Genomic DNA, 72089 nt, shown 5'->3' with positions numbered 1-72089 from the left:
TTAGTTTAATGCAGAACATTATTTGAGGTCTGGTAAACTTCAGTTCATCTTGAAAACATGAAGAGTGAAATCTAATCACCATTTAACAGCAATTAACAATCCATCCTTTCAGGGATTCACAGTCCAAATCCACTCAGTGGATAATTGCAACAATTAACTCCTTGTACCTTTCTGTGTTTTGGACAAGACAGCCTTGCTTTCATTAGCATAAAATCTAGGCTTGATGGAGACCTCCTAGTGCTGAAAGCTGAAGCAGAGATTTAAAAATATAATAAGCGACTGTTTTCAAATAGCCACATCCACAAGATAGGACATGACTAACTGATGATATTGCTTGTGTTGTATAAGTAATCTGTGGGAAGTGTGGTGGCTCAGAATTCAGTGTTAGCTCCGAAAGAATCATCCAGGGATGGATACACTAACGTGCATGCATGTAATACAAAGGCAATTACATGATGAGAAACTGAAAATATGAGAAATCCTCTCTCTGACAATTTAGATTATTTATTCTCCTTTTTAGCAGAATAAAGCAGTGTTAGAGGTCTTCAGCATGGTGTAGCCAAAGACAGAAAAACAGATTTAAAACCATCAGTTGAATTAGCTCTGATATAAATTCATACATTCGAGAGACTATAATGATAATGATGATGATTGATAGATGCATGATTGGTAGATGATGGAGATGATAGATGTTAGATAGATACATAGATAGATAGATAGATAATAGGTAGATGATAGAAAGATAATAGATGTATGAATCAATAGATGGATGATAGATGGCTAAGATATGTATGATAGAGATGGATAATGGATAGCTAGATGATGGATAAATAGATAACGGATATAGATGATAGAGACTGATAGATATCATAGATGATGGATGATAGATGATTGATATATAGACAGAGATGATATAGATAATGGATAGATGGATAGTGATAGTAGCAATTGATGATAAATGATGGATGGATGATAGATATTATAGATGTGATAGAGACAGTAGATAGATAAATATTACTAATTGTCTTCTTACTGTGTACCAGGCACTGTGCTAAGCACTTTACATGTGCTATTCTCATTTTATACTTACAATATTTTAAAGTAGGTCATTTGCATTTTACTGATTAAAAAAACAACAAAGCTTAGCAAGTTAATTGCCCAGGAAAGGTTAGGAAGTGGGTTTCTGAGATTTAAATATAGGTGGTATGCCTCAGAACGCCAAGTTCTTGTTTGGTCATTCAACAAGTATTTATTGAGCACCTACTATATGTCAGTTACTGTGTTAGACTGTGAAGATAAAAAACAAATCAGTAAATAGGGAAGGAGTTATAAATCAGGATAGTGTTAGGAAGGGAAAAGACCAGTAGTGAGATGCAGAATGGGGATGAGGGGCTGTGCTGTTGAAGTGGACAGAGAAAGCCCATCTGACAATATGGCACAATCTCTGAGACCTAAAAAAAAAAAAAAAAAAAAAAAAAATGACAAAGGGTAAGCCACAAAGGAGAACATTCCTGGCAGGAAGAACAGTTTACACAAAACTCACAGGCTTGAGGAAGCTTTATGAAGGAGAAGAAAAAGGAATTGTCCAAGCCTCGAAAGATCTTTAACAAGCAGGGACAGAGATATTGAACTAAGACATAGTAGGTGAGAGGGAAGTAAGCAGAACATTTCCACTTATAGTACTGTGGCTGGGCCTTCTCTTGAGTGCACAGACCAATTGGAAAATATTGTAAAGGATTTAAAGCCCATTTAATGTTCTCAGGCTTGTATTGATAGTGTGCTTTTCTGTCTGTGTGTGGTGGAGGGCAAAGATACCTTGTGTTACTTAAATTAAACTGAAGCATTTTCTTGTTAAACACTGTGGTGGTCCTGCCCACTGGCCACATGAGGACCACAGTGGGGGAGGAAAGGTGACTAGCGATACGTTGTTAAGTGTGGTAAAGCTTCAACTCTACAATACAAGTCAGTCATCCTGTTAGGTCCTACATGTGCTAAGATGGAAGGTTTCCCAGGGGAGTTTTTAATGCAATGAGATTAAAAAGTCAAGTAAACAGGGGCACCAGTTCATCTTGGTGGGTTGAGCCTCCTACTCTTGGTTTTGGCTCAGGTCATGATCTCAAGGTCATGAGATCAAGACCTGTGTGGAGCTTCATGCTCAGCACAGAGTCGGCTTAAGAGTATCTTCCTCTCCCTCTGCCTCTTTCCTGTTCACGTGCTCTCTCTCCCTCGCTCTCTAAAATAAATAAATAAATAAAATCTTTTAAAAAACACAGTAAAATATATAAGAAAGAATTTCTAGCCTACCACCTCTTTCAGTAGTTTGCAGCTAAGAATGGTTTTTAATGGCCAGAAAAAAATCAAAAGAAGAATAATATTTTGTGACACATGAAAATGATATGAAATTCAAGTTTTAGTGTTAATGAAGTTTTATTGAAACACTGACACACCCTTGGCCATTTTTGAGCTACGATAGCAGAATTGAGTAGTTGTAACAGAGGCCATATGTGGCCCACATGACTGGAAATATTTACTATCGGGTATTTTATAGAATATATTATCTGGGGACTCCTGGTTGGCTCAGTTAATTAAGCATCTGCCTTCGGCTCAGGTCATGATCCCAGGGTCCTGGGATCAAGCCCCACACCAGGCTCTCTGCACAGCGGGGAGCCTACTTATCCCTCTCCCTCTGCCACTCTGCCTACTTGTGCTCTCTCTCTCTTTCTGTCAAATGAATGAATAAAATATTAATTAAGGGGAAAAAATGTTATCTGACCCGTGGTGTAGGTATTTAGAGGGACCATGAAAGTATCACAGAGGGTCATGTAACTCAAAAATAAGGAAGGCCTTTCTGAAGCTGAATTTAATGATGGCTCATCAATGATAAAAAGTGAGCCAGGTAGAAAAACATTCCAAGGAAAAGAGAGTAAATTCGTTTTCTTGTGATACCAATATAATGACATTTAAGGAGGAAATACGTTTCCAACCAGGGGGGTAAAGATAAGCAGAGATAAAGATAGGGGCTTTCATTATGTAGCAGTGTTCCAACACCCCAACTATATATCTGCCCCTTTCACCCAGTAGACATACACACAATGTTGGTGACATCATATTGCCAGGCTCAGTTTGTTAGTAAATAAATGGGAAAAGAAACATAGACTATAAATTCAGATTTCAGGCCTGGAGTTTGGAGAAATTTGGGAAGGCTCCATAGGGGAAGAGGAAGGATTGGTCCAGAATTTGAAAATTGTAAACAGTCAGGAGGGTCTCTCAGATCATTACCTGAACAAAGACTTATCCTCCAAGTAACCAGGTCATTTTAATTGTCTGGGGGCTCCCCCCTGAAGCACAAAATCCAATTGAAGAGGATTTAGAAGGATTTAAGACACTCTTAATGTTCTCTAGCTTGTGCTGAAATAAGCTTCTCTGTGTTGTGAAGTTGGGGTGGAGGCAGCCTTCGGGTAAATTAAACCCAGTCTTGGCATTTTCTCATTAAATCCTGGAGCAGCTCAATCCCAGAGGCCCATATAAGGACCACAGTAGACAGAGCAGGTGAGTCCAAGTCTTAGAACCATCGAGAAGATGCCCACAGTACTGACTTTTAATTAATAACTACTCTGCATCTAGGCATTTGTCTCATGCCCCTTGGGGGAAGTTGAAAGTATTTCACTAGATGAACTCCAAAGTCCCTTCCAACTTAATAGTGCAGACACATCTTAGTGGGGTGGGAGGGCATGAGGCTTGCAGTGAGACAGATGTTAGTTTTCATTCAGGCTCTGACACCATCTTTGGGACCCTAGGGAGTCACTAAGTGACTGGTGAATAAGAGACCTGGTCAAGTGACCTTGCCTCTCCCCATTGCCTCATTTCTAAAATTGGAATGATAATAGTACTAACCTCAAAGGGCAACTGTGAATATTTAGAGAAAATTCCATAAAGTGCTTGGTCTACTTTACATGATGAATATTAGCTCCCTGCCCTTTCCCAGTGATTGGTAAGGGAGCAGATCCACGAAGAAGATGAGGGAAATTTCTGTAAGGCCCAATCAGTAAGCATTGTATGGAGTGTGGAAAAGGGAGCAATTGTGGGCACATGTTTGCAAAGTGAAACAAACACGGGACTTCAAAATATCTTCTAGTCCTTTACATGTCCTTTGCTTTTTCTGCTGAGGGACAATGTTGGCAGTCTTCTGGTTCCTTAGCGATCAGAAATTGGTTTGGTCAGAAAGCACTTCCATCCTTGAGCATTGACCAGCCACTTGATATTTTGTTCTTCCTTTTTTTTTAAATTAAGCACATGATGAGTCCTGATGGTATGAATTTAAATATAGAGATCCCAGACCTGTGTAAGGGCTTGGGTGTCTAGACCAGAAAACTCGGGATCTTTTGTCGCCTGCAAGAATTTCAGTTTGGCCTCACAGACACCAGACCTCCAACATAGGGGAGAAACCAGGATTTGGGGCAAACTGCCTAGAGAAAGTTCAAGTCTCTGTTGACAAATGAGCCCTGTCTCCAAAGAAAAGAGGCTCAGCGGACACTGTGCCCAGACAAAGTCTAAATGATAATCAGAGGAATAATGGGCCAGTCTCATTCATGAGTCCTGCTCTTACAGTTCTTAGCTGTCACTGAGGGATGGACTGAGAACTCTTTGAAAATCAGTGAAATAAAGAAATAGCAACGATTAGCAAAATTAAAAGCTTTTCTTTGAAAAGGCTAGGGGAGATAAACAAGAAACAAAATCCAGTCCAGAAAAGGCAAATCTATAAATGCAGAAAGTAGATTCATGGATGTCTGGGGCTGAGAACACGGAATAACCGGCCCCGGCCCTCAAAGGTGGGATCTGGTTGGGGTGACGGAAAGGTTTTGCCACTGGACTGTAATGACAGTTGCACAATGCTAAATGTACTACCAAGTCACTGAATTTACACTTAAAACACATGTATTTAAACAAGTAAATTTTATGCTATGTAAATTATGGCTCAAGAAAGTAGTTTAGAAACACAGAAAATAAAAAGAAATATAAAAAGAAATACCACAGATACAAGAGACATTTATAAAAATACTGAGGGCTATCAGCAACTTCTAGCAGTTGATGTTGTAAATATGACAAAAATAGGGTAAACTCCTAGAAAATTAGAGTAAGGAGAGACAGATGTCTTGATTGTCCAATAACTATTTTTAGATGGCAGTCAAAGATTACCCTTCTGGGTAATCTTATCCAGAAATCTTTACCTATTTGGTAAAAATTCTGGGTCCAGATGTCTTTACAAGTAGGCCTATCATACTTTGAAGAACAGTTGATTCCTTGCTATGCAAGTTGTTTAAGAAAAAAAAATTTTTAAAAGAAAAAGCTATCCAGCTTGCATTCTTAACTTCAAATATAAAGACAAGAGTAGGAAAAAAATTATAGAAATTATAGGCACATTTCATTTATGAATAGAAGTATAAAAATACATTAGCTAACTGAATTCAACAGTGTATGAAAATATATCCTAATCAAAGGCAATACATCTCTAAAACACTGTTAAACAATAGGAAATATAGGATTATGGCCACCAATACTAAAAAAGTTTTCAAAGTAATTCACTCATCTTCAGAATGAATCTAGAAAGTCCCCATCTGGAATGCATCCCTGGAAACTCCGACCCAGATCCCAGAGAAGGGGGCACCTAAGAGTAATTTCCTTCCCAGGATATTTGAATTACTGAGGAGTCAAAGGCAACCTGGGTGTGCATTTCTAGAATAGTGGTGGGTAAGTCAGGTGGGCACACATTCAGGAGGGTTATGTAGCAGAGGAAGTAATAGAATCTTTATAAAATAGTAAAAACAGAGGAAGAAACAAGATAGGATATGTAACAGTGCCATGTGCATAAATTAAAAACGCACATAGAACAATACACATTCTACAATAATACATCAAATAGAATGCACAGATTAACACACTAAATGTTGAGGGTGAGAGACATGGGCGTGGGTAGACTTAGTAAATCAAGCAGACAGCCCAGACGATCAATGATCATTTAGCTCGAGCTATAGCTCGAGCTAAAGAGCATGATTAACTCCACCCCTGCCTGGATCTTACAGAAATGTGATCTCTTTCTGAAGTTCTTTCTGGGACTCAGGTAATTCCTTCATAAGCTCCACTTGTCTTGTTTAATATTTCAAAAGACTCATTTTGCACAATAATTGAGTTGTCCATTGTTCAAAATAGTGGTTCCCAGACTTTTGGATTTTAATGACCAGAGGCACTTTTTAAAAATAGGGATACCAACAGAGTCATCAAATGCTTAATTTGTTAAGAAAGACCTCAAAGTCACATTTTTTTCTCAAAAAGCCCTATTAGTAAAATTGCATGAACTATTTATATCTTATCTACACTATATGGACTCATATACGTACATAAACGATAATATGCACAACCCATCTTTCTTTGAGCTGGCAAAAAAATCCTCATAAGCTAGTGTTCTTTAACCTTGTTTTTATTTTGTATTTTTTAGACATTTTTCCCCATACACTCCCATGAAATTTTAATATCACAAAAGTACTGTGTATGTATTGTGGCCCTTTGGAGGGTCATAAACCATTGTAATATTTAAGAATTTTTTGGACCCTCAGGAACCAATTTTCCCTTCTTGGGTGTGATAATATCTCCACTGAGAATACATGCCATACACCAAAGCCAGCCTGTGGACCAGGACTTGAGACCACTCTTTTAGGCAGTAAGATTCAAAGAAGTATTTCTCCTATCTTCGTATCTGAAACCCTCCTCCAGCAGCTCATTCCTTTGTGTTCAGCATTTTCTATTCTCATCCTATCTCTCTTCTAAGTAGCAAACACTTCTGAGACACAACACATTAAGAATACAAAATAATATTTTAAAAATTAAAATGTATAGAACACCTGCTGAGAGCAATATGCTTTGCAAGCATTAGAAAGGACTGAAAGTTGACTGAGCAGCAAGCTCATCCCTCAGAGGAGTTCTGAACTGGTGGGTCAGAGAAATTCGTACAAGAATGTGACTGGGGGCGCCTAGGTGGCTCAGTGGGTTAAAGCCTCTGCCTTCGGCTCAGGTCGTGATCCCAGGGTCCTGGGATCGAGCCCCGCATCGGGCTCTCTGCTCAGTGGGGAGCCTGCTTCCTCCTCTCTCTCTCTCTCTCTGCCTGCCTCTCCGCCTACTTGTGATCTCTCTCTCTCTGTGTCAAATTAAAAAAAAAAAAAAAAAGAATGTGACTGTACCGGTGAGGGGGAGGTGGTCTGTGTAGGCTGGTGGTAGCAAGACCCTGTCTCAGAGTGAAAACCTGGAACACTCAGTTATCATATGATTAAGTTTATTCAGTCTTGTTTCTGGCAAGTAGAGAGGAGAAAGGAAGGTGCTGATAAGCCTGGGTGGGAGAGATGTTCATCCATCCATCTGGTGTCTGTCCGCCCAACCAACCATCTGCCCATCCATCCGTCCGTCCATCGGTCCATCCATCCGTCAATCCATCAGTCCATCCATCCATTCAACAAGCATTTATTGAGAACACATTGTGTGCCAGGTACCGTGTTAGTGGCTGATGCAGAGACCTAGTTTCTCCCCTCAAGCCAATCCTTCTCCCAGGGAGGATGATCAGACTGGGGAAGAGCTAACATCCTAGAGAGCTCCTCTGGTTTGTCAGTCACTGCCGCACTGGGCCCTGAAACTCTGCTCCTGAAGCAAGTGTTGTTTGCTTTCTCTGCCTGTGGGCTGTCAGCAACACAATAACGAGACAGGCACATTGTATAACAACCCAGCCTCCCCTGTGACTGCCTGACAGTGCTTAGAACCATTTGTCACGCTGCTAAACAATGAGCTCGAAGCCTTAGCAAGGTGGCAATTAAGAAAATTCAAGCATATCTTCATTTACCCCAGTGGAGTTCCTCATTCTTGACAGTTTGTGAAATTACAGTGTTAAGTAAAGACATCACCAGAATGTTCTTAGCTTATTTGAAAACTCGTTAACTAGAAAATAATGAGGTAAATTTATACACCTAAATGATGTTTACAATTCTGCACAACGTCTGAGGGGTTTAATCCTTTCTTTTCCCTTCCTTTCTGACTTTCTGTCATTCTCTCTTATTTTTTGTTTGATGTCCTCTGAATTTCAGGAATTTTTGTTGTGTTTGGGGTTTATTTTTACTTTAAATAACATTATGTTTGCTACTGTGTAAGAGGAGACTTTCCCTTCTGCAGAGTCTGAAATAGAAGTTTATGGAAAGTGTAAACTTTGGGGCCATGCTTTGCAGAGGCATCTGCCCTTAATGATTCCCATAGATCCAGCTGATCCAGGCTATGGGTAATCCCCAAAGCCTTTCTAATTTGTTTTGGGAAACAAACTAGCTAAAAATATCAAAAACCATGGTCTTTCTGCTCAAATGTTGGGATGTTATTCTTTTTGTAGCTCATTATAGCTGAACGATGTTCTGTTCAGTGCGGTATGTTTGGAAACATCTGGTGTAGAAATAAGGACTAACCTGCTCTGTTATTAACGGCTTGGTGACTACATCGGTTACTGTAGGCTGTATGATACTACAGTAACAGATGACCTCAAGTGGCGGCTTACGATTACAATTCTCATCTTCGTTTCTGCAAGTTGACTATGGCTCTGCCTTGATTCGTCCCTGATCTGGAACCCAGGCTGAGGGAATAGTCCCTACCCAGGACATTACTTTTTGCATAGAAAGAGCCCATGGCAGAATCCCATGATGGCTCTTAAAATCCCTGCTTGAAAGTAGCCTGAAATTCTCATGTTTCTTTGGCCAACACAAGGTGGCCACATCTGATGGCAAAGGGGTGAGAAAATAAAATCACTCCACAAAGAGAAGCAGCAACTATCTTGAAGAGTAACCGTTTACAAAGTAACAGTGGGCAAGGCACTGGCCTTTAGTTTCCTTATCTATAAAATGGGAGGGTGGAACTAAGCATCTCTGAAAATTCTGTGCTTCTCATAAAATGAGTGTAATATTTGAGAAGCTTGAAAGGTGCCTGTTGAGTGATGGAGGCTGAGATTACATGATATCGCTGGAAAAAAAAGCTAAGGACATGGGGAGCCTTCCTGGACAATAAAATATAATGTCTGTATCACCTGAGGTGAAGGAGTTGTAATAATTGCCTGATTTTGAAAGGTTTCACACAGTGGCTAAGTAAGCCTTCCAAATGGCATGGTCAGAGGCATGCTAAGCTAGCCTCGTCCCCTGAGAAAACTGCCATGGGGCCAGACATCCCCACAATTAACCACGTACCTTTCTGTCTCACCAGAAAACTCCAGTGCTAATGCCACCTTAGCAAAGAGTAGGTTCATTACGATTGAAGGTGAGAGAGGACTGGGCAGGTCTCAGACCTTACAGGGAGATTCACTGTCAGTCTCAGTGGGGTCTGGTCTGGGCATCCAGTAGGTGACTGGAAGGCCAATAGGAAGACCTTGGATGGTGGGCAAAGAAGATAGTCACATTACAAATTAAACTGCATTTGCTCTTTGATTATTCCTAATATCACTTATTTGGCAAATGTTTTACCCTAACTTGACTTTTTCTATTATAGCAAAAATAAAGCTTTCTGGTTCTGTGGAATGGGAGCCTATGTTTAACAGAAGGAAGTTAGCAAGGAAAAGCCATCTTCAAGGCCTTGTGGACCTAATGGTGGGTTCAGTAGGAAGCTGGTTGTCTTGTTTTGGTTACACTGCAAAACAATCACTGTTAGCTTTGCACAGCATAAGGCAGTGTGCGCATACAATTACTTGCGGCCTAAGCGTGCCATCTTTGGGCATGAGATGCAGACATGCTCGGCCTATCTGTTCAGCCATCTGGTCTTTTCACACTTACCTATACCTTTCATCCCTTGGAAGCTGGCTCCGTAAATATTTTGAATAGTAAAGACCAAGGCACTTCCAAACCACCAAGGGCTGGGGACTCAGAGAAAAGAGGCAGCTTTAAATACTGCCAGTGAGCATCCTGTTAGCCAGCTGTGTCCAGAGGAGCCCTTTCTCTGATGCATTGAGTCGTCTGATCTCTTAGAGCCGCAGCCAGGAGACTGTGATATATGCCTCTTCACTAGAGAGCAGATAGAGCTAGAAGAAAAACGTAGGGATTTGCCAGCCTTTTGTGCAGAATAGAGACCTCAACCAAAGGAAGCAGGAGATAAGCCATTCTTCTTGGACCAATCATCGCTGCTCTTTTTTTGGGTGCTGTCATGACTGCCTGTGAACTCTGTCTCTGGGCAGCTGGCAACTCTGAGGCAGGGCCTAGGGCCTGGGATTCTGAGCCTTGGCACTGTTCATATTGGGGGTGCGTAACTGCATCCTGGGGACTCTCCTATGCATTGTAGAATATGTGGTGCCACCTCTGGTTTCTACCCTTTGATGCCAGGAGCACCCATGCCCCAAGCTGGAACAGTCAGAAATGCCCCCTGCCATTGCCCTGTGTCCCACTGGGGACAAGGGCACCTGCAGTGGAGAACCAGTAATCTGGAAGATGTGAGTTTTGAGCCCCCTGAGCCAGTTCATTGTTGATTGCAGCAAACAGGCGGGTGCCTTGCAGCGATGGGTTTCTGTGTACTTCCTGTTTAAAGTGTTAAAGAATGGTTAAGAGTCTGGCTCTCCCAGGTTAGTAATTACCTCTGTTGTTATTAATTTTCGAAAGCAACCCAGGCAAATGAGTCATTATTATCTCCATCCCTCCGCCATGGCTGATTGATTTTGCTCCCCTATTGTTTCTAATTTCATGTAATGTCTGATTACAATAGAAAACTATTCAATACAATTCTCATGTAAGAGTCATTACAAACAGGCTTATTCCTCAGCTCCTAGTAGGAATGGACCAAGGGTTTTATATCACTTCACCAAAACAAATGTCTTATGAGAAGTAGAATGCTTGAACATTTCACAAATTGATAGTGTAGTATAAAAAGCCAAAATAAGTCAATACAAGGACCTACCGTTTTTAAATATGCTAAACATTCATATCTATGATTTGCTTTTGTTTATGGTGTACAAATTAGAGCCATCAATTCAGTGAAGAGCACCCTTCAGTGATATCTCCCAGTTTTTTCTCTCTGGAATTCTAGGGATGTGTCTCTTAGATTTGTATCCTATTTGCTCGTATTTGAAAATATATCAGGAGCTCTCTACCAATCTTGGAAACAAATGTAGACAGATATAAAATAGTGCAAAAGGAATTGGCTTTTGGCCTCACGAGTGTCTGAGACCCTGGCAAGAAATTATCCTTGTGGATGGCATATCCCTTACTCAGCTCCCAGGGGGCCCTCTCACTACATTGCCAGGATAGCACCTGGCAGGAGTCTGGACAGATGTTCGTACGGTGTACTGTGATGCTGCCTCCTTGTCATGTGATAGAACCAGAAAATGACTATTAGAAGCCAGTCAAGGAGACCACTAATGGCACTCAGGCGAGTTTGGAGGAGGTGGGTGGAGGGTACGGGAAGGTGAGGAACCAGTCAGCTGTAGCCAACTGCCGGCAGGGATATCTGGAGCTCTCTTCAAGGTGAGAAGCTACTTTTTTCCAGGGACTGTGCGCTTGGTTTGAAGGGTTGAAGCAATAGTTAAACTCTGCTGAAAGAGCCATGATGAGGTGCTTTTCTCCCACACTGTGTGGCCAGTAAACTCTGCCTGGCAAAATTACATGATCGTGAAGAGCACAGCTTCTAAAACCAGACTGCCTGGGTTCAAATCCTGCCTCTGCCCATTGTTGGCTTATCCACTCAGATGATTATTTAATATCTCTGTGCCTCAGTCTCTCACTCTGGAAAAAAGGAGGATAAAGTAGTAATGTTGTTTTTATAAGGATTAAATGAGTCAAAAAATGTGCAAAGTGCTCACAATAAGACCTGACACAGAAAAGTGCTATATGGTGTTGACAGGAGTATCTTTAACACATGCTAATCCCTCTCTTAAAAATAAAAAGCAGACTTCGTCTTAGATACTTCTACAAGAGTTCCCACATTTAGTCAATGAAAATACAGGATGCCCTGTTAAATTTTAATTCCAGAAAGGAAAAAAAAAATCTTTTTACTCTGAATATGTCCCATGTAATATTTGGGGCATTTGGACGTACTTTCACTAAAGAAAAAAAAAAAGCCTGCTACAGCCATTGTTGTTAGACATCCCTTCTTAAAGAGATGTCCTATTCACTTTGCTGATATTTTACATAGTGTAAAATGAAATATTCTTCAGTCATGCCACAAGATACTGTTTTCTGATCCTCGTTTATGAACAGCCTCTGCCACTCACAAAAAAGCATGTATCTCTTCAAATACTCCCAGATATATAGCTACTCCCTACCTTCTAGAAAATCTAATGTAAACCTCCCATCTTCCAGTCTTTTTTTTTTCCATTAATCCTATCTAGCTCTCTCTTTGTCATTTTTATTCTATTATATCAATTATCAGATAGTTAAATGTTCCCTTGGAATGTTTTCTGGGTGTCTCCCATGGACTCAAATGAGTTGTTTTATTACTTGAAGCAAGAACTATGTCTGTTTTATATTTTCCATTAAGAAAACATATTAATCAATTCTGCACAGACCAAATGTTCAAAAAATGTTCAAAAAATATTAATGATGGCAAAGTTCCCTGTCTGTCCAGTGGCAGTTTATTTGCTCATGTTTGAGTTATGTTGGTTCAAACATCTTTGAATAAGTTGCCCTAATACAGATTATCATTGAATTATATAACCCATTAAGAAGGAATGATTTAGATGTATTTTCTCACAAGTGTGGATCACATAAACTCATCTTTCTCTGAGTCAGATTTGCTTTGGGAAACTGAGAAGACATCTGTAATTCATAGCTGAACTCTTGGGCATCTTATGTTGGCTAAGGCCCCAAGGTTTATGGTAAAATGAAAATGTTATTTCCTTATAGAAGTTGGTAGGAAATAGAGCAAGTGGATCTCTGGAAACTGCTTCAGTCCATTTTTCTTTTAGGTAAGAGATCAATTAGGAAGCATGAGAGTATTTTTTCCATACTTCTGAATGGCATTGAAAGAGTCTGATGTGACCTAGAATATATTTTCTGAGAACTTGCTTTCAGACAATAGTATGCAATACCAGCATTTTAGTTTGCAAAATCCTGCAGTCACGACATCAATTGTTTCACATTGTGTCTGAGTCTCATCAAATGTCAAATCTAAACCTCCTACCTCGCCTCCCTACCATTGTTGTTAACACTTTAGAAAACTGACTCTCCCAAGAGATGATGTAACTGCTCAGGGTCACACGAGTGGGGAATATTTGTTGTTCTTCCTCCATTACAGAAGCAAGGTGATGAGAAAAGAAATATATACTAGATTCTTTGAACTCTTTGGGAGAAAACTCCATAGAAATGGAGGAATTGTTATTAATAACATTTTCTGCAATGGTGTGTGGGCTTCAAATTCACAGTAGCTTGAGTGCAGTGTCGTGGGTGGTTCCAACTGCCTTTGCTCTAGGTGTTGACAGAAAAATAACACAGCACGGCAGAACTATTCAGGGAGGAGTCTCATAAGGACATGTGGGATATGCGGGATCCCTCAGCACCCTTTCAGTTGTAAGTGACAGAATGTATCTCCAATGTACTTAAGTACAAATGCAAAATAACGTGTTCACCTAAGTAAGAAATTCAAGTGTTAGATTCAGGCACACCTAGATCCAGGGACTAAACCATTGTTGTCCAGACTCTGTGTTTTACTCCCAGATAGGTTCTCTTCATGCAGTGACAAGGTGGTTGCCCAAGTCTCCAGTCTTTTCTCAGGATTTCTGAGAGACTGTATTTCCTGACAGCACCAGGACAATTCATAGACGGGACTCTCATTGGTCCAAGATGATGCAGTTGTGGATACCTTGACCAGTCACTGGGGAGAGGAATGGAGTAATGTGATTGGCCAGGCCTGGGGCGTGTGTCCTGCCTTTGAGCTGGAGGCAAAGGAAATCTCCACCAGATCTGACACTGAGAAAAGATTAGGGCTTTCTCGAAAAGAAAGGAAGTTAGACCACAGATGTTTTGCCTATATATTTATACACACACCACACCTCTGTGGCCACTGTCCTTATTCCTGAGTGTAGCCCAGTCCAGTCCCTGGAGTCAGCAATAGAGTCTAAAGGTATTTGCAGATAGTACTTAGAGTCATTTTCCCATCTCTTTCAAGATTCCTTCGTTTCCTGCTTTAGTGAAATAGTGAGGAAAATCTGTTCTGTAGCTCTACTTGCCACTGTATTTAAGACCTACGCTTGATTTCAAATTAACACAGCCACAAGCTACCCTTTGTCTCATACAGCTTCCATTTCTCTAAAAGCAAAAAAGCAAGTTGTAGTGTTAATGGAACTGACCACTGATCCTCAGAGATTCACAATGTATGAGACCTGGGATCTCAATGGGGTTACTAACCTGAAGGATTTTGTGGATTTCAAGAGAGTTTTGGGGGCTCCTTCATTAATTTATCAAATATCTATTGAGTACCGTCACAGACCAGACATGGTTTTAGGTAGAGTTCAGAGCGACAAATAAGGCGGGCAACAGCTCAGTTTTTATGGAGCTTGCATTCTGGTGGTAGGCAAAGAAAACGATGAAGTAAAACAAATAGGAAAATAAGAATGAGACAATAAGATTAATCACTGGGAGGACAACTCTTAAGAAAATCAGGGAAAGACTATGGAGATACTCATCTGGAGCTGACACTTAAATGACAAAGAGGAGCCATGATATTCAGACATTTGGGGTAGAACATTCCTTTCTGAAGGCTCTGAGGTGGGAGGAAGTTTGAGAGTTGAGCAAAAGAAAGGAAGCTCAGTGAACAAGGAGGAAATAAAGACAAAAGTATTTCAGGGGCCATAGAAAGACCTCATAAGTAGGTGTGAGTGGTCGGTTTTTGTAACGGGCATAAGTATGAAAGAATCAGAAGCTTGTTTGCAAGCAAGACACTTTAATCTTATTTGAGTGTAGGAAAGATCACTCTGGCTGGTATGTGGGATATATATTGTGTAGAGCACTGGCTTTCAAGATGTGTTGCCTGTGACTAGCAGCAGCATCGCCTGGGAACTTTCTAGAAATGTGTATTCTCAGGTCGCATCCAGACCTACTAAATCAGAAACTTTGGGTGGGACTCAACAATCTATACTTTAATAAGCCCTCCAAGTGATTCTGATGCACATTCCTTTGAAAACTGCTGATGTTAAGGCAAGAGTGACAGGAGGAAGATCCTTTAGGAAGGTGGAAAGATTAGAAAGAGCCAGATGACATAACTATGTGTTGGCTCTGCACTTCGTTGTGCCTTTTCCTTAGTAAAGTCACTTTTCTTACCGAGCCTTAGTTTTCTCAGCTGTAAATCTACCTCAAAAAATTGACATTAGAATTAAGCATTGACTTTGTGAATAATTAACCACCATGTAAATGGAAATTGTTGACATGATCATTGTTCATGCTGGAAGACACGTGGGGTAGAGGGTTCATGGGCAGGAACATGGATCCACAGACCATTTTGTGGAACTCCACCAAACAGTCGGCATTCAGTGGTATCTTTGATCTCACCTAACCAAAATTCAGCATAGTGATAGCTATAGTTCTAGCAAAATCACCTTTTCACTTTGAAGAGTATATGTGATTTATTTCTCTATTTAGAAAATGTGCTTCCACACACAAAAAAAATTATCAGTTTTTAAGACCCCATGCTAAAGATTATGCAGACTATAAGATGAATAAAATATATTTTCTGCTTTCGGAAAGTTTGCAATCTAACAAAAGATAAAACGTATACAGAATATTAGAAAGTACATGCTATAGAAATTCAGAAAGAGTAAAGATTTCCAGATCTCTCCATCCTCCTTAAAACCTGCTTATAACTTCTAATGTATTACCAACTCTCTGGAACTCCCAGTTGTGTTCCATGTGAGAAGTTCCATTTGAGAAAAAGAATCTGAAACACCACAAGGCTCAAAAGAGAATGAGCTATGTGGAAACTGTTCAGAAGCCTAAAGATTAGCAAATCTAGTTGAGAATTTTAGGGGAGAAAAATGGATTCTATGTATCAGTGACCAGTGTTCATTATAATCTTAGGCAATTTTTCTAAACTGTTATATTAAAAGAAACCTAAAGTAGGTCTGAAACTTGGCTGTGCAGAAGAAGACTATGCCTGAGAAATTTATCTTGGATTCACCTAACCCTGGCAGGAAGCACTCAGGAATGTGCAAGGGATATTTTCTACTAATTAATTATACCTGGTGATTAGGTGGCTCACAGCCAAAATCTTAAGGATAGTTGGAAGGCAAGGAGCATATAAAGACCTTTGAGAAAAATATAGTGCAGATTTGTTGCTTATGGACACTCTAACACTGCATGAAGGAATTATCAGCCATAGGTTTCCATGGGGAATTTTGGGACATCTAAACCAAGTGATGCTAATTATCTCCTGCTATGAGTAGTCACTTCTTTTTTTTTTTTAAACTTCTTTTCAGTGTTCCAGAATTCACTGTTTATGCACTACACCCAGTGCTCCATCCAATACATGCCCCCCTTAATACCCACCACCAGGCTCACCCAACCGCCCACCCCCGACACCTCCAAAACCTTCAGTTTGTTTTTCAGAGTCCATAGTCTCTCATGGTTTGTCTCCCCCTCCAATTTCCCCCAACTCCCTTCTCCTCTCCATCTCCCCATGTCCTCCATGTGATTCCTTAAGCTCCACAAATAAGCAAAACCATATGATAATTGAGTAGTCTCTTCTAAACAGACAAATGTCCTTATCCTTGGCAATTAAGGAAAATGTCTGAATCTGTTGCAATCTTTTCATGAAGCATATACGTTACAATAAGCATTGAGATGGTTCTGGATCTATTATAGAAGGAAGGAGTAATCACCTTAGGAACCAACCACTACACCAGAACAAACTCATTTTCCTTTTTGAAAAGTTTCTAGAAGAAAAGTAAATGTAAGAGAAATAGTGTTTTAAAGTTCCAAAAAGGCATCAACAAGTTCTTTCATAATATGATTATAGACAGACACAGCAAAGTGGGAATTAGAGGACAGTACCCATTGAGAGGGTTCATAAAGTGGCCAAAAGGCCAATACCTAAGGGTAAAGAGGAATTGATTTTCAGCAATTTTATTTTTAGCCTGTGTCTGTGACTTGGTGCAGGGTGATGAGTGTCAGAGGAGAGGATGGAGATAATCTCTAGGGAAATGCCAACTCGGCACCAGATAAGCACAGAAGAGTTCTGTTTGCAGTATGGGATGCAGCATCTTGTAGAGGTAGATGGATAAGAGAGGGACCAAATTAGAATTTTTATAATGAGGCACTTAGAGCTCATACTGGAGGAGCCCAAATCTTTTTTTTTTATTTAATTTAATTTTATTTTTTCAGTGTTCCAAGATTCATTGTTTATGCACCACACCCATGCTCCATGCAATACGTGCCTTCCTTAATGCCCACCACCAGGCTCACCTAACCCCCAACCCTCCTCCCCTCCAAAACCCTCAGTTTGTTTCTCAGAGTTCACAGTCTCTCGTGGTTTGTCTCCCCCTCCAATTTCCCCCAATTCACTTATCCTTTCCTTCTCCTAATGTCCTCCATGTTATTCTTTATGCTACATAAGTAACTGAAACCATATGATACTTGACTCTCTCTGCTTGACTTATTTCACTCAGCATAATCTCCTCCAGTCCCATCCATGTTGATACAAAAGTTGGGTATTATACCCTTTCTGGTGGAGGCATAATACTCCATTATATATATGGACCATATCATCTTTATCCATTCGTCCAATGAAGGGCATCTTAGCTCTTTCCACAGTTTGGTAACTGTAGCCATTGCTGCTATGGGCATTAGGGTACAGATGGTCCTTTTCACTACATCTGCATCTTTAGGATAAATACCCAGTAGTGCAATTGCAGTGTCATAGGGTAGCTCTATTTTTAATTTCTTAAGAAATCTCCACACCGTTTTCCAAAGTGGCTGCACCAACTTGCATTCCCACCAACAGTGTAAGAGGGTTCCCTTTTCTCCACATCCTCTCCAACACTTGATATTTACTGTCTTGTTAATTTTGGCCATTCTAACTGGTGTAAGGTGATATCTCAATGTGGTTTTCATTTTAATTTCCCTGATGGCTAATGATGATGAACATGTTTTCATTGGTCTATTAACCATTTGTATGTCTTCTCTGGAGAAGTGTCTGTTCATGTCTTCTGACCATTTTTTGACGTGATTATCTGTTTCTTGAGTGCTGAGGTTGAGGAGTTCTTTATAGATCTTGGATATCAGCCCTATGTCTGTAGTGTCATTTGCAGATAACTTCTTCCATTCTGTAGGTTGTCTCTTTGTTTTGTTGACTGTTTCCTTTGGAGGAGCCTAAACCTGAAGCCAAGGCCATAGAATTAAAGATACCAGTTATGGGAAAGAAAGCAAGATTTGAGCAAAGAGTGGGTCATGCTATATCCCCCGGCACATTTCTTGACATTATAAGTGGACTCTCACATGTGGCAGGTCTTTCCAGGGACATTTTAAAGGTACTTTAATTGGGGCATAAAAACCCTGAAGTGATGAACCAATGCAGCAGGAGTAGGGTGGGAAGTCTTCCCAGTTGCCAAGAGAGGTGCCCAGAATGTGTGCTTTCACTTTTAAAACCAGGACAAGTTGCTCACCCAAATGGCAAAGGGACCCAAAATTGTATCACATGAGGACATATTGGAAACACAGCCATAATGGTAGCACTTGCCATTTGGCAAATTCTCTGTCAAGCACTTCAGATCATAGCTTCATTTCTTCTTCACCACCACCTTCCCAAGGCCAAAACTGAAGCTTACCAGGGCTGAATAATTGCCCAGGGACACTTCTAATAAATGACAGAATCCTGAATTGAACCTGAGCCATCGGATTCCAGGGCCTGGAATCTTAAACTCTTCAGAAGATGTAAAGGGCCTCAATCAATAGCTGCTTCATTGCCTGAAGAGCTATCACTTGGCATTTATGTCAGGAAAGAGTGGTGCTCAGTGAGTACAGGAGGCCATGGAGACACAGGGTTCTAAATTTTTCAGCTTTCCAGAATGGAATAGCCTGCTCCAGAAAAGACAATTTCTAGAGCCTGGTAGGAATGCTTGGTGAAAATGCAAACGCTATATAATTGGCCAATCTTCAAAATCATATCTAATGTGGTGATGTTATTTTTTAAAATTTCTTTTTCTGGCAAGGTCAAAATTAGGGAAAGACTCCCCACACACATTCTTAGAAAACTTTAAAAGCACGATAGAAAGGCAAGTTATTTTCTTTTACGACAAAACTTATGATTCATCATAAATCCCCATGCTTTTTTAATAAATGCTGATGTACCATATGCCCCCTTCAGTTCAAGTTTGAGTGTAAATCATAAAATGTCCATAATCCAAAACGCTTTATGTGTTTTTATGATCACAGAAGGCTGTCTTGCCTTCCATTCATGATTAATTTTTTTTGATGGCTCCCTCTAGATCTTAGAAAATAATTAAAACTAATGAACAATCCGCAATGGCAGTAAAGCAACGAGCATATTGTTTCCTGTCTGGGCTCAAAGCTTGATCAAAGGGAAGACTCGCTGAGACACAACACACTTCTGTGTTGTACTTCACTTCCTGACCACCCACTGAGACCAAATGACAGCTTCAGGGAAAATCATGAATTAGGATTTTTTTTAAGCACTTTATAGAATAGTTAGAGTTCGCAAAAATACAATTAGTCACTATAACTGCTGATTCCCCAACAGAGAAGGGCTCTAAGATGTGCACTTTTTATTTTCTCTTACCACTCTCCTATATCAGTGCACCCATGTTTTCATTAAACCAAATCTGCTACTCACAAATATCACATAAACCAGGGTGACAGCAGCAAGAATAGAACAAGAAAGGAAAAGAAAAGAAAAGAAGCATTCACAAATTACCATTTTATCTTCTTTTTCCAAGTTCAATGATATATTTTTGACAGATAATATAGAGAATTTTATTCAGGGCTTTCCCTGGTCAAAGAAGAAAAGCAAAGCTTCAGGTTAAATCAGTCCTTTTGAGGATGGGAAGTTTAATTGTGAGGCGCTTCTGTAAAAGGAAATAAGGGAGTGGAAATTTGAGGGGAGGATTGATTACTTCCATCCAGCTGCTATTGTATATTCTGTGGTTCCATCTATGGAAAAGTGCTTGACTTCTTTTGGCTTCCTGAATACTTAACTCAATTTAATTTGACCAGTCAAGCAATTAACAAATTGTAGTCAATCAAAATAGAAGCTTTGTCTTCTTTTGCTTTTCTTCTGCAAATGACTTTTTTTTTTTTATTTGACAGAGAGAGATCATAAGTAGACAGAGAGGCAGGCAGAGACAGAGAGAGAGAGAGGGAAGCAGACTCCCTGTCAAGCAGAGAGCCCGATGTGGGGCTCGATCCCAGGACCCTGAGATCATGACCTGAGCTGAAGGCAGCGGCTTAACCCACTGAGCCACCCAGGCGCCCCTGCAAATGACTTTTAAAAAAAAAATAAGTCCCATGCATTAAAGATACAGCCAAAGTGAATTAGCTTTTATCATCAACCTCAAAGGGAATTTAGATGATAATAAAAATATAGTCGATTCTTAATTGCTCTGAAGCTGATTACATTTGGGGCCTTCTGGAGAGTTTCTTCCTTCTTTCATTTCCTCTCTTTCTGTTTATTGGCTCCAAATGAGGAAGAAAAAACCACAGATGGTCCAGAAGCACTTGTTAAAAGACTTTATATGAAAGAGTTGTCAGGAGTTGGTTAGATTTCCATCAACCAGGCTTGCTCCATTGTCTCATTGGCACAGCATACTGAAAGTTGGCAATACAGTTCCAGAACTAAATCAGGAAGCTTCTGGGGCCTTGCCACTATCATTGGCCCAGAACAAGGCCTTCCACATTCCCTCAGGTGTCCCCAGCTTCTTCTTTTTCTGTCATACAATCTTTGAACCTCAAAAATGGAAAAGATTTGCTCTTCTCTCCTGAGCCCTTTGGGCCAATCCTTACTCTCAGTAAAGGATGTCATACCTGCAGAATTTCAGATGAGTTTTTAAATCTCTTTATTTATTATGGAATAAAAGAGGTTATGATTTGAAAGGGCAGCAAGTGTCCGAGTTGGTAGAAGAAAAATTTTAGCAGATAGGGGCAGAGTTAAGCCACCTCAACCGCTGAAGTCAGATTTTATATACTATACACCCATTTAACATGTATCTGAGATCATCCCTGTTCTATTATACTTAAGCAAGGGCAGAGTTCTTAACCAGGGTCCCTTGACAAAGGTCTAGTTCAGGCCTTGACAATCTACAGCCCCAGGCCAAATCAGGCCCACCACCTGTTATCATATGGCCTGTGAGCTGAAAATGTTTTTCACACTTAAAATTGGTCAAAAAATTTAAGATTTTGTAACATGAAAATGGTACAAAATTCAAATTTTAGTGTCCACACTAAACCTGAAGTTTTATTGGAACACAGCCATGCACACTTATTTAATCTTTTTTTGTGGATGCTTTCACACTACAGTGGCGTGGGTCTTGGTGAAAGCCCATGGTGTCTAAAATACTGTCCTTCTGAAAAAAAAATTTGCCGACCTTCAGTCAGGGGTAGTGTTTTAAAACCACTTCCTAAGGATCCTGATTGTTCAAAGGAGCTCACCTCATAGCAGAGAATGGGAAGGAAATGTTCCAGAAAGAGGTCAAGTGAAAGATGTGTCATGTTCTACCACAGTTGTTCTGGTTTTACCTCTTATACTTCAGAAATCATGATTGTGCAGAGGTTTCTCTGGAAGAAAGCTAGAACTGGGAACTGGAAATGTGTCAGATCCCAAGCAGTGCTAGCTAGATCCACCTTCTTCTCCCTTTGCTACTGATCTCAGCTCTTAGGGTCTTCATGTCTTTTTTTCACCTGTTATGTTCTCATCCTGTCTTTCCCTACTAATTTTTTCAACCTCTGCATGCTTTCTTATTCCTTCTTAAACATGCTTTCCTTAAACCGTGGGTACGGCTCACCATGGCAGGCTTATAAATTCTGCTCCATGATTATTTTGGAAATTCCTTCTGTTTCTCTCCCAGAGGGAAAAATTTAGTAGTTAAGGGCATGAGCTTTGGAGCCAGACTACCCAGGTTTGAATCCTGGCCCTTCTCCTTACCAGCTGTCAAGTTACTTTGTTCCACTGGACTTTAGTTTCCTCATGATGAAAATAGAGCTAATAATTGTACTTATCTCATAAGGCTGTCATGAGAATTGAATAATATATGTAAAGTAGTTAGAACTATGCCTGGCATCTAGTAAGCATGAAATAGGTGTTTGCTGTTGCCAGTATCTGATTGGCTCGCTTCAGCCATGGGTGGGCCCCTAATCAACTTACAAGATTTTTTAGTACTGATCTTTTGTCAGCTATCACCCCTAGAGGTCTAATCAACACAGGTTGGGGGATAGAGTATGGTGATAGAATGATAGAGATTGCATTAAAGCCCCTCCTTGTATTTAATCCCTGTGTTGTGTAATGTTGCAGTATGTATACTTCTCGTGCCTTGACTCCAGGCTTCGTGTGTGACTTGCTTTGGCCAGTGGAAGGTTGGCAGACATAATACAAACAAAAGCTTGAAAAGCTCTTACACAGCTGTGTTCATGCTCTCTGCCATCTCTGTCATTGTCCTGAGAAGGGCATGCCCAAATAGATCCACTAATTCCAAGAGGAGGATGAAGAACTTGTGGAGCTGAGCCATCCCTGGCCCAACCAGCCTAGATGAGCCAGTCCCCAGTCAACCTGCAGACTAATGAGAAATAAGACATGACTTTATGCCTTCAGGGTTTCTATGCCATCAGGTTTTAGGTGGTTTGTTACACAGCATAAACCACATTAGAAAGAAAAATATCTGTTTAAACCCAGTAACAGATCAACTTATTATCAAATAAATAATCACATTCAAGCATATGTATAAAATATATCTGACTGAATTCCTCAAGATTTTTTTGTTTCAAACTATGTTATTCATATTTTCTAACCAGAGTTCCTAATTCAGAATTCTAAATGTTGTCTCTTTCCATTGACTTGCCTGACTTTAAATTTTCTAAAGCCATTTTACCCTAAATCTTACAAGTTATCTCTAAAAGGTTGAAACGAGTTGTTTTGCCTTGCCAGGGTAAATTCTCTTTGGGATTCTCTTAAAACTCTTCTGCTGTCAAAGGGCACTGTAGGTGGTTTGCATAGCTATGAAGGGTGAAATTGATTTCCAGATGTCCAACTCAGTGGTGTTTCTTGTGGGGTTTGAGAAGAAACAAAATGGAGTTAATGGGAATGGAGGAGCAGGCTTACTTCTACATATTTGTAAAATAGAGATATTTTCCTTCAAGGGAGAAATAGAATAAGACTGATATAGACATACACACACACACACACACATATATATATATGTATTTTTTTTTTTAATGGAGGTTGACCTCAAACCTAATTTTTATTTTAGAGATCTATCTAGTGAAGCTGAGGCTAGGGATACAGGGCCAAAATAATGAACATAAATTGAAAGTCAAGATTTTTAGCCTTTGATTCTAGATATGTTTATTGTCCAAATAGACCAGGTGGTCTGGAATCAGGATACAGTTTACAATCAACAGAAGAGAAAATGAAGAAATGCTTCCCAAGAAATGATAATGACCATTGTCCTTTCTTGTACCCTGCCTTCTAGTGTTGCTCTTTATGTTTTATTTCCCCATTTGTGTGAAGCAGCAGTATTGGGCAATGGTTAACTACACTAATTCCGGAGCTTGATTGCCTAGGTTCAAATATAGAATCTACTACTGCAAGTTACTCAAACTCCCCATCCTCTTGTGAAGGTGTTATGAGGATTAAATTAGTTTAAAATGCCCTCAAAGAGTGCTGGACACATACTAAGATTCTTTAAGTGTAATGTTCTTGTTGTTACTACTATTACTACTATTCTAGTGAAAAACCCTAAGCATGTTCTGGGGAACTACCTCTTCCTTTACTTTAAATGACTGTCTACAAATACTGACTCTATTCTCCATCACCCTGCCTGGCCAATTAGAATCATCACCTGGCACAGTGACAGCCTGAGGTTTGAGCATGTGACTCAACCTAACCAATGAGCTGTAACCTTTAGATTTGACAGAATTGTGAGAGACATGCTTGCTTTCTCTTTCACTAGACATGAGTTAATGAGAAAGTAGGCTGAGAATGAAGCCCATTAAAAGAGTAAAAACAAAACATGGAGAAAGAGCAGGTCCTAATGGCATTCAAACCCCTAGACTGAGCCCTTCTGGTATTTCATTTTTTATGTGAGGCTATAAATTTCCTTTTTTCCTTAAATGAGTTCAAGTGGGTATAAAAGAAAGAGATCTTATATCCCTTCTAATCATTTTTACAGAAGGTTTTATGGAAACTTTGGCTCATTTTTTGAAGTTTTTTATGGAGATCAGGCCATTTCAGCTTAAACTTGAATGAGCAAACATTAATTAATAAAAAAATAGCAATCTCATTCAGTTTGAGCTGCCAACATTTGTAACTTTGGGGGCTTTTTACTTTTATTTGGGGGGATTGGGAGCACAGAAGCTTATAGTGGAAATCACCACCTTCTGCTTTTGTCCTGGGTCATGGATTAAATCACTGTCAAATCTAAGAATTCATGGAATATAAAAATGGCAAATAGGGGAAAGCAGCTTTGATCTTCCCCCATCATGAGATTTATTCTGACAGTTTACAATTGGATGAAATACATAAAGGAAGTTCCTTGACACAGTAACTCAGTTTAAATGTATTGTCAGATTAATAGACTCAGTTATCTACTTCATCAAGAACTATGAGTCAAGATTTGACATCATCCCTTCTCATAAGCCTCCAAAGTATTAAAAATGGTTTCTAAGTAGACGAAATTGCAAAATGGGTAAATTTTGCCTTCAATGAACTCTTCTCTACTTCCCCTTCCTTTGCATGGGTTATTTGCTTTTTCCTTCCCATATTCACTTTTCTAAAATGATTGTCTTTATGCATAGGAGGACTCTCCATTATCCCATCTTTGTGGCCCTGAGGGTGTGCCCATAGTTCAGGCAAAAATCAGTTATAACTCTGCCCCTGCACAGCTACCCTGCACAGTGATTAGTCCAGGCTTGTGGGCACATGAAACAAGGGAGACTATTACAGTCCTTCCACAGTTTTTGTTTGTTTGTTTGTTTGTTTTCAATTTGAAACTACAGAGGAAGTTGCTTTGCTTATGTGGTAACAGCTATTAGGGTATGAGTGCAGAGCTGCCTACAACCTTGGAGAAAACAGATCAGTAGTCAGCAATAGGAAAGAGTGAAATTCAAATGTATAGAATCAATCTTGGCAGCATTTGAGGCCTTAGTCCTAGGGGTTCCTGAAACCAGCTCTTCCTTTGGCCGTCCCATAAATTTGTTATATGGTAAATAAATAAATATGTCTTCATGTCTTGGGATAGAGACTCTGGTATGAGCTCTGACATGTAACAACTTGGGAGACAAATTCCCTTATTCCCAACAAGAAAGAGCTGGGGAAACTAATAATCAGTTATGTTCTTGAAAATCCTGAGGGCCACAGACTTTGGGATACCCGGATTTCCATTAACATTACTTCCAGGAATCCTGCTAGATGCTCATGATGCAGATCCCCAAAAGATCTGTTCATGCCTCTGAGAGGGGGCAGGGGAAAAGTAATCATTGTAAAATTTACCCAGAGCCTTCCCCCAGAACAAAGATCTACTCTCAAAAAAAAAAAAAAAAAAAAGGCTTTGCTGGAGGCTTATCTGAGTAAGGGAAAGGGCATTCTTCTAGTTCTGGTCCCTCAAGCCTTCCTGTCTTACTTCAGGGGTGGGGGGTCAGGAGAAAGGCTGGTGGTGGGGGGAGAGCTTCAAGGAAATAGATTGAGAATGCTATAGGCAGGGAATGGAAAAGGAGATAGCTGGGGGATGGAAGGAGTTATACCACTGGAGAAAAACTTGTGAAGGTCAGAACCTCAAGATTCAGGCCCACTAAAACACTGAAATTTAATCAGACTGTAATTCTCCCTTTCTCTACCCCCAGCACTCCACCAACAGAGTCTCGGTATAATAATAGGGGACTACAGCAGAAAGAGCTACAAAATACAGACTCTATGTAAGGAAGTGTACTTGGGGAAACCCAAAATCTAGAAGGGAGACAAAAACAAGAATACTAGAGGAATTTGAAGCTTCTGCCCCCCATAGCTACAATAAATATTCAACACAGTCCCAGTCATATTACCATAGATCCTCCTGACAAAGTCCTCTTTACCTCAGATTCCATTATGTGATGCAGCAAATGCTTGCTTTCAACAAAAAATTACAAGGCATGCCAAAGGCAATAAAAAAGATTATCTAAAGAGACAGAGCAATTGTTAGAAATAGGCTCAGATATGACATAGATGTAGGAATTAATAGAAGGGGTATTTAGTGTAACTGTGATTAATATAATATGGGCTTTAATGGAAATTGTAGAAAATGTGCAAGAAGATAGGTAGCATAGATTGAAACTCTAAGAATCAATAGAAAATTCTAGAAATAACAGAATCAGAAATGAAGAATGCCTTCAATGGGTTCATTAGTAGCCATGACCCATTTGAGGTAATAAATCATGAGTTTGAAGATAAGTCAACAGAAACCAAATTGAAAGAATAGAGAAAAACTAACACACACAAAAAATAGAACATCCAAGAATGTGGGCAATTTCAAGAAGTGTAATAAATATGTAATTGGGATGTCATGAGAAGAGAGAGGGAGTAGAAGAAGTATTTTAATATAATGACTGAGAACTGTCCAAAATTAACAACAAACACCAGACCACATATATGAGAAGTGAAGAAAATATAATATAAGACAAATGCCAAAAAAACACATCTAGGTATTCCTATTCAAATTACAGAAAGCAGCAAAGAGAAAATCTTGAAAGAAGCCAGGGGAACAAAACACCTTAACTGTAGAAGAATAAAGATAAGAATTAAAGCATACTCTTTGTTGGAAATCATTCAGGAGTGTGGGGTGAAATATTAACTGTAAAAGAGCCCCCCCAAATTACAGTTTCATATCCAGCAAAATTAATCCTTCAAAAATAAAGAAGTTAGAGACTTTCTTAGACAAACAAAAATAGAGAATTAATCACCAGCATATGTGCCCTGAAAGAAATTTCAGGAGGACCCTGGGCTCACCACCCACCACATGGCCACGTAGCCATGTGGTTAGGCATAAATAATGCAGAAAGCAACCTGAAAACTAGCAGAATAGACTCTGCAGCCTGAGGTAAAGAAGAAGCCACAGCCAAACAGCTCCACCCCCCTCCAATCACTTTTGGCAAGATCCCATCAAAACAGTCCACAAGACTGGTAGTGTGTAAGCAGCCCAGACAAGGGCCAGCACCACTCCCAAGTGAGTCCTGCTTCAGGGATAAGGGAGGATAACCACAACCCTGTCTGACTGCAGGCCCCACCCACCAACAAAAACTGCTCAGGGGACAACACAGGGAAAGTGCACTGCAGTTTGGTGTTACTTCATCTCTGGCAAACACCTGTTCTGACTCAACTCAAAGACAAGGTAGCCTTGGGCTAGTCCACTAACACCACAGGCAGTAGACTCTGCCCACAATAGGCAGAGAACCATTTCAGGATGGACTGAAGACAAACAGTGGAACTGCCACAATGGTAGGACACCCCTGTAGCAACACACATAGGAGACACCCCCGAAACACCATTTTCTGGAGAAAATAAGACATTGCACTGCAGGACCCCTTCTTCCTAAAGCCACTACTTTCAAGTGTAGGAAATATAGCTGACTTTCCTAACACATAGAAACAGACACAGCAATAGACAAAATGAGGAGACAGAGGATTATGTCCCAAATGAAAAAGCATAACAAAATCAGAGCAAGAGACCTAAACAAAATGGATATAAAGTAATATGTCTGTTAGTGAATTTAAACTAATGCTCATAAAGATACTCACTAGAATTGAGAAAGGAGTGCAGGACCTCCATGAGACCCTCTACCAAGAGATAGGAGATGTAAAAAAGAACCAATTAGAGATATTGGACTCACTAGATAGAAATAAAAATAGACCACCTGGAATACATAGCAAACAAGAACAAGTAGAATGGATCAGCAACCTGGAGGACAGACTGATGGAAAGTAATCAAGCTGAGCAGATGAGAGGGAAAAAAATACCCAAAATGCGAATAGACCCAGGGAACTCAACAATACTGTCAAGCATAAGAGTCAAATGATAGGGATCCCAGAAGGAGAAGAGCAAGTAAAGGTGGCAGAAGATTTGTCTGAAGAAATAATAGCTGAAAACTTCCTGAACCTGGGCAAGGAAAGAGAAATCCAGATCCAGGAGGCACAGAGAGCTCCCAACAAAACCAACCCAAAGAGGCCTGCACCAAGACACAAAGTAAGATGGCCAAAAGTAGTGATAAAGGGGGAATTTTTAAAGCAAGAAGAGAAAGGAAAGCAGGTACTTACAAGGGAAACCCCACACTGCTATTAGTGAGTTTTCGGCAGAAACTTTGTGGATTAGAAGAGAGCGAAATGATAAATTCCAGTGGTAAAAGCAAAAAAAATCTACAGCCAAGAATATTCTGTCTAGCAAGGCTTTCATTCAGAATAGAAGGAGAGAGAGCGTTTCCCAGAAAAATAAAAGTTTAAAGCAAAACCACCATGTACTTGTCACACAGGATGTCATCACCCTGTGGGTTCCAAATCCATAGTCCAGCTACCCTCCTGCCCCAGTCAGCATGTATGGCCTGCCAACTGCTCAATGCCAGGTCAATATACCTTCACCTCAGATTGTCAAGGGCTCTTCCCCTCAAATTCCAGCTCCTATGCTCAAGTTTGTGCACACAAGTGGGCATAATCATAATAGCAGAATGAATAAACACAAACAGTGACATTAATTCTGTGGAACATATAATGGATAAAAGGAGTGTGCTAGGCTCCGAACATCTCCAACAAGCACATCAAAGAACAATACATAGAGCATGATTCCAGTTATTAAAAGAAACAAACCCAGAAAAAATAAAACAAGATGAAATCAGAGAAAGAGACAAAGAGTAAGAGACCCTTAAGCACAGCAAACAAACTGAGGGTTGCTGGAGAGGAGGTGCGTGGGGGGATGGGGTAGCTGGGTGATGAGCATTAAGGAGAGCACGAGATGTAATGAGCACTGGGTGTTATATGCAACTGATGAATCACTGAACTCTTCCTCTGAAACTAATAATACACTAATGTTAATTAATTGAATTCAAATAAAAAAGGAACCTTCCCAAAGAAGAACTATTTTAAAGAATTATTCAGACAAAAAGAAAATAAAGTGTCAAAAACTTGAATCTCTATAAAGAAAGGAAGAATTTTAGAGAAGAAATAACTAAAACTAAAACAAAATCTTGTATTTTTCCTGTTCTTATCTAAAAGATAATTGTTTAAAGAAAGAATAGCAATACTTTTTTGGTGATTATAGCCTTTGGTTCAGTGAAATGAATGACAACAGTAACATTCAGGACAAGAGGGTCTATTTGGGAATATCATGTTGTAAGTTACCTGAACTGCAAAAAAGAGTATAGTGTTATTCGAAGGTAAACTTAGATTAGTTTAAAAGTATATATTTTTAATGGATACAGAGCTTGGGAACAAGCAAAAGTTCTGGAGATAGTTGGTGATTGTTGTTATTCCTCAGTGTGGATATACCTAATATCACTGAACTTTACACCTAAAAATGATTAAAATGGTAAATTCTGTTATGTAAAATTTACCAAAATAAAAAAAAATTTAATGTGTATTATAAACTCTAGGCCATCACCAAAGATGCTTTTCTAAAAAATATAATTGTTCTTCTAAATGATTAATAAAATGGAATCATATAAAATGCTCAGTTAAAACTAGGGAAGGCAGAAAAATAGAGAAAATATCAAAGAACAAATACAATGAATGCACAATAGTTACATACATGGTGGAAATTATATCAGTGATCATTTTAAATGTGAATGATCTATATGCACCAATTAAAAGAGACTTTTAGAGCGGATTAAACAAAACAAAACAAGACCCAATACTATGTTGTCTATAAGACAGCCACTTACACTGTAAAGACTTAAATTGGTTAAAAATAAAGGAATATACCATGCCAATACTAATTTTTAAAAGCTGAAATAGCTGTATTAATTTCAAACAAAGCAGATTTTAGAACAAAGAAAATTATCAGGGACAAAGAGGGGCATTATATAATAACAAAGGATTCAGTTCTCCAAGCCAACATAACAATTCTCACTGTGTATGTATGTAATTGGAGTGTCAAAATACATGAAGCAAAAACAGAAACTGAACGGAGAAATAGACAATTCCATTATCATAGTGGACACTGTAACACTCTTTTGTTGGAAATTGATAGGTCAAGTAGGTGGAATATCAGTAAGGATACAGATGACCTGAATAGCACTATCAATCAACTTGACCTAATTGACATCTATAAAATACTCCATTCAACAACAGCAGAATACACATTCTATTTAGACTTACGTGGAACTTTCATCAGAAAAACCCACAATCTGGACTATGATATACACCTGAACAAATTTACACAAATTATACAAAGTATTTTCTCAGACCATACAATGGAAATAAACTAGAAATCAGTAATAGAGGCTTAACTGGGAAATTCCAAAGTGTCTTTTTTTAAAAAATATTTTATTTATTTGACAGAGAAAGAGAGATCACAAGCAGGCAGAGAGGCAGGCAGAGAGAGAGGAGGAAGCAGGCTCCCTGCTGAGCAGAGAGCCCAAATCGGGGCTCGATTCCAGGACCTTGAGACCATGACCTGAGCCGAAGGCAGAGGCTTAACCCACTGAGCCACCCAGGTGCCCCAAAAGTGTCTTAATAATTAAACAACATACTTCAAAATAACACACACATCAAAGAAAAAGTATCAAGAAAAATGTGAAAATATTTTTAACTAGATGAAAATGAAAATACAACCCACCAAATTATAAACGCGGCATAGCAGAACCTTAAAAAGAAATTTACAACATAAAAAACATATATTAGAAAAGAAGAAAGATCTATAATCCATTACCTAAGCTTCCAGCCTAGGGAACTGAGAAAGAAGAATAGTTATTCCTAAACTAGCAGAAGAAAAGAAATAATAAAAATTAGAAGAATAAATAATAGCATTGAAAATAAAAATAATAGAGAAAATTAACAAAACCCAAAGTTGGTTCTTTGAAAATATAATATGTTAAGATAGATCAGATTGTTTTATTTTACTTGCAGCCAAAAGCTGTCATTAATCTGTACCAGTTATCTCCAGCTTCTAAATGTTTATCAGTTTTTCCCTTTCCTGCCCGTTGCTCGCCACCTTTTACAAAAGACATTTTTCTAATAAGCACATTTACACTAAGACAATATGTTAATCATCCGAGGACTATTGTACATTGCTGTATCGGCAGCACTGGGTATGATGAAGGTGCTCAATAAATATTGGTTTCAAGGGTAAGTAAATTACATACATTTTGAATAGGAACTACCAGAAGTGGTTATCTTTAATGCTAGAAATTTGGAAACTGCAGTCTAGATGGAGGAAGTTGCATGTGACAGATGTCCTTCAACCCAGCTTACATACATGGGGTCACCTTCTGAGACCAGCTCTCCAAAATTAGATTCACAGACTCATCTTCATGATTAATATTTGCTCTTTCTCTTTAATTCCAGGCTGGTGATGACATTTAATATCATCTGTGGGAAGCAAATGGATAATATGCTTGCCAGCTAAGTCTGTTCAAACCAGGGTTGTATGTATCAGAACAAGAAGGACATGGTTGGCCTTTACCCATCTAGTACACCACTGCAAACGGAAAAAAACACCTCTATCTACTGGCCAGGGAAGAGTGCTTCTGCTATTTTAAGTAAAGATGGTCAGTTCTAATTAGTGTTAGAGGCTCATCTAAATTACAAAATTTGGCTCAGAAAGCCCCAGTGGTTTCTGTTGCCTTATACTGTCTAATGGTGTGACCTTGTTACTGGTCTTAGATGCTTTTTTGTTTGTTTGTTCAGTTGGATATATAAATGGTAAATCTACTGTTCTATTATAGAAATGGTTCACAATACTTAGTTATCTTTATAGATAGATCAACTTAGAAAATTGGCTATCAAACCCAGGGCCCATCTGTTTTCTTTGAACTGTAATTATAGAGTATCTGGTGGTATTAATTAATGAAGATGGCATTAATATAGGAGAGCAACAAATTTTTCCCTTAAAATAGTATGGTTCCTAAGCTTTTGTTCTCTCTGTAACCAAATAATTTCAGTGTCTTAAAAAATTTTGTCTTTAACTATTAACAGTAGAGGGTAAATATAAGAAATAGTTTCCTACTATATGAACCACTAATTATTATAATTAAAATTTACATAGTTTTAAAAATGTGAAATGCTATATTGTCAAAACTGTATTTGTAATAAAAAATCCACACTGCTTTATTATCATGCATTTGGTAAAGTATATACAATTGTAAGAAATCTCATTTTTAGTCTAGAAAACAAATAGCTACCATTTATTAATTAACTCCTATGTGCAAAGTAAGATGTTAACACTCTACTTAGAGTACTCTTATGTCTCATGACAGTGCTATAAAGTAAGTACTATTGCCTCAGTTTAACATATGAGTAAATCTATTTTAAAACATGAAGTTCCTTGTCTAAGATAGTAAGCGGAGATCAAATCTGGGCATACTGAAAATCATTCCATTTCAAATACAGTGCTTTACAGAACATCAGATCCAATGGAACTTATGTTTATTAAGCACTTACTGTGTGCCAGGTCTGAATGTCAATGCTGGGGCTACAGCAATTAATAGCACAGAGACCTTGCCCCAGTGCTTATATTTTTTTCCCTAATGTTTTATTTAAATTTAATGTAATTAACATATACTATATTATTAGTTTCAGAGGTAGAATTCAGTGATTCATTATAGATTCAGTTGCATATAACACACAGTGCTCCTTACTTCAAGGGCCCTCCTTAATGCCCATCACCCAGTTACCCCTTCCCCCAACCCACCTCCCCTCCAGGAACCCTCAGTATCTTCCCTATAGTTAAGAGTCTCTTATGGTTTGCCTCCCTCTTTGTTTCCATCTTATTTTTCCTTCCCTTCTGCTACATTCATCTGTTGTTTCTTAAATTCCACATATGAATGAAATCATATGGTGTTTGTCTTTCTCTGACTGACTTATTTTGCTTAGCATAATACCCTCTAGTTCCAATTGTTGCAAATGGCAAGATTTCATTCTTTTTGATGGCTGAGTAATATTCGCGCACGTGCGCGCGCGCGCACGTGTGCTTGCGTGCGTGTGTGTGTGTGTGTGTGTTTATCTGCTTATACTCCTTATTTCCTATTACCACATGGAAATAGACTTTTCAGCTCCTTTCCCTTTATCCATTCTCCTGTCAGTGGACATCTGAGCTCTTTCCATGTTTTGGCTATTGTGAACATTCTTGTACTGTTGGTGAGAAATGCAAGCTGGTACAGCCACTCTGGAAAATAGTATGGAAGTGCCTCAAAAAGTTGAAGATAGAGCTACCCTATGACCCAGCAATTGCACTACTGGGTATTCATCAAAAGGATAGAAACATAGTGATTAGAAGAGGCACATGCACCCCAATGTTTATAGCAGCAATGTCCACAATAGCCCAGTGCTTATATTTTCATGGAGATATTTTAAAATTTACCCATTGAGCAATTCAGGAGACCAGAGGAGCAAGAAACTCTCAGAACTAAGTATAGAAAGGAGAGACTCTGTTTACATTGAGTTGTTCTTCCCTCTCTCCCAGATAGCTGCTCGTTCTCATGTGGCATAAAAATTTGTGTAGTTACATATAAGAAAATGCAAAGGAGTTAAAAAGTCCATTTCTATTCAGCAATAGGAAATAAGGAGTATAAGCTGCTAAATGGTTTCCCTTAGCTGTTCTCATCCCACTGCCAATATGAATTTGAGCTCTTTCATTAATGTAGTATCTGTTAATAGACAAGTCTTGGTCTTTGTGGTAGAGAAAAATTTGTAGTGTGAAATTTGGAAAATAGTTTGGAGATTCTCAGTCTCTGCAAAACGGATACGTTCCATCACTAAATTGGAATAATTGCTGGGTTTTTGCAATTTCCCGAAAATATAACTTAATGGATAAAATTTTCTCAATTTTAAGCTTTTCTTCGCCAAAATTTTCAGCCTTTCTGCACCTGCTACTGCTCATCTGCTGGTGAGTAGTAGCTGATAACAAATCAAATGAATAAGTAGCAAGCACAAGTTAAAGCAAACAGCCAATCACTCTTAATTCAACAGCATGTTTTTTATGGATGTGTGTTTGTAGTTATGATTTTATATTGTGACATACAATAGAGCCATATTTTCTGCCTGAAATTGTTCCTCGAATTAAATGTATCAATATTTCATGGTGTTCTATGAAGCATATAACAACTTCCAATAATTCTGTCCTTATGAACTTTATAAAAAAGATCATGAAAGTATTGTTTTTGGGAATTGTAAGACAGATATGGAAATCCCACCCTCTGGCATATATACCCTAGTAACTCCCAACCCCAGCTTAGTCAAACTGCCAGGAGAAGGAGGGGCAGAGTTGGGTCTCTCATCTCACATTCCTAGCACCATCTATATGGTGAAATCATGAGGGGGTACTGAGCCCTCCCAAGAGAGCAGGAATGGTTCCAGTAGGGTGCTCATTGGGCCATATTTTACTAGTGAGCAGGTACCTTAGCTTGAACTGCTTCATAGCAGACACCATAGACCCAGTGGCTTAAACAACAGACATTTATGTCTCAGAATACTGAAGGCTGAAAGGTCCAAGATGAAGGTACAAGCCGAAGCTCCTCACCCACCCTCCTGGTTTGCAGACAGCTGTCTCTTCTTGTTGTGTCGTCCAGAGACAGAAAATTGACTATTCTCTTCTTATAAAGAAATTAATCCCATCATGAAGACCTGACCTTCATGACTTCATCTAACCCTGATTATCTCCCAAAGGCTCCATCTCTAAATACTATCATTTTGGGGTCAGGGACTCAACAAATGAGTCTGGGGCCATGCAACTGAAACCATAGCAGCACAACACCTGTAATTTGTCAGGTATGGTGCAATGTCATGCAAGTGGTGCCCCACTTCACTCTTCAGTTTCTATTCCCCATTCTGTGAGGACACTCTTCCCACCACTTTTTAACTTCTTTTGTATGATAAAGATCAGATGCTTAAGGCCAAGGGCTTGGCCATACATTCATGTTCCAATTTGGCTTTACCAAAAAGGTCGCCCATAGGAATTCAGTGTTTGCCACATGACTAATAATAAGGTATAAAATAAAATAAATAAGGTATAAAATAATAAGGTATCAAATAAAATCAAATAAAATAATAATAAGGTAATAAGCTCTTACCTTAATCCCTGTTCTATGAATTATTATTCCTCAGATACAAGCTTCTTGCATTGACAGCCTAAAGGGAAAGAGGTAGCAAGGCAAGACATGTCTCCCGGAATTCTCACTACCAACCATTCACTTGCTTCCCTACCAGATCATATTGCATAACTATGCACCAGGCTGCGACCTCCAACCTCAATTCAGCTGTTTCTGTGCTCTGTGCTCTAGCAAACATAACCAGTGACCTCCTAATTATTCAATTCAGGAGGCTCCTTAGTCTCCTATATTATTTGAACTTTCTAGGTCATTTAGTGTAATGGGCCATTCCCTCGGTTAAACATTTGCTCCTTTCTTAATTTCCAACTCAGTCTTATCTGTAGCATCTTCCTACCTTTATGACTACTAGCATTTGTTTACTGATTCCTCTTTATATTCCCTTTTAATGCATTGCCCATAACTCCCATCTCTGCTCATTTTACCTGCTCCCTCTCTGTGCTCTTACCCAGACCCACACATTTATAAGTCACCTGTACACTGGTGGTTCCCAAACCACATCAGCAGGCCAGGTGTGTCCTTGAAGCTCCAGGCCACTTTTCCCACTTATCTACTAGTTGTCCCTAAACTGGATATCCCACAGATACTCTAAAGTGAATGCTCCCCTCATGAAACCTGTCAACAGTTTACCTACCTTCCTCTAGAGTCCTTCTCTTACACTCTTGATGATGATGATGATATTAATGAAGATAGAGGAAGAGAAGAAGAAAGCAAATTATTATAAACACTGAACTCTAGCACATGTATGCTAAATCAGTGAGTTCTTACATCAGTTCTACAAGGTAAATGCTATTTCTATCTTCATTTTGGAGATAAAGAAATGGAGACAGACAGAGAGAGAGAGAGAGAGAGAGAACTGCCCAAATGTACTTAGCTGGTATTGGCAGTGTCAGGATTCAAACCCAGAGACAGTGGCTCTCAATACCACCATGAATACTACTTCTCTTTATCTCAAAATATGACACTGCCACCCAACCAGTCACCTGAGGATGAACCTAGATGCCTCCCTCTTCCTGAATATACCATCTTCCACTCCCAGGGATCTTTACTTATGTGTTCAGTAGAGAGCGTTGTGGAGAAGGGAGAGAAAGGCCTTACAATTGTGCAAGAATTCTATAATATGGTAAATCTATGAACAAGCATTAAAAATTACTCATAAGTTTTTAAGATGTTCATATCCCAGTCTCGGATTTCATGTCCTATTTCTGAATATTGTTCAAATATTTATTCTACGCAGCATGACTGACATAGGAAATGACATGAAATTCCGTAAGAGTGGAATTCAGATTTTGTGCTTATGTAAAGTGAGATGAGTTATTCTCCTTCCAAGAAGCATTTTTTTCCTTAGTCAAGAACATAGAACAAAGGATGGGGCCCTTTGGCAGGGCATTCGGATTCCAGGTACTGTACAGATAGATTCAGTACAGTAGGGTTATAATACATTGCCTCATTAATAATATTTTTTGGTCCATATATATTGGATTCCAGGAGGAACTTATTTTGAACTAAAATATCCTCTACATGAACAGTGTTCAGAATGTGTCATAATTTTCAAATTGAATATTGAAAGCATGTTATAGATGTTGATTCTGCTAAGTAAATGTTATAGATAAGGAGGCAAAAGTGATTTTTATTTGAAAGTTAGGATTTTAGTAGAGACTATTTCATAAAGTTTTCCCCAATATTTGGGGAACATAAACTAACATTACTGTTCTCTCTTATAACCTGAGCAATTTTCCATCCAAGAAATATTTGTTGAGCAAAGGCTCTATACCAGGTACCCTGGTACCAGGTACAAACACAGAAGTAGTGGGACAAACGTGAACTTTGCCTTCAAAATGCTGGAAGATAGAGTTAAAAGGGGGAAAAAAAGGAAGCAGAAAAATCAAATAATTCTAAGTCATAAAAGGATATATGAAGGATACAAAAAACAAGTCTAATATAAAACTATAATTCACAGGATCTCTCTAAGAGCAATCAAGGAAGACTTCTCTGAGGAGGTAACATGCCAACTGGATCCTGAAGGTTGAAAAGATATATTAACATTCATCCCCCCGCATCCATCCACCATACCTCAGCCCTAGGAATGGAATGGAACACTTGTCTTCTCTTTGCTCTATCCACTTCCATGTTTATCTTCTAGTTCCATTTGAAATTCCATTTCCATCAGAAATATATAAGTTCCATTTCCATTGGAAATACATAATATATTTCCCAGCAATAGATAAAGTCATTCCAAAACCCCAGGCCTAGTTCTGTTCACCAAAGTGCTCTTGTCACTGCTATCAAAGTGATAGGAACCAATTAAAAAATGGATAATAATCTCAATAGACATTTCCCCAAAAAAGATATAAAAATGGCCACAAGGCACATGAAGGATGTTCTACCTCATTAGCCATCAGGGAAAGGCAAAAGCAAAAACACAGTGAGATACCACTTCACATCCACCCACTAGGATGGCTTTAATCAAAGACATGTATTTTTTTTATGTGACATTCCTTTACCTTTAAAGATAACTCTTTCTGCCTTTGTCCAAGAGGAAATTGCCATATATGTTGGCAACATCCTAGCTCTAACATTTAAATACAGTTTCTTTCCACATCTGGAAAAAAAATGGCCTTTTCATTACCCTAAAGTGATTTTTTTTCTCTCTCTCTCTCTCCTGCTCCCTCACCTACACACCAACACATACACACAAGTGCTACAGGTAATTACTTCACACACTTTAGAATCACTAATCTAGCATGAATGGAGCTCAGATATGGGGCATGATATGTCAACCTATGGTTGACAGCCCCACAGAGTCCCCATGTATTGGTGGAGGAGTTTCACAAAGGAAAAAAGATTCTCTTACTAAAAGGGAGATGGGAATACCTGCTGAGCAGACAAAACCCCAGCCCAGTGCAGTGCCCATGGGACACAGAATGTAACTACTGAGTTCTGGAGCAGAACCAGGCAGACCCACCCTCTGAGAGGGCTGACCAGCCTGGACTCCAGGGCCATCTACCTGGGACCGCCACCTTGAAGGTGGCGCCATTGCCCTTTGACTCTCCACTACCTTTTAGGTTGTATCCTCCCTTTCCCTTCTGGAATCATTTCTCATCACAGGATAGTGGCAGACGCTTGGTGAACTGCAATGCAAATGGAAAGCATCAGCCATGCTGCCATTTAAGAACAACTAAATTAGATATCACAATACACTCCATCAAACATTTTAAATGACACCATGAAATGAGAGGTTTATGGTTCCAAAAGCACTAATGATACATCTACACTTGTTGTAAATTGTAGTTTCATGCAAAGAGTTTGTAATACCAGCTGCCATGTTGCATGAACTGCTCCCTTTGTATCTTTGACCCAAGTAGTTCGATCAAAGTTTCATTCTAATAAAAACAATGACTTGCTGCCTGCCAAGTTAGTTGAAGAAGACTTGAAAGATACATGTAAGAATAATTGCTTGAATCAGGTTTCTTTTGGTCCAAAAAATGCTTTGTCAGTCTGGTTGAAAAGACAATGTCTTTAAATTATCCCCAAGGTCCAGATATATAGGAAAATGTCAAGTGTTTCTTCATGTCAGCGTTAAGTATCTAAGTCTTAGTAGTTAAGTGCAGAGGTGGTTTTGGTTTTTTAAAAATGAGCTCTTGCTGATTAACTATAAGCTGTAGTACAGTGAGCCCAGCTGGTATCAGGAGTCAAGTAAAACAACCGTGCTAAGATGTGTTTTGTGATAGTAGGAGCCACGTAGCAAATGTTTATCGAGAGCCTAGAGTTTTTCTACTCTGTGCTCACAAAGAAGCATTTTATGAGCTAATTTGTTGAAGGAAGGGCCATTCTGAGTTAACTCTCTACAGTCCTGAAAAATGAGGAAATAGGAAAACCAGTCTTTGTCAGGGAGAACTTCTTGCTGCTATTAGTAGCCAAAAGACTGAGATGTGTGACTAGTTTGGAGAAGCTAAGAAACAAGGCCTTAGGCGCTATGCCAGAAAACAGGATGACCTCAAAGACAGCATGCATGTGATAGGCCCAAATGTCATCTGGTTAAGGAAGGCTGAGCCACCTTGTGGGCCTTACATCATATTTAGAGGGCAATGGTGGCCTCAGAGGGAAAGACACAATCCCACATGACTTGTGAGGTTGAGCCACCAGAGTAGGGAGTGGTCCTTCTCCATGTGGAATCTCTAAAGCTCCTCCTCTCAGGGGTCTTAATGATACTCCAATCCTTAGACTCTTGGGGCTGAGAGAACTGGACAAGGCTTACATAGATTCTGTAGGTAGGTGGGAGTCTGTCCTTTATAAAGCCCTATAGAGTTACAGAATACTTCCACTTGCATGGGCTCGTTTAATCCTGACAGAACCCCTGCAAGCTAATTGTTATCATCCACATTTTTCAGGTGAAACTAAACCCCCAGAGAGAAAAACCATACACCAGCCTAAGAGCAAAACCAAAACTGACAGCAACAGCATATATTCTAGGTCCTCTCCACCTGCCACTCCCCTCCTGGCATTTATCTCTGGGTCTAGCTCTATATTTCTTTTTCTCCCTTATTCACTCACCATCACTTCCTTCTACTTCTCTCTGTTCCCACTGCCTCTTCATTAGTTTGGACCACTGTTCCTGCTTACCTGGATAGGTAAGCATTGGTCCTCCACATTCATTATTGTCTCCTTACCCTCCACACAGAAATCAATATTATCTTTCAAAAACCCAGATCTGATCATAATCCATTAATCTTGCCCTTTGAATCAAATGTAAACTCCTTCAAGATTTAGACCTTACAGATATCTCTTACCTCCACCCTTGTCCCATTCTCTACTCCAGCCATACTGGACCACTTTCAGCTAATTCCCACTCATTATCATGTCTGGGGCTTTGCATGCTTGAAATGCTCACCTTCTCTTACTTTCTTCCCACAACCCCCCCCCTCCCCAGGCCATGTCCCTCTATGGGCACTTCACCTTGATACCCACTCATCATTTAGGTATTCCTTATATTTCCCTTTATATGTCTTCCTTGATCTTCCTCAAGATCAACTCTCAACCCTCAACTCTCCTGCTCTAGTATCCCATTGCATCTAACACTTTGGTAACACTACATCCTGTTGAATTTGTCTTTTGTATTCAGTAAGTGACCCTTAGTTTCCATATGATACAAACAAAAATTTTAGTTTAGTTTAGACCCTTAGTTTCCATATGATACAAACAAAAATTTTAATGGTTATAAGAGTGTAAGTTTTCTTTCCATTGAACCTGAACAGTGCAGGAGTTTGAGAGCAGCCTTCCAATGAGGATTCACAGACCTATGCTCCTTCTATCCTGTGGCTTGGCCATCTTCCACAGTCACTGGAAACAGAGAGTAGAGAAATTAGAGCTAGTTCTTAACCTAGTCAGCTCAAAAGAGACACACATTACATCATTCACTTCGTATTGGCAGGAGCTTTTTATATGGCTCAACTCAGATGCAGAAGGGGTTGTGAAATATCCCTGGCTAGACAGCTGCTTCCTGGCAGGAGAGCTACTCCATGGAAAAGGAGCATATATCTTTTGTTAACTGACCGTCTCTGCCATCACTATGTTCTTTGTCTTCCCCGATAGCCTGAAAGAAGGGGGGCTGTGTCCCTATCTCTATCTCCTAGACATAGTTATGAAATTAATGATCAGTTATCTATCTACTTATATGTATAGATAGATAGATATATATTTGTCAATACAGATCAATAACTTTAATTTTTGTAGTTCACAGACACCAGAGAATATATCATATAAACGTAGATAAAGTCATGTACATGTTCTCCAGAAAAATTCAAATTCATGAAATTTTACCTATAATTTCATATCATATGTGTCACAATATCACCTGTCCTCATTTAGAATGAAGCAAGACCCAGATGACCATCAAGCTCACTCATAAAATCTCTAGGAAGGTCTCAGACTCCATGTTAAGAACTACAGTGTAGGATACATTGTATAGCTGAACAAATTCTTTGTATCTTTCATTGGCTGGTTGGTTGGTTGATTGGTTGGTTGGTTTGACGATAAGTTTTTATTCCTTGGAAATCCCACGATTAAGTATTCCCTCCCCTATGTTCCCACAGCATTCCTTACCTTCCACTCTCAGTGCCTACTGTATTTAGAAGGTGGTCTCCCACTGAAGTTGATTAACTCATGTTGAGTACCTCAAAGTACCTATCACATAACAGGGTGCACCAAACATATCTTGCAAGGAATGAGCTAGATCAGTTGAGCGTCATCACTCTACAACATATGTTCTAAGGTAAATCAGCTCAACATCTGCCCTAGAGAGAAAACCCAACATAGCCCAGGAGTGACTGAGGGGACAGTTACATACCAGAGTGACTAATTCCCAGCTACAGGGGAAGGCGGGCTCCATCTGGAAAACAGATGGAATGTTCCCTTTTAGTTCTAAACATAAATTAAATTTCACTATCTGCCAAAATGGAAAGTTAACATTGATTTTGTGGTTTTTTTCCTCCTTAAGGAAGAAAAAAAAGCCATTTGTTTATGAACTAAAACTTCATGACAAATTTTTGTTCCATATTGTGATTATAACACCTAATTTCCTAATTAAACATGCTAATTGTGAGTTACCTCACATAACTACAAAGCACAGAAGTATAATTATCTAATAAAAAGCTTTTATGAAACTTTTGTGGGAAAGAAGGCTGGCTGAGGAGACAGCTGCTTAGCAAGAACAAGAGTGTTGCCATCCAGGGGTGCACTGTTTCTGAACTGCCAGTGGGTAGCAATTACAATTTGGCGCCATGTTTGAGCTTCTCAGGTTTTGAGACTGAGAAATCCTCATTCTGTAACTGAGGGCATGGCAGGAAAGCCAGTGTGTGGTGAAAAAGAACCTCTGTGTGGACAAATGGGATTCTGCTCAATTCCAGGTTGAGACTAGAATAGGCGAAAACCTTCTATGTGGTGTTTCATTCTCACAAGATCATTTCCAGTACCACCTCCCCCCGCCACCACCACCCCCCCGCCCCCGTCCCCCTGTCCATACTCAGAACTCCCCCATCATCATTACAAATCTCAGGAGGGTCTTAAGGACTCCACCTTCCTTTATGAAGCAGAATCACAAGCAGGAAGCACATCAGAGGCAAGTGATAAGTGGTGGAAAGGACCTCCAGAATAATGAACTGGGAGAAAAGGAGTAACACTAGTGAATATAGAGACATTGAGCTCAGATTTAAAAGGGTTTGGTGACTTGGTGTGGGAATGAATTGGACAATGCAAGAAGGAGCTTGGGAGGAACCTTGCTGATCTGTATGAATGCGATTCCTTTTAAAGTTTTTCAGAAGGCACAGGCAAAGACTGGGATTTTTTTTTTTTTTTTAATTTCCTTCATTGATAATTCTATGCTTTTAAGTTAGTGTGTGTGTGTGTGTGTGTGTGTGTGTGTGTGTGTGTGTGTAAATTCCAGCTGCTTTTTTGTCATAAATCATCATTATTACCACAATTAATACAACCACAATTATTTCCACGTCCTGAAAGACCTCAGATTCAAGCAATCCCTTCCTGTTCTCTCCGCGTTTTTGGCTTGTCTTTTTTTTTTCCGCTTAGCTCACCCCCGTCAAATCAATCAAGTGGGCCTTTATCTTTCTACTCAGTAGTCTAAAGGTCAAGGCAAGTAAACACTTAAGCTAAAGCATACAAAAGAAATTGATAGAAACGTTGAAACTCTGTCATATCAACGGACTGAGCTACAACCACTGTAATGGCCCATAATTATGTTCCTGTTACTCCCTACAAGATGCTGTGTGATCCTCTCATCAAACTGTGCGTTAAAAATATTATCTATGAGCAAAACTATCAGGTTCGATTGATTTTTCCATTCCAATTTACGTATATAATTGAAGCTGTAGCCCAGCAACTGTGAATTAAGTTGCATCACATTAAAGTGACCGTAGATTTCATGGTGGGGTATGGGAGAGACTCTTTGATGGTACCTTGTCAAGGTTTATCTCCTGGTTCTTCTCTCCTGTGAGGAAAAGACCAGCTAGGCCTGATGTTTCCCAAGCAGATTGGAATGATGGCGTGGTCTCATTTATTTACTGTGGGAACTTAGAGATACTATGATTCATTTTTCCAGAGTGGAATACAGCAAAAATTTCCCAAACCCTTACATAACCAGCAACATTGAGGATAACACAAGAGAATAAATAAAATCAACGGCTACCTCGGGCATTTCTCATGGCACAACCTGACCAGAAACAACTTCTTCAGAGAGAATAGATAGCCTTATGTCTGGAAAATTCCACTTCATAGGTCAGAAAGGAACATTGTGAAGTGAATGTTATATAGAAGAAAATATATTCATGATAGCATACTACCTAGATCATAGTGGATGATCTATGAAGATTTGCTGGATGCATTTTTTTTTTTTTACTTAAACAAAGGTCCCTGTTGGTAGTCATTGGTTTAGATTTTTTTTCAAGCTTTGTGTTTATTTTGATGAATTCCATATATAATTCTCTAATTTCATGGAAGAGGGGGAAATATTGCCTTAGATGTCATGATGTGGAAAACACTCCTGGGTTTTGATTTTTACAGTCATTTTCAAAAGCTTTTTATTTGAGGAGAATTTTAGCCTTAGGAAAAAAGTTAGAAAAGTTGTACAGAGAGTTCCCACATACTCTCTAGTTGGCTTCCCCTTGTGTTAACCTCTTCAAAAAAAAAAAAAAGAAAGAAAGATGATAAAAGCTAAGAGATTAAACTTCTCTACTGTTAGCTAAACTGCAGAACTTTTTACATTTTACCAGTTTTCCACAAATGAACTTCTGTTCCAGCATCCAATCTGTAATCCCAAATTGCACTTAGTTATCGTGTTTTGTCAGTATTCCCCAATTTATGACAATTTCTTTGTCTTTCTTTGTGCTGACACTTTTGAAGAGTACTGGTCAGCTGTTTTGTAGAAAATCCCTCTCTTTCTGTTTGTCTGCTGTTTTCCCACATTAAATTGGGAATATGCATTATTGGAAAAGATACCATAGAAGTGATGTGCCTTTCTCTGTGTCAGATCTGGAGGTATGATACCATATCCACATGATGCCGTAGGATATCAACAGGTATTACAGGTGATGTTAACTTCAGTCACTTGTCTAAGATGATCTGCCTGAGTTCTCCACTGTAAAGTTTTTTTTTCCCCTTTGGAACTAATAAATATTTAGAGGAGATCCTTTGAAACTATGCAAATACTCTCTGCTTTAACTTTCACCCACGAATTTTAGCATCCATCAGTGGATCTTGCCAGAGGCAATTATTACTGTAGTGTTCTCAAGATGATTTTCTATTTAATTTCATTTACATTTATTAATTGAAACTTTTCTGGAAAGAAGAGTTGTCATTTTTCCCTCAATTAGGTACGGCATTATGAGCTCATGGATATTTATTTTGTTCCTTGGGTTGTCATCTCGTGTTGTCATTTATATGTCCCCGTTCTTCTTACTCTGTTTTGGTTTTTGAGCACTTCCTCAGTCTCTGGCACTCCACACTGCTCCAGGCTCATCTTGCATTTTCCCTGCCCCAACCCTGAAGTTGACCAAGTCACCAAAGAGCCCTTGGTTGCTGTTATCAGTGGATGGTATTTAGAATGATGATATTGAAGTGTCATGAATTCATTGTTTTTAACATTGTCCTTGCAAGACCAGAACTTTAGGAAGTCTCTGTTATGGACTGGATGTTTGCGTCCCTCCAAAACTCATATATTAAACTCCTAACCCTAACATTTATTGTCATCATATCACGAATGCGATGGTAATAAAAGATGGGGTATTTGTGAGGTACTTAGGTCATGAGAGTGGAGCCCCCATGAATGGGATTAGTGCTCTTATAAAAGAGATCCTAGAGAGTTCCCTCATCTCTTCTGCTATGTAAGGACACACCTAGAAGGCAGAAGCTATGAACCAGGAAGCGGGACTTCACCAGATACCACATTTGCTAGCACCTTGATCTTGGTCTTCCCAGACTCGAGAGCTGTGAGAGCTAAATGTTTGTTGATTAAGCCCCCCATCCCATAATATGTTGGTTATAGCAGCCCAAAACACCTAAGATAGTCTCCCATCCCAACCACTCCCATCCACCCATAAGACAAAAACACAGACCCTCAACCCCAAACACACAGAGCAAATTGACACATAGTCCTGTTTACTAAGAGCAGTATTTTTTAAACTCATCATCATTTCCGCAGGGATAATAACGAGACAACTTAGTTGCCAGCCTTAACCCTGGGGCAGAGCTACATCTTGGGAAGATGCTGGGAATGTCGCAGGTAGAAGTAGAGCCATGGGAGGAGCCACAGCAGCTTGAAGCCAAGGGTCAAGGACTCAGGACAACAACAATATCTAACCAATAAGGCTGTTGCTGTATTTTAAGTACTGGGAAAGCCATTGTGATAATCTGTTTTATAACATGTATAATTATTATAAAACACATTATCACAATGTGATACACACACACGCTCACGCACACACATATTGTGTTACTAATATATGTATTAGTTCATGAAACCATCTGAATTTCCTATGTGGTGAGAGCAGTGAAGATGCCTTTTGGTTTGTGAATGAGGTGGCTTTGGGAAAGAACCTAAGGATGGAGCTCAGTTACCAGTGCACTAAACACCTTGTTGGAGGGTGGGAATTTTCAGTCCCACCCTCAGCCTCTAGGGAGAAGACAAGGGCTAGAGTTTGAATCAATCACCAGTAGCCAATGATTTAATCAATTATGACTATGTTATGAAGCCTCCATAAAAACCCAAAGGATAGGGTTCAGTGAGCTTCCAGATTGGTGAACACTTGGAGCTTTGGGAAGAGGGCATGCTCAGGGAGGGCATGGAAGTTCCGTGTCCTTTCCCCTTACCTTGCTCTATGCATCTCTTCCATTTGGCAATTCACAATAATATCCTTTTATAATAAACAAGCCAACTAGTAAGTAAAATGTCTCCCTGAGTTCTGTGAGCCACTCTAGAAAATTAATCAAACATAAGGAGGGGGTCATGGGAACCTGCAGTCCATAGCCAGTCAATCAGGACACCAGGGAACAACCTGGACTTCATATTGGTACATTGTGTGTGCATGTGCGTGTGTGTGTGTCTGTCTTTTGGGAGAGAAAGTGGGTTTGCTTATAGGACTGAGCCCTTAACTTCTCAAATATGACTCTATTTCCAGGCAGATAGTGTCAAATTAAGTTGAATAGTAGGACACCCAGCTTATGTCTGAGAATTGACTGGATATACAGTAAAACCCTCTCCCCCACTGGAATTGGATAACAGAATTATCAGCTATACATGTACATAGAAGCTGAATATCATCCTTCTTGTTAGTTCCTTGTAGAGCCAGTCCTCTACAAACTGGATGTTAATCCTGACCAGTGATACTAAGTATGAGTCAGTATAACTTTCTTGCTGAGAGCCAGGACTCTGGAGTCAGCTTGACCTGCGTTTGAATCCCGTTTCTGCTGCACACCATCTGGTAATCCTAGTCAAGTTATTTGACCTCTCTGAGCCTGTTTGCTCAGTAGAAACCGGGTGTTTGGGTTATGGACATTGGGGAGAGTATGTGCTATGGTGAGTGCTGTGAAGTGCGTAAGCCTGACGATTCACAGACCTGTACCCCTGGGGCAAATAATACATTATATATTAATAAAAATAATTAATTTTAAAAAAAAGAAAAAGAAAGCAGTAATGAGAGCACCTACCTCATAGCATGGTGTGCATGACAGAATCCATATGAAATACTCATCTTGGTGCCTGACAAAGAGTATGGTCAGCAAATGTTAACACTATTACTGGCAGTGCTATTATTATAAGTAATGATAATAGTAATAATAAAAACATAATGGTAGCCATCGTTTGATCTGTCATCGGGTTTTGGTTTTTCTATCCTCCACAGAACGAGCAAACATTTAGAGAATTGTGCATGTTCCCTGCAAAAGTGGCGAGACTCAGGTCTGTGTCAAAGTGATACTGCAAAAATGAGATAAAGAGTTCTCCTTCTGGTCGTTAATTACCCTGCACATTCCACAGAACTGATGAAGTTTGCACAGAATGGTAAGATAATGACATTTTGTTTTACTTTGTCTTTATGAAGCCAGAAACAGTAATTGTGTAGGAGAAATTCGATCTCTGTTGGCATGATTAGGTAGCTTATTAATTAGTTTTAATGCTATAAATACCTCGGGCACAATTTTAATGTTTGTACCACCTGTAATTATATTCATAGAATACTGGAAGCAAAAATAATCTTCATGATCATTTAGTTTCATAAGCTTGCTTTGCACAAGAGAAAATTGAAACTCCAAAAGTCAAGTGACTTTACCAAGGTCACACAGCAAGATCGTATGTCTACCTCAGGATCTCAGTGCCTTCTGTCAGACACAAAATGCCATTCTGCAGATAATTGATTACACTTGCTACATAGAAGTGAAAATTTCGTCCTGACAACTAATCTCTAGCTAACTTTTGTGTTGTATCCCATGTTTTTAAGCGGGCAGCATCTTAATGGGTAAGCAGAGAAAGATTGATGACAGGGATAACACTATCCTTTCAGTTCCCCTCCCCCAAATTCACTGATTTTATCATTAACATAGCCGGGTGATCACCATAGTTAAGCTTCTGAATCTGAGATTTGGAATGATGAACTCTTCTTGTGGCAATCATAGAGGACTTTATAGAAAACATGGTATCTTAGCTCACTCTGCTATAACAGAAAGTCATAGACTGGGTGGGGGCTTCAAGATTAAGCATTTATTTTGCATAGCTCTGGAGGATGGAAGTCCAGGATCAGGGTACCTGAGTGGTCGGGTTCTTGGTGATGGCCTTCTTCCGGGCTTGCAGATGGCTATCTTCTCATTGTATCCTCATATGGTAGAGAGCAAAAAGAGAGGAAGCAAGCTCTTTCCTCTTCTTCTTAAGGGCACTGATCCCATTCTTGAGGGCTTTACCCTCAAGGCCCAATTACCTCCCAAAGGCCCAACCTCCTAATACCATCATATTGGGTGTTAAAAAAATTTTTTTTAAGATTTATTTATTTATTTTAGAGAGAGAGAGAGGACCTGAGGGAGAGAGAGAACCTCAAGCAGATGCCCTGCTAAGTGTGGAGCCAGACATGGGGCTCGATCTCACAACCCTGAGATCATGACCTGAACCCAAACCAAGAGTCAGACACTCAACCAATTGAGTAACCCATGCACCCTAGGAGTTAGAATTTTAACACATGAATTTAAGGGACACACAAACATTCAGTCCATAACATGTGACAGCTCAGCTGGGACTTGAAGCGTAAGTAGAATATTACCCATTGGACCAGAACAAAAAGGGGGAGACATTCCACGTAAAGGAAACAGCATGAACAACAACAAGTGATATATCAAGGTATTCATTAACAAGCTTCCTCTTGTGCCTTGTTTTTTAATGTATTAAATACTGCATGGGAGGTAAAGAATGATAAAGTTATTTTTATTGGTTGTGGAATTTCAAAGGCTTATCAAACAGTTAATGAGCAAAGATTGTGTACATTTTGTGGTTACAACTTGAACTAATAGGCAGAAGGGGATTTGAATTTATCTTCCAGTGTCCATAAAACAGCGTTGTAGTACTGTAATTATTAACATAATCATTAAAAAAGAGCTTAGTTAAATTTAAGAAAACCTAGACATATGAAGACATAGTGTCTTCATCAAAGCAGCTCAAGTCCAGATAAAGCACGCTTTCTAAATTGACTTTGATGCTTTGAAATAAAATCCTTGGAGCACCAATTATAGTGGTGTCTGAAAAGCAATTATTATCAGCCACCACTGGTTTCCACCACGAATTCTAATTTAATTACATCTTCTCTGTTTAAAATATGTGCTGTACTATAAGTTACAGCAATGGAAAACGAGTTGAGGTTACTGACAAAAAAAATTTTTTTTTATACTGAAGGTAATTAGTCTTGCTCGTATCTATTTCCAAAAGAGACATGGGATTATGAACTGATTAATTTCAAGTGGTCATTGTTGCAAAGGAATTTTAATTTTCAGAGTTGAGGGAATCATAATCCCGAGGTGAAATGGGTCTAGAGTTTAAGGGACAGAGCTTGAATATCCTTTTGCCCAGCTGGTCTGCTCAGTGCCTTCCAGGGATCACTTTCGGTCAGCATCCCTTATTCCAAGTGAAATTAAATTGACAGATCTGCTTCACTGATTTTGAGTATTTAACAACTGCATTTGGCAAAAATTGTGAATTCACTTTTCACATTTATAATGCTGGGGACCAAAAGTGGATATGCACTTCCTGGCAGAGAACCAAACCATATAGACTTTTTTTCAGAAAAGGCTTTTCCCATCATTCTCCAACTCATTGCCTATCTGGTGGCATTACAATTCCTCCTGGCTCTAAATCCACCACCTCCCAGGATGGTGATGAAGAATCATTGCATTTTCTGGGTGGAAAGAGTCCTTTTGATCACAAGCCTTCTGAACTGTTTTATAGCTGAGGACATTGAGAGATATGGTCATTCAGTGGACTTCTCAAGGTTACCAACATGCCAGGCAGAGCAGAGACCAGAATCCAGGTTACCTGCCTTGCAGTCCCACAGAGGCAGGGAATATTCTTCGGAAATGAAATCTGCATTTGTCCTTGACATGTAGAATGAAGTTAATCTCCACGTGTTGCCCACAGTTTTGTTGTTGTTTTGTTTTTTTTTTTTTAAACTTTGGTTAATCATTGTTCCTGGGTCCTCCTAACAGTGTTTCATATCCTCTATGTAAATATTCCTCTAAGAAAAAAAAATTAAGGGGCACCTGGGTGGCTCAGTGGGTTAAAGCCTCTGCCTTCGGCTCGGGTCATGGTCCCAGGATCCTGGGATCGAGCCCCGCATCGGGCTCTCTGCTCAGCAGGGAACCTGCTTCCCTTCCTCTCTTTCTGCCTACTTGTGATCTCTGTCTGTCAAATAAATAAATAAAATAAAATGAAAAATAAAAAAAGAAAGAAAAAAATTAAGTGCATACATATGGACCCAGTGCCAGACCTACTAGGTCAGAGTGTATCATGCTGAAGTTTTAAAATATTGCTCTTTACAGGAGGAGGAAGTTGAAAACGTATGTAAAAATCAAGGAGATTTTCTGAACTGCACATACCTAGTATTCCTATCTTTCATCACGGCTCATGGTAATTTACCTAAGAACGAACACCTAAAAAGAATATCCCCCAATAAGAAAACCATTGCTCTAAAAAGTACCAGGAACAAAGATAGAGCACGTTAAATATTCTACAGGTAGAATAAATGGGTTCTATGTGCTTTTTAGCCGCTTATACTGAAAGGCACAGACATAATAGAATGATTAAAAACAAGAAAGTAAAATCAATGTAATGAAGATGTCTTGGCAGAGAAAAACTGTACTGAACACTGAGGTTAATGAAACTTGGAAAGAGAGAGCACATGGCAACTTCTGAGCTTCCTGGCAGCCATTATGAAAAAGGAAATGCAGTGTGCTACAGTGTTCATAATCTGGCAGTGGTACAAAGGAGTACTGGTTTTTTCATAAGCATGAAATTCTATGAGAACGTAATGAGGTGACATTAAGTTCACTTACAACTTTTAAAAGATGCACGGTTATTCTAGCACTTGTCAAGTGTGTATTTCACAACAGTAGGACTCTGGCCTGTGTATAACCCTCAGTCTCATCTCCTGGTGCACAATGGGGAAACGAAAGAAACAGAGGCAGAAAAGAACATCTTGGAGGAGTAAGACAGCATACCTGGGTTTGCCTGCATCGAGTACATAAAGGTCTCCCACGCAAAGCAGGTGCCCAGCACAAGGAGTTTGCCAGCCGCTACATCAGCCTTAAAGCTAATCTAGGGATCCATTCAGGGCATCTTTGCATTAGATGCATTGCAATTCACCAACGTCACTGTGTCCTGAGAACACGGTCTTAAAGACTCAGGGATCCAACCAATCATATGCTTTGGAGAATTCTAGAATTTGAGTTTTCGTTGACTGCAGGAGTGTACTGTAGCACCCCCTTAAATTACTAATTTCAAATGTGTCAGCATAAAAATTGAGTGCTGTTCCCTTTGGCTGAAAATTGTATGACTTGAGTGCTGTTCTGTCAAAACATTTCTTAGGACATTTCTTGAGGCTTTAAAATAAAACAAAACAAAATCACTTATCTCCAGGTCAGTAACTCTCCAGAGAGCCATAGAAATAATTTTTTTTGTTTATGTAAAGGGTAAAAAATTATTAAAAAACAAAACCACAAAACCTGGCCTACAGATTATATCTGACTCCTTTTGAATGGTGTAATGGAACTCTAAAATACAGTAAGATTGCCCTCCAAAGGAAGAAGTTATCAAAAGTAATGCTGATAGTCTATTTTAGAAATATTTTATTGAATGAGAGGATTAAGACTTATTTCACTCTTTCATAGTGACTTGCTGTATGTTTTCCAATCTGGTTTGTAAACCCTGGATCTGTCACACCACAGATCATCTCAGATTTATCAGCATATCATCTCCCAGGAGGAGGCAGCCTGAGAGGCAGCAGGCAGTTCAGTCTGAGCTGTCAAGTGCTCTGGGGAGGAGAAATGTTGCTTCTTTACCAAGGAGATTACACTCTGGCCATGACTCATATTGCTAATTGCTCAAGTGCCCAATTACTGGGTCATGCTTGAAATCATCCAATTCGAAAAGGAATTCCTGAGAGATTATTTCTCTTTTGCAAATTTGACGCTCAAATTAAAGGAGGGAAGTTACAAGTCTGCATGCCTCTCCTTACTTTACTGATGTTTGCAAAGACCTTACTCATCTGTTGTTCCATCTCAGCCAGAGAAGACTGAGGTCCTATGTCAGTCTCGACTTGAAGACCTAAGGATTTCTCCAATGGAAATTCATACATGAAATCTAGTGATGAGTTCTTCTTCACCCAGAATTGGACTGAGCAAAAAACTGGATGGTTAAATTCAGATAGCTATCAGAACCTTTGGGAGCCCAGTAGAAAGAAAGTGGTGTCCACATAACAAGGAAGATTGGAGCCTAAGACCTAGACTCCCCCTCCCACCCCCACTTCATAGAATCACCTGCTGCCCCAGCCATTGTCCCAGACACGAGCTTTGTGCTCTTGGACAGCCAGCATCGCCTCGCTATTAGAGATCCTTCTGTCATTCTCTTGCTCTCACAAAACAGTGTAAAGTTATGTAGGCAGGTGTAAAATGTCTTCCCAAATCACACAAGAATGTGTAGACTCTCAAAGAGGTGAAAAGCTCCCAAGATGTTACATCCCATAAAGTCTTCCTGATAAACCAAATCTGAAATAACTGTAGCCTTGAGCATCCTAACTCCAGGGCTGGGGACAAGCAAAGATGAGAAGGACCCATCGAACATATTTCCTCACTTGTTCACCTAGGGCAAATGCAACTTCTGGCATTCATTTTGAAGTATAAACAATTTCTGTTTTATCTCTTCTGTTTTATCTCATAAAGATATTTCACTTAACCTCTATAATAAGGCTGGTCAGTAACATTATCTTCCTTTTCAAGAGAGGCCTGGCACCATTTTCACTTGTTGATTTATGCACACTAAGAAAATATATCCCACCAACCCACTATTACTTGAAAACATTAAACTTAGAGTAGGGTGGAAGAAAAATGAAAAAAACATAGCATTTAGAGGAGGGGAAGGAGAAGTTAAGGACCTGAGAGAATAAGAAAAAATGGCATAAATGTTATGATTTCTTTGTATCTTCTAGCTCAACATTTCCTACACTGTTTGTGGGACACAAGTTTCCTTGTTATAGGACTTCCTAGGGTTGCTAACATGTATAATGCATCTCTTAAAGGTGGGTAGTGGGCCTAGCATGCCAAACATTTTTCAGGCCACTTGTGCAGGCCACTTCCTTGCTGCTTTTCCCATCAGGAATCTGAGATCTGTAGCTCTTCAGACAGTTAATAAAGTATCTCAAAGCACTAACTGTGAGACATTATATCCTTGCTATCCTCTGTTCTGAAGGACTATGGATAAGCGAATCATATAACTAATGTGGCAAAAAAAAAAAAAAAAAAGAGCAGCCAGTCACATCTCCATTGACTAAATCAATGCATATATCCACCTCCCAAAATGAAACTTCAATCTGATTCAAGAGCTTTGTGACTTTTTTTTAAAAAAAGATTTATTTATTTGAGAGAGTGAGAGAGCACAAGCAGGGGGAGGGGCAGAGGAGGAGGGAGAGAGAGAATCCTCAAGCAGACACCCTCCTGAGAACAAAACCTCATGCAGGGGTTCCATTCCAGGACTCTGAGATCATGACCTGAGCTGAAATCAAAGAGTCAGACGCTTAACAACTGAGCCACTCAGGCACCCCGACTTTTGTGATTTCGTATTAAAACAAACAAACAAAAAGAATATGTATTATGATCAGCCAATGACATTTGGGTCTGAGGCAACATCATCTGTTCCCTATTGTAAAAGGCTATTTCAAATGATTTCCAGATCAGTAGGAAAGTCTTCTTTCCTCTACCCACTCTGCATCAATAGAACACAAGGCTTATACTGGATGATTATGAAAAGTAAATGTCAGAAGTTTATTATATGCATACAGATGTGATTTCAAGAATATCAGCTCCATGGGTCTCCCATACTTTTATTCTTGGCTTAAGTAACTTCCCCAAAGTTCTATTCTCAAAAACAATCATGGGACTACGGCTGTTGTGCCAGTGAAGTTGACAGTAGGTACAAAGTGGTCAGACCAGATGGGAAAGGGCAGTTTGAGAGTTCATCATACCTTCTAAGTGAGGTTGAGTGATGGTCATCAATACAATGTTATTGAGCAAAATTGTATCAGGCAGACCAAATGGAACAATTCTTTAAACAAGAAGAAAATGTTTGCAGGTGCAAACAAGCGTGAAATAAAATTCTGCTAATGAGTGTCCCTAACTAGCTAAATATATAATCAAATTATTTAGGTTCTATTCATGACAGTGAGAAATCAATTATTTATCATAAATCTGGAGATGCATATTGACCATCTTGCTGTGTGTCTAACTTGGTCTGTAATGAATGGATGTTTCAGTTTTAAGAGTGTTATCATTAGCACATTAGGTAATAAAAAATCAAAAACAGCTGAAACTTTTTGAAGTAATGAAAAATCAAAAATGTTGGAAAGCTTTCCTTTAGTATTTTTTAAATAAATATATGAAGGTGAAAATTAAATTTCTTCTTTTCAAGAAGGGGTACTAGAACAACTGGGAGTCCTGTTCAAAACAATAAACCTGAATCAACACTTTGTACCTATAAAAATTCAACACAAAATGGATCATTGATCCAAATATAAAACCAAAAACTATAAAATCTAGAAAGAAACTTAGAAGAAAATGTTTGTGACCATGGGTAAGGCAAAGATTTCTTGGGACCAAAAAAAAAAATAAATGAATAAATCATGCATCATAAAAGGAAAAGAGTTATTAATTGGATGTCATTAAAATTAAAATCTTCTTTTTTTAAAAACACTGCTAAAGAAAATGAGAAGAAAAGCCATAGACCAGGAGAAGATATTTGCCAAATGCATATCTGATTAAAGGCTATAATCAATAATGTATAAAGAATTCTCAAACTCTATAATAGGAAAACAAATGACCCAATTTTTTAAATGTGCAGAAGATTTGAGCAAACATTTCACCATAGAAGACATATGATGGTTAAAAAAAAAAAAAGGCATGAAAAGATGTTCAACATTGTTGGTCATTAGGAAAATGTAATTTAAAGCATAATTAGGTGCTATATAGCCACTAAAATAAATTGATTTTAAAAAATTGATGATATTATACACTTGAGAGGCTACAGTCTGGTAAACAGAAAAATGCTAGGCCTTTTGTCCCACCCCGCAAAAGATGGCCATTCTAATCTCCTCTACCTTTGAATATTTTATGTCACAAGGCAAGGGGGAACTGAAAATGCAAAAGGGAAAAATTTTGCTATTCCTCTGATGTTAAGATTATCCTGGGTTATTCAAGCATTCACTGTGGCCACAAGGGTCCTCGAAATGTGGAAAAGGGAGGCAGAAGAGCACACAGTGGACCACTGGTGGAATGGGCACTCAAGTTCTGTCAATTTGATTCTAGAGCCCTTCCTTAACCATTGTATTGTATCGTTTCTTTTCTGTGAAGTCCCTGCATTAAATCTCTAAGAAACTAACACATATAGAGTTGCTCTGTGTACTGAATGCATGTGCTTGTATGTATATGAGGGAATGAGGGTCTGGCTCCTTTTGGTGGTTTCACAGTAATATTGTTCAGTGATATGATTAGGTAAGGAGGAATTTGCATTGTAGGGAGGTCACAGTGACTGAGCAAATCTCCTGATTCCTGGTCAAGTGTTCCTTTCTCAACACAGTGACAACTCACAATATAAATCCCACTTTTAATACAAATATCTATCCTCTTAACCTGTTCAAGGTAAAGTCTGCTAGAAAATTTAACCTATTATGTTGGATTCCCTCCTCTTTGTACCATATTTTTCCATTTTAAAAATAAATAGTATTACACTCAAATGAAAAATAGTGATCCCAAAGAGATGGGTTGTAGAAGGGTAAATAAAGACCCAATTCTTTCCAAAATCTGGGATTGTGCCATCCCACATTCTTTTGACTCTCTTTCTGAATAGTGTTTGGTACCTGTTTTACATACTCTGTAACCTAAATTAGATATTGTAAGGAAGAAATAAGCTTCTCTTTCTCTTCTTCTTCATTCTCTTCTCTTCTTCACACTCTCTTTCTGTTTCCTTGAAATCTGCACTGTCTTGGAGCCCCTGCATATGCCATTTCCACTGAGAACTGGACAGCAGACCTAGTTAGGAACAGATTTAGCTGATCTTTCTCCAAGTAAATCCCAGCAAAATACTAAAGCAATTGATAAAGTAGTACAGATCAGATAAGAGCTCAGCATAGTAAGGTGCTAAAACTGAGGTATGTGAATTTCACTATACCTATTCTGCATTAGACAAGAGCAAATGGATTTCTCCATTATCTAATTACAGAGAGTAGGGATAAGTATTGGTGGCTTTAAGTAGCTTTCAGTAGAAAGATGGGCAAAATATGATCTTAGTTCATTAATGAGTCTGCTTCTGTTAGTTCCACTGACCTCCTGTGGATATTCTGTGATCTAACCCAGATTATCTGGTTGGCTTATCTTTCATTAAGCAGTGACTGTATAATGGGCAGGTACTCAATTTATTCATTTAGTAAATAATTTACTGAGGGCCTACCATTTGGGAGAACTGTGCTCAGTAGTTTTAGATCCTAACATTCCTGAGTGGCCGTCATTGTTAGTCATCTTTTGTTCTTTTATCGTTCCATTTTGATTCGTTAGTCTAATTTCAAAGATGCTAAAGAGATTAATTGCTTAAGCTCACCTGTCTTCTAAGTACTAGAATCAGAGCCATCTATTTCTACATTTTAGACTTCTTTCTGTAGATCATGTTATCTTCAGAGGAGGAAGTAATTGCAGCATAGCACAATCAGACTCATCTAACCAAGAAAATCAGCTTCTCACACAAACCTGAGCCTGTATATTCCTCAGAGACTATCTAGTATGTGTATTTTGGCTAGGCTAAGGCATGAAAAAGATACAATAATATCCAAAGAACACTGGAATCAGAAACTTAGAAGCCATCTGCTCTTTCTTATTTTACATTTTCATTCTTCTTTCAACACATGTTGACTGAGAACCTGTTGTATGCTGCCCAATGCTGAGGATATCCAAGTTCCATGCTCTCAAGAAGATGACAGTACAGTGGTAATGAATGATCAGAATACGGGTCCTTAGAGTCCTGGCAATGTGAGGGTCAGGTAGTAGGGGGCTTAGGAACATACTGAACAGGCACTCCAACCAGAGTGGGGACATCCAGGAGAAGGTGATAACTTGTTAAGTCCTGAGTAAGGTACAAAATAAATAGAGGACAGCAACTCAAAAGGATTGTAATTTAGACCTCAAGGAAAAGAGACTTGAGTTAATGAACTAGGAACTACAGTTGGAATTTAAGCTCTCCCTCTTCCCAGTTCCATGGAGGAGGGAAGGGGACAGTGGCATTACATCTGTGCAGACGTTGTCCAGGCCAGTGCTCTAAGAATCAGTTTAGCTAGCCCCAAGGACTGGGTGAGAAAGGTAAGCATACATAAGCAACATTTGGTGGTGCAGTCTCTCGTTGCCGTAGGAATTCAAGAGAATAAACAGACAATGTCATTGGCTGTAGTGACTATTATTTTGGGCTACTCAAAATATTTATCCTCCATCAAACTTCTGTGACAATAGAACTTACCTCCTTGACATGAGGCTGGGCACTTGCCCTAAGTATAGTCACTGTACCCCATTTTCCTGGACACAGGTATTGTCCCAAGCAGCTACATCCCAACTAGAGTACTTCCCTGGGATTAATAAACAGAAATTGAAAAAAGATATTATCTGTCCACTGAGGTTGCTAAACTGGGAAGAAGTGGACCTGGGGTACAAATAGTAATTTTTCCTTTCCTTGTAGAGGGGGCCTGGCTATTCCCCACATCCACACAGAGACGAGCAGAAATGAGACACCGTGTCCTGCAGCTCTCCTGATGTAGTCTATCAGACTCACGTTCCTGCTGTTCGTTCAGATTTCTGAGTGTCCTTGCAAGTGAGCCTCCTAGCTGGTGAGCCCATTCACCCTCTTTCTGTTGGTTGATTTGTTTTAACCCAATTTCAGATGCAGAACTGATAATTGCAAAAGCATCCTCCCAAATAGGGAAAAAAAATCACAAAAGAACAAATCCAAATGTCAATACATGCACGCAAAGTTCTTTACCATCCTAGGGGCCTGGATGGCTCAGCTGGTTGGGCTTCTGACTCTGGATTTGGGCTCAGGTCATGATCCCGGAGTCCTTGGATCGAGCCCTATGTTGGGCTCCACACTCAATGCAGAAATTACTTGATAATCTCTTTTGCCCTCTCCCTCTGCCTCTCCCCCATCTCTCTCTCTCTCTCTCTCTCTCTCTCTCTCTCTCTCTCTTAAAAAAAAAAAAAGAAATCTGCAAGGTCTGGTTATCTCAGGGATTCAGGAAAATGAAGGAATTTTTACTTCTGAATAAGATTTTCTATTACTCAAAATTTAAAAGTATGTTGTCATGTTCTTTGGGGGGGAAGGATGTAAGAGAAGGATTAGACCAGTGGCCTTGAGAACCATCATGTCATGGAAGGAGGTGGGACTACTCAAGCTTTAGTTAAGCCTTCCTTGAAGGAAGGATAGCTACAGATTGATGAACAACATATGGAACGATCATGTGAAATTTTTATATGGTCCAAAAACTAGAAGCTAATCTAATGTAATGTTAGTTAATGTCATTTTTGGTTTATGAAATTCAGTGACATGACTCCATCCTTGGGATTTCCAGAGTGCTATCAGTATTTACTGGACTGGCAGAGAGGTTTCAGTTTTCCCTGCTTTTCAGGTGGAACTATTTGAAATTGTCACCACCAAACCATTTTGACTTATTTTTTTTTAAGTAAATGTATTGGTATGTTGTAACACACGTCCTCTGATACAGAAATGCATACTTTATGTGATCTGTATGAAACGGTGTCTTCAGCAACCCATGAATACTGATGGAGAAGGAGTATCTCTTCATTCTGAGTGCGTATTTGTCCTCCCGAGTTTGGATGATGTAAAAAGCTGTGGCTGCATAATTTGAACGGTGTACATTTGCTATCATGATTTCAAAACTGTTGGTAGAAACTCAGTGGAAACCCTTGCCCTTTGCCCCCTGTCCCACATGCATTTCTATCCCAGCCCTCTTCCTTCACACTCACCCAAAGAAACTTTTGGTGTCAATCATGTTGTTTTTGCTTTGGAGAACTCTGAAGCACCTAGGCAAAGCATGAAAATCAGACTGTGAAAGTTCTCCGAAACTAAAGTGTGCTCTGTCAGAGATGTGAGAGCAAAGCTACATGGAGTAATAACTTGTACTTTTTTAGGTGGCCCAAGTTATGAATTGCAAAGCTGCAAAGATAATTAAGAATAATGTATAAAAAGGAAGAATCAACATAACTCCTGTAAAAAGGTTAATAAGGTTTATCACCTAGACCAGTTTTGAGGCAGGTTTTGAGTTATGTGTGTTTGGAAGGCACCAAAGCAGGTGATTAGATAGAATATTTAGCTTGATGTGCAGAGAAAGCAATTGGGATGGAGCAAATCAGTTTCCTGGACTCTAATGCAGGGAACATGGAGGGTTTTATTAAATATAGTGCTAAATTTAGATTTATGGCTCCTGTTGATCTGCTAGAATAAACTGACATTGTCCTATCATTATTTTTTAATTTCTTGCATTAGGTGTTTTATTAAACAAACAAAAAAAAAGACTGGAAGAAAAAGTCAGCATCAGTTTCAGAATAATTTTTGCCTTTTCTCATAATTATTTCAATCCATACCAATTTATTCCCTGCATTGGTGTCACAGAGAGCGCACTGCTAGGGCAGAATATTATGTTACGGTGTAGATGAGACCCAGGGGGAAAGACATTTTCTAATATTGACCTTTTTATATAAATGAACCAAGTTATTAACATTTAAAAAAAAAAACCTTTCCATGACCGATGATGCTAGAAGCAATAGAATTTGTCCAGAGAACGTGCCTCTGGCTTGTCTTTTTCTCAGGAGGTGGTTTCCAGGAATAGTAAGATGCATTGGGGCATGATGGACACGCAGAGAGGATAGATATGGGGGTTCTCTGAGAGAGAGGTTGCCATTCCCAATTACCCAGGCGAATAGAACTCAGCTGCCTCGTTCCAGCAGGTGCTTCTGAGTCCTGAGCATAACCAGGTAGCCTGCCCCTCTTAGACCAGTCATGTTTCTGCTCCTTTGCTGGGGAAACCCAGCACAGACTACAACTGAAACCGTGCAAGGCAGAACCCTGGAGAAGGATGCAGCTGAGGTATTACTACCTAATAAAGAAAAAACAAAAATGAAAAAACTACAACTATAGCTAAAAAGAACCTGAAATGTGATTAGGTCGTGAATGTGGAGCTGGCTGAAGAAACTGGGGGAAGAGAAGTGATAGACCCCAATCTGGAATAAGCCAGATGCTGAGACTCCATGAATGATGAGTTTCTTTTCCAGAGTTCTTTACCACGACCCCCTCCATAACTCAGAGTCATCAGAAGTCCCAGGCATTTCGTTTCGGCCCCATATGGAGGCAGGTCCACATGTCACTGCTGGCTGATTCCTAAATCCTCAGTTCCTAGATGTGAATATAAAATGAGGCAGGGCCCCAGTGATGCTGCTCTTATGGTCTTTTTCATATTTCTTGTATGGCCTGGTGCTGCCTTGCTGGCCTGCCCCACTCTGCCACAAATGAACTGTGAAGTCTTCATGCCTTGGTTCTCTGACCCGGAGTGTCTGCAGATTCCTTCTGGTTAGCCAGTTGCTACTCTACCATCTCAAGGCCACCTTATTCTTTTGCCACTTACAGCCTGTCAAGGGAACAACTCCATCCTCCCCTGCTCTGAGGAATTGGAAGAGAAACTCTTTATCCCCTGAAAGGGTGAAATGCAAGGAGTTTAAGATAGACAGGTAGAGAAAGGGGTTCTGCCTTGACCATTGGTTAATTTCGTTAGCGCTAGATAGAAAAGGAGTTTCTAATATCTTCCTTTGACCCTAGCTCAGGGGACCTTCCTATACCCCAGTGAGCCCCAAGCCCAAAATCCCATGTCCACAGTGGCAGCATCTGCTTCCCATAGTGTATGTACGATACACAGGGATAGGCTGACTGTTAAAGATACCCAGGATAGTTTTCAGCAGCAAAAATATGTCTATGATGACTCTGAGTAGCATAGTCATCACATTATCACATTGCATCAAACTCATAAATTTGTAGATTGTATTAGCATGAAGCTAACATAGAAGTGGTGGGTTTATTTAAAGAATAGTAGTACAGGAGGTACAGAGATACAAAAAATAATAATGAAGGGCTGAGTAAGTGATTGGGGGATTAAGAAACCTCAAAGTAGAGGATTCCTGAGCAGAGGTGAAATGTGTAGCAGCCAACTGGAGCGGTTTTATCAGGAACCTTGTACCCATCTGATTCCTTGATTCCCTACACCGCCCTAGAGATTGACATGATGGCAGAGGCTGAAGCAAGCTTTCCTCATCCCCAAGCCTTGGCATACCCAGTCCATGAGTCAGTGCAAGAATGCAGGGTACAGATGAGCTTGGGTTGTGTTTGCCAACTTTGGACCCAGGCATCAACTGTCTTCACTAACTTCCCCATCCCAAGGATTGGGTCGCTTCTTCTTCAAACATGACAGAGTTGATGAGATTCCTCCCAGTGTCATGGCAGTTCAGGCCCCTCCTTTTAGTGACAGTGCCACTGACTGCTGTTAGATAACCCTAAGGAGGTCGGGGATTCACTGAGTGACTCACAGGTGAACTCTCCCTCACACCCTCACTGGAGACCAAGGCAGTTTGGGGCTACCATCCTTCATGGAGCCAGGGAAGGGGAAAGTATTTCTATCAGTATCTGTAAAAGTAGGAGGTCAACATTTACCATGACCCCCTGGGTAAGGATCTGTGGAGTAATGTGTGAAAATATCAGTGAACAGGGCATTGACATAAGCTAGGGAATTTGACTTGCTTTCTTCCTATTTCTGGTGTCATAAGTCTATTTGAGGTTTTATGGCTGATAAGCAAGGAGATACTGAGCACTTTAAGTAGAATAGTTTGAGCATTTTAAGTAGAAAATACTTAATAGTAAGTATGTTTGTTTCCTAGAGGTATTATAACAAATTACCACAAACTTGGTATAAATCATAGAAACATATTCTCTCATAGTTCTGGCTTCCAGAAATCCAAAATCAGTATGTCAGCTGTACTACATGTTCCCTCTGGATGTTTTGAGGGAGACTCCATTTCTTGCCTCGTCTAGTGTCTAGGTGGCTTTTGGCATTGCTTAGGATTCATTGACTTGCGGCCATAGCACTCTAATCTTTGTCTCCATCTTCATATTACCTTCTATGTGTCTGTCTTCTCTTTTGTCTGTCTCTGTAATAAGGGTACTTATGATTAGCACCCAGATAATCTAGGATAATCTCTCTACCTCAAGATCCTTAGTCATATCCTCAAAGACCCTTTTTCCAAAGTTTTTCCAAATTTATAAGTTCCAGGGTGTATTCATTAGAATTCTTCAGAGAAACAGAACCAACGGAAGGTGTGGGGGGGTGGCGGTGGAGGGGAACATAAGAAGAGAAAGTTATATTTTAAGGAATTGGCTCACACTATTATGGAGGCTTGTCAAGTCCAAAATCTGCAAGGCAGGCCATCAGGCTGGAGACCTAGGAAGGAGTTTTTGTTCAAATCCTAAAGTGCTCTGCTGGCAGAATTGCTTCTTGCTTGGGGAAGGTCAGCCTTTGTTCTATTAAGGCCTTTGATTGGGTGAGGCCCACCCACATTATGGAGGATAATCTGCTTTATTCAGATTACCTATTTACATGTTAACTCATCCAAAAAAACACACTTTGGGTAATTTTTTACCAAGAATTTGGACCCAATAGTCCAGCATAGTTGACACATAAAATTAACTATCATGTAGGTATTCAGACATCTTTAGGACCCCTTATCATCTTACCATAGTATATAAATCCTAGACACTATTCTCACCTTTTATATGTATTGATTTATTTAATAGCCACAACAACTTTGGGGGTAGAATTCATTTTACAAATAAAGAAGCTGAAACAGAAGATACAGGATTTGACTGAAGTCACATAAGTGGTAAGTGATGTAGTATGGATTTGGACCTAAGCAATCTGGCTTCATCCGATTAAGTTTGAATTAAAGGGTCATATTTCTGGTAAATCTCCATCTTTGTGCCATGGGCCTTTAAATTACTTTCGATATTTGCTATTTCTGCCCAAATAACTTTTACTTCCTAATTCATTATATGAGAATAGTCAGTACTAAGGACAGGGTAGTTTCTGTAGTAATTTCTTCTTTTTCCTCCTCCTACTGCAATGACTACCTTATACCCCTATTTTGACTTTGTTCCCATCCCTCAAATAGTGGCCTCTATTTTTGTTTGACATTGGATTAACACTCACCCAGTCCCGGATCAGGCCAGGTCCAATTCCAGATGCTGGATGTACAGTGAAGGACTGCACTCTTTTTCAATGCTAGCAACTTATTCCTGACCCCACATGTGATGCCATTGTCTTTTTTTGATCAGATGCTGGAAATTGGCTCAGAGGAGCTAAGAGAAAACCTGTGCTCTGATTCAGTTCCAACCTGAGGAGGTTGGTGAGATACTTGGAGTATCTAATGATCTTGGGAGACATAGCAAGGGTGTTAAAGCACAGGTTGTCCTCCAGGCCACGATGCTGTTCAGAAAGATGGAGATTTTAATAGCTAAGTATTTTTGCACTTTCTGTTGTGATTAAAGTTTAATAGTAATCCTTTTTTTCTCTCAGTAGGGCTTCTGTTTTCTAAGTGCTTCCATGCATGTGACCTGGTTCAGCCTCACAGTGACCCTGCTGGATAAATAGGACAGGAAGGGGCTTCATTTTATGGATAAACTTGGACTGGGAGGAGTTAAGACCCCCACACCTCCGATACACACAGAGTGAGTTGACCTGTTCAGTTCATCCTTAGTTTTTATGCATTCTGAGGGCAATATGCAGAGTATGGAGCTGAAGGGAATACAAGACACATTATATGTTCTACCTTCTTCTGCACAGGAATAACAGGCACTTCTATTTTATAAAAGTAAAAACTGTTGTGGTCCCTTAGACTTTCTCCACAATCTAAATGATTTTCAGGGGGCGCCTGGGTGGCTCCATCATTAAGCATCTGGCTTTGGCTTAGGTCATGATCCCAGGGTGCTGGGATTGAGCTGAGCCCTGTGTTGGGCTCCCTACTCAGTGGCAAGCCTACTTCTCCCTCTCCCACTCCCCCAGCTTGTGTTCCCTCTCTCACTGTGTCTCTCTCTGTCAAATAAATAAAATCTTTAAAAATAAATAAGTCAATAAGAATAAATGATTTTCAAGCTGGGCAAGTCCTAACAGTTCCTTGAATAAAGTCAGTTCTCTGAAAATGACTTAATAAGCTACATGTAAAAATGTAAGTACTATACATATTTTCAGCCACCTATAACCTATTATAATACCCTAAGGGAATCTTACATTATTTTTTTTTACTGCCCTTATTTTACGTAGTGCTGTCCCAATGGTAGGAACTAGGCTATTGGATAAAAGTGCTCCAACCTGACCTGATTTATTGGTCGATCTTTAAGTCAGAGCCACACATGAACATAAAATGCACCCTTTTGCCTGAGAAAATGTGAATACATTTTCTAAATGGAGTATTTCTAAGTGATGTTTTTACTGCTTTTTTTTAATTATGCTAAAAGTTTTCTAAATCAAATTTGACCAGAGCATCGAGTGGACATATGTACCCCACACATGTAGACACCTCCGTACACATGTTGCATGCAGTTAAAAGCATGCATTGTGGGGTCAGACCACTTGCATCTATCAGTAACAAGCTGATTCATCAATGGACCTTAGATAAATGACTTAATCTTTTGAAGAATTGTCTTCATTTTCCAGAGATAGGAAATTAATGATCTGACATATCCCATGGGCTTGTTTAGGAGATTACATAAAACGATTGGAAAATGATACAGCCATAACAATAGCCTACCCAGAGTTAACACTCAGGACATATTATCTATTGTTATTATTATGCACAGGACAGTCTCATTTATCCAAAGTGGCTCAGATGACAGCACACAACAGAATACAAAAGAGAACCAAGGGGAAGAAAATTAGAAGGCCTATGTATTACTGTCCATCTGCTGCTATAACAAATTACCACAAATATAGTGGTACAAAATAACATGAATTTATTATCTTACAGTACTGGAGATCAGAAATCTGAAATATAAGCAGGCCTGTGTTCCTTCTAGAGGCTCTAGTAGAAAATCTGTTCCTTGTCTTTTCCAACTTCTAGAGTGATCTCTTCTTCCATCTCCAAAGCCAGCAGTGGCTGGTTAGGTCTTACATGGATTTTCCTCTTCTGTTGTCAGATATCCCTCTGCCTCCCTCTTATAAGGACTCTTGTGATTTCACTGAGTTCTCCCAGATATCCAAGAAAATCTCAAGATTCCTAATACCATTTGCAAAGTCCCTTTTGCCATGTTAGGCAATATGTTCATAGGTTCTGCAGATATGGATGCGGACATCTTGTTGGGGGAGCACATTATTCAGCCTACCAAAGCTTATGCCAAATAAATGCCATCGTGACCATATGTCAGAGCTCATGGGCTCCAATTATTGCAGAGTTCCAACTCAGAGGCTTCTTTCTCCTACTGTTGGTTCTGCCAATAAACTTGGTTCTCTAGTTCTTAGTAGCCCAGTGCCAATGAGAAATAATTAGTCACTGGGTGCCTGGGTGGCTCAGTGGGTTAAGCCTCCACCTTCATCTCAGGTCATGATCTCAGGGTCTTGGGATCAAGCCCCTCATTGGGCTCTCTGCTCAGCAGAGAGCCTGCTTCCCCTTTTCTCTCTGCCTGACTCTTTATCTACTTATGATCCCCCTCTCTCTGTCAAATAACTAAATAAAATCTTAAAAAAAAAAAAAAAAAGAAAGAAAGTAAAAAGAAATACTCAGTCATTATGTGCCTGGGAAAGGCCTGAAAGTTAGGGACCTCACTTTGGCTAACACCCCATTGGCCAGAACCTGGTCACATGCCTGCCCACTCCTCAGCTCAAAGGATCTGGGAAATAGAGGCTGGTGCCCACAAGAAAAAAGAGAGGTTCATAAATCCATACCAGTGTCTGTCATTCTGTGGCCATTGCAATGGCACAAGTTAGAAATGAGGGCAGAGGAAGGTCCAAGACGGAAATTGAATGAGAATAGAAAGAGGGCTAAATTAACCTTCCACTTCATGGTTTGACAAAGACCCATAGGGAAGAGAGTGAGGAAGACCTGAGCATCTAAAATCAATGACACAGTCTGGCGTGACTTTGGAGACTTGACTGCTGAGGCAAAACATCTTCTGGGAGATCTCAGATTTACTGCACCATGTCCCAGGCCAGCAAGAAGAGCCCCATCAAATACACACAGGGCCATCTCCTCGGTGCCCCGAGAACAATCTAACATCTAGGATAGCAAATCTATGCCTTCAAAAAGCAAAAGGAATACCTAGCAGTATTTTTTAAGTGGAGGAAAATAGTTTCCCTTTTTTGCTTTTTATAGCTAATAACTAGATATCGAAAGCAGTACCATATGAGACAACTGAAAAGTGGCCTCAAAGCCCAGAGAGTCCAGCGGACTCTGCAGAGACTGACTCAGTGAAGATTAGTTTGCCGGCTTCTCCCCCTCTCTCAGGAGAAAACGTCCCTGCTACTCCTTGAAGTAATACTCTTCCTCCCATTCTTTTGTGATTTGTTTTAGATAGGTTTTGGAATATCAGGTTACCTTCTCTCTGGGTTGAGGGATGGAAAAATGAAGTGAGAATGCAAAGTTGTTACCAAGTTATTGAGTGTCCTGGTAAAGTAAAATGACTGGTGAAGAAATAAACCAGGCTCTTCCAAAGAAAATAAAACATCAGTCTAAGGTTATGGATTTTTCAAGAGGTAGGACATCTTTTCAGCAAGTCTGAAACATTTGAATCAGAATTTGAGAGCCTATTATTTTCTGTAGTTTTAAAATAACTGTGCACATGTATGCCAGCCCACGAGCCCAATGCTAGGAGAAACTAAGGCACAAGATTGATAGGACAGAGTAGATTTGATGAAATTTTTGCACCTGGAGACATCTAATACTCTTTGCTTCTCTGGTCTAGAATTTTTTTATCTGGCTTTCATGGGGTTTTGAGACTGGCAAAGTCTGGACCTGTCTGAGCTCAAGAATAAATCAGTACTAAATGGCATATTTGGTCATACAAGTTGAAACCTCTTCCAGCCCCGAACTGCGGCTTCTTGTGTGCAGAGACCAGAGGGCATGCATTTGCATTAGAACAACCCTTTATGGCCAAAGTCAAGTTGACTAGATGAGATGAGTATCTATGAAACTCTAGGTAAGCCACTCTCTGGTATCAAAACGTTGCTTTTTTTTTTTTTTTTTTTTTTACAAAATGGGGGTTAGTGAAATACAAGTAAGATACGAGATGTGAAGTTATTTTGATGAGCTAACATATTACGCAAATGCAGACTATTAATATTTTCAGTAGATTTGTTCCTATCCCACAGAGGCGTGTCTGCTACAGATGAGGAATAACATGTACATTGGACTCAGATCTGAATTCACATCCACCATTTACTAAACGTGAAATCCATTTTCACCTTTTATTGGGAATAGAAATTTCATAGAATTTTTAGAAACTTAAGGAAAAAGGATGTGGCATGGTGCCCAGCATCTGGCAGCATCTTTAGTCAGTGTTAGTTCAATTCGCCCCTCCCCCAACAGCACAAAGGTGGCTAGATGCCATCTAGGAAAGTAGATGACCTTGATGAAGGATTTTGTATGGGACTGCCAAAAATCCCAACCAACACTTGAATAGAAGCCTCCGCATGATCTGTTTCTTTGGCTAGCCCAAGCAGAAATCACAGCATTCCTGCAAGAACACTGAAGGTAAGGTCACCTCTTCAGGAATTGCCAACTTTGACCGGAGATGGTGAACCTTGTCAAACGGAGTGTTCACCTACTATCAGACAAACCCTTCTAGCTACACGTCACAAACCTCTTAAGTTTAGAAATGAAATTAGAGGGGCGCCTGGGTGGCTCAGTGGGTTAAAGCCTCTGCCTTTGGCTCAGGTCATGATCCCAGGGTCCTGGGATTGAGCCCTGCATTGGGCTCTTTGCTCGGCAGGGAGCCTGCTTCCCCTCTCTCTCTCTGCCTATTGCTCTGCCTACTTGTGATCTCTGTCTATCAAATAAAAAATAAATAAAATGTCTAAAAAAAAAAAAGAAATGAAATTAGAAACATCAAGGGAAGGGATTCTTTTGAGTTTTCTACACAGTAAATCATTTAGTATCATATACCATATTAGCAGGGGAGAGGGGGATCTCACTTTCATGGAAGATTACTAACTGACCCAGAGACTTAGAATCAAAGAAAGACAGGCTTGGTTTTTGAGAACTGGCACTTAAAAAAAAAAAAAGGCATTTTCAAAAGCGTATGCCAACGATGTTCCAAGCATGCTGACGACTTCATTTATCTCACATAATCCTTAAGTGACAGCTTTATGAGGGGATAAGGCGATTACCACCGTTACTAGTTCACATAGCAAGGTGGTCCAGTCCTAATCTCCTTTGCATGGCACCTAACTCCTGCCACACAGACCAGATAAATCCAGAGATAAGCTGATAGAGTATCCCCCAGAGTGTGGGATTGTACCCCCACCCCTAGTTGTTTGAAGATAATTTTAAGTTATAGAGATATTAAGTAACATTAATTAACCTGGTGAAAAAAAAATGACTTCTCTACCTTTTATATGCTCCAGAGAGAACTTCTCAGCCAGGTGCTAGCACGTCTTTAACTCCTCTAATGCTTTGTGATCTCCTGGAGAGCAGACCTCAGGCCCTGATGAGATTTCTGTAGGCCATGCCACCTAGCTAGAACTTAATAACTGTTTTTGCTTTTAGAATATGTTTTTAATTGCTTTCTAGTCATGGCTGTACTTCCATTTATGGAAACAGAATATAGGTTTCCTTTTAAAATTAATGTATTTCCACTTATCATAACTTTATTTCCATTAAAAATAGCTTGGAGACATATACCTAAGACTAATACAATGTCATATGTCAGTTATATCTCAGTCAATCAATTAATCAGAAGAAGGGGAAATCAGAGAGGAAGGGGATTCCTACCAAGAAAATAAGCAGACAGAATGTTACTCAGCCAACCTACATGTGAGCCTCCCGCTGTATGAAGTCAGGGAGAAAAACAGGGTTAAGAGGACAATCACATGGAGGAGAGAAGAAGAGGGGTGTTCTCAGGTGGTCACCAGGTTTCGGGTTAGACGCAAACGTTCTCAACCTGGATTCCAGATGAATCAAGCCCTGCTGTACAGAGTTATCTGCTGTGTGTGGTGCATCAGCTGCCCTCCTCAGCATCTAGAATGGTTCTATATATGTGCAAAAAATGATAGCTTTAAGGAGTATTAGTAAATAACAGCATGGGGTGGGGGTGAAAATGCTCTAAGTTCTTCGGAGTGATATACAGTGATGAGCAGAAACACAAATATGGCACTAGAATAATCAAGATGTAAGACATTTTCCACGAAATACAATACAGGAGCCCTCAGAGGAGCCACCGTGAAAGGGTGAATAGCCTGCACGGAAGAGTCACAGTCCCAGCCATTGTCCAGGGAGCGTTTCTGCAAGCCTGGGGACCTCTGGCAATGTCTGGACACATCTCGGTTGTCGCAGTTTTGGGGGTGGTTGTGGGGATGATGTAACTGACATGTATTGTGTAGCGACCATAAAATTGTAGAACAGTGAGACGGCCCACAAGAGGGAGTTGACCCCATCCTGTCTAGGGTGCTAAGATGGAGAGACTGGGCTCTATCCTGAGCGTAAGTGATCCAGCAAGTGCTGCGCTTGTCTGCTTATCTTACCTGAAGGCCAAGTCCCTAGCTGATCACGTTCATGTGTCATATTATAGTTGGCAATTCTTGGGTGTTTTGACTTTTGGTTGAACTTTTCTGCTTGTTCTAGACAAATTATTTAATTATAAAGTATCTTCTGTTTTAACTTTTAATTCAGAGAGTGTACAGGCAGTGAGCAGCATTCTTGACCCTGGTTCTGTCATAATTAGATGCACAGACCTTTTGCTACCCGTTTTTTAATTGTTTCAGCTCTAAAAAAGAAACTCATGTGGGTGATTCTGATCAAATGAGTGTGATAGTTTTTATGTCAGCCATATGGACTATTTCATCGCAGATTGACGATTTTTTTATCCATTAGCTTAATACACACTTTTACTTGTATATCTATACTTTACTTGAAAAAACATTTTCTGTGATGACATGTACTTGACCACGTGCAGTTAAACAGGTGTGATATTAGCACTCGGAGCCTCCATTCCTATTACTGAAGATACGTAGGGGGCTTAGTTGAAATTATACCAACCTGGGTCCATACCTGAAAATTATATTTTCAGACTAGTTATATGAGTTTGTTTTTTTGTGTCTTTCTTCTAAATAGAAACTTCATAAAGTACACATGAGTTCATTGAAGATTTCTATTACCAGGAAGAGGGAAAGTCAAGAGTTTTGCTACGAGGAGATTCACCTGTGTTTGGTGAAAAATACTAGTGTCACTCACTACAATGGAGAAAAATCATGTAGCCTATAAATTCACTTTTATAAAGGAAGGAAAGAACATGTAACTGTTTGGGATTTATCCTAGAATTACTTGAAGGCAGGGTATCTTGGAAGAATAAAAATATTAACTAATAATTAGCCTCTTTCCACAGACTCGGAAGCTATTGTCTGTGTTGGCTGGTACCTCATTGACTGAATATTTGTCACTTCTGTGCTTCAACAGCACAACACAAATGCAAAATGAAACTCCAAATCCAACAACTCTTGACCCTGAAATGCAGGATATTAGAAAGCCCCTAAGAGGGAAAGAACCAGTCATTGACATGTGAGGATCCAGTAGAGAAACAATTCAGAGAAAGCTGACAAGACTATTTATAAAATATATGCTTTAGAAGAGGAAAATTTAAATATTAAAAATAAAGACAGGCTCTTGGGAAAATTGATGAAGCCTTCAAACACTTTTACAGAAGTGACCCTTTTAATTATCATACTATGAAAGTCAAACATGCAAGAAAGGACATTATAATCACTCTGCTGTCCAAATTAGAAAAAAAAAAAAAAAGCATTCTTGTCCCTTAATAATCAATGCTTGATTTAAGCTGTGCTCATTCTGACATTTTATGCAACATTGCATTCAAAACTTAAATATTGTTAACTTTGGAATAAAATTTTGCAATATATCATTTTTTAAGATAGCATTCCAATCAAACATTTCAGTATGTGCTATGAATTTTTGGTTCCCATTTTAATTGTATCCATTGTAAATGATCTTTTTCTAGTACCAGTTATCCTTGGAGAGCTATCACTTCTTGTTATAGAATCTCATAAAATAGTAGAGTTGAAAAGAACAACTTTCAGAAGCCATAAAGTTCACCACCCTTTTCCAAATAAATAAGACTGAATACAATTGTCACCCGTCTCAAGGTTACAAATCACACAAAACGTTTTAACGGAATATGAAATTATGATAAGCCAGTAAAATAATTCCCAGTCAAGAAAGCTAACCCTTTTGAAGACCCTTGGATGGTGCTTCTGAATTCGAAATCAGTCATTCACAGAAGAGCATAAATAGGGGCCCCTGAAGGGTTCAGTCAGTTCAGTCTGTCTTTGGCTCAGATTGTGGTCCCAGGGTCCTGGGATTGAGCCCTTCATTGGGCCCCCTGCTCACTGGGGAGTCTGCTTTTCCCTCTCCCACTGCCCCTCTCTCTCTGCTCATGTTCTCTCTCTCAAATAAATAAAACCTTTAAAAAAAAAAAGAGCAGTAAATATAACTATTTTTGCCCATATATATGT

Source organism: Enhydra lutris, unplaced genomic scaffold (genome assembly GCF_002288905.1).
Source record: "Enhydra lutris kenyoni isolate GAN:26980312 unplaced genomic scaffold, ASM228890v2 scaffoldscaffold10, whole genome shotgun sequence".
NCBI lineage: Eukaryota > Metazoa > Chordata > Mammalia > Carnivora > Mustelidae > Enhydra > Enhydra lutris.
The sequence above is the reverse complement of the archived record's forward strand: the minus strand, read 5'-3'. Positions refer to the sequence as shown.